General features: G+C 44.9%; 1 long non-coding RNA gene across 24 annotated transcripts; it reads left to right on the forward strand.

Annotated features, from left to right (window-relative positions):
* Positions 1 to 6547: 6547 nt before the first annotated feature.
* Positions 6548 to 44298, forward strand: LOC103351774 (uncharacterized). Of its 24 annotated transcripts, none has more exons than XR_011385403.1 (7): positions 6548 to 6787; positions 9642 to 9784; positions 20029 to 20175; positions 27760 to 27995; positions 29891 to 30048; positions 30583 to 30779; positions 31313 to 31597. It is a non-coding gene; the product is annotated as an uncharacterized lncRNA (long non-coding RNA). The 24 variants fall into 24 exon arrangements; XR_011385417.1 differs by lacking the exons at positions 30583 to 30779; positions 31313 to 31597 and adding exons at positions 7376 to 7472; positions 43924 to 44298 and having other exon boundaries at positions 6700 to 6787; positions 27856 to 27995; XR_007911999.2 differs by lacking the exons at positions 30583 to 30779; positions 31313 to 31597 and adding an exon at positions 43924 to 44298.
* Positions 44299 to 72089: the final 27791 nt, after the last annotated feature.

The following is a 72089-nucleotide window of genomic DNA, read 5'->3' on the forward strand; positions in this document are numbered from 1 at the left end:
GATACCCACATCCCATGTGGGCACCCGTTCTAGTCCCGGCTGCTCTAATTCCAATCCAGCTCCTTGATAACAGCCTGGGAAAAACAATGGAAGATGGCCCAAGTCCTCGGGCCCCTGCTGCACATGTGGGAGACCTGGAGGAAGCTCAGCCTGACTCCTGGCTTCAGCCTGGCCCAGCCCCAGTTGTTGCGGCCATCTGCAGAGTGACCCAGAGGATGGAAGATCTCTCTCTCTCTCTCTCTCTCTCTCTCTTCCTCCCTCCCTGCCCCTCTCTCTCTGTAACTCTGCCTTTCAAGTGAACAAATAAAAAATAAATCTTTATAAAAAGTAAAATAAAAAAGAATCACAATGTTGCTAAACATGTACTGGAAAAGATGCCACCGTGCACAGGAGAGTAGGATTCTCTGGAACTGTTCTTGGGAATCCAGACTGATGCGTCCCAGCACTTCTACAAAGAGCTACAGTTCAGAACTGTCAGAGAAAGCACCTTCCCCCAGGGCCATCAGCAGAGCCGCAGCACGACCTGTGAGTGCGTTGCCGTGGCAGATGCTGCAGAAGACAGTCCTGCTCGCAGTGCATTGTGCTGTCTGCCTTGTTCGGATCTGCGGGATGCGGCAAGGTGGACCCCAAATGGACACTGAACAAACACTTGTCAAGTTTACTGGCGTTAAAATCCCTGTGGGTTTCCCTGGGAGACTGGGTGGGAGACTGGGGAGGGATTTTAGAAATGTTCATGGGGGGGCCGGCGCCGTGGCTCACTAGGCTAATCCTCCGCCTTGCGGCGCCGGCACACCGGGTTCTAGTCCCGGTCGGGGCGCCGGATTCTGTCCCGGTTGCCCCTCTTCCAGGCCAGCTCTCTGTTGTGGCCCGGGAGTGCAGTGGAGGATGGCCCAGGTCCTTGGGCCCTGCACCCCATGGGAGACCAGGGTAAGTACCTGGCTCCTGCCTTCGGATCAGCGCGGTGCGCCAGCAGCAGCGTGCCGGCCACAGCGGCTATTGGAGGGTGAATCAACGGCAAAAGGAAGACCTTTCTCTCTGTCTCTCTCTCTCACTGTCCACTCTGCCTGTCAAAAAAAAAAAAAAAAAGAAGAAGAAGAAGAAAAAAAAGAAAAGAAAAGAAATGTTCATGGGGTAGTAGTTTAGGTTTAGAATGATTTGTTTAGGATCTTCTCAAAGATTCTGTGTAATTCCGTGAGTCTAGCTCTGGGGGCTACATGAATGATCACTTCAGGGGTGGGGTCCAGGCACCGGGATTTATTTGATTAGCAAGTTCTCAGTACATTCAAAGGTGCAGGCAGAGACGATACCCATTTGTCTAATCCAGTGCTTCTCACGCTGGGATGTGCCACCTACCTGGAGATCTTGTAGCAATGCAGATTCTGAATCAGGAGGTCTGGAGCGAGTCTTCACTTCTAACTGACTTGTCAGGGATGCTGCTTTTGCTGGCCCACAGACCACACTTTGAGTGGCAAGCGTTAAATCTCCATCCAAAGAATTTTGAGAGCAAAACCACTAAAGCAAAATCTGAGAGGGGCCAAAATAATCTAACTCAACCCCATCATTTCTCATTCTGGAGAATGTGAGGGGTACAACGTCAGTGTGAATATGAAAGAAATAAAAACAGTTTAACACCTAAACATTTTTGTCACAACTGAATGTGACTTCCCCTAGAAGAGCCTTAAGTGCTTAGAATATTTTTCCAATCACAAAAATGGCCTGGCTCTAGTACCAAAGAGCTCGGCATCTAATGGACTCCAAAGTTTTACAAAGAGCCATCTCCCCATCCTTATTTATTATCCCCTTTACACTTACTGATGGTCTCTACGGTTAGCCTGCCAGTGGGCACTACCCGCATTTTCTGTTTGTTTCAGAGCTCTGGTTTAAGTCAATTAACCGCATGATCCAGGAAGGGTGTGGAGGAAGCTTCCTTGAGTCCAGCCAGAGGGGCTGGGAGTAGCATGGACGGCTGGAAAGGAAAAGGCAATCTTTAAAGGTAAACAAAGGAGTGGGCTGGGGCTCAGTGAGTGGCCTTTTCACTACACCTGCGTAAGCACATAGTGGCTGACATCAGTCACAGCAGCTCAGGATGAGCTAGAGAATTCTGCAAGCTCAGAAAGAAAAGCAAGCCCACGCCACTGCCCACAGAGCGTGTATGAATTACGTTATCAGCCGCACAGCAGGACTGCAGAAAGCACTAACTATGAACAATATATAAATTACAGGGGTCATTCAATGAGCAGATCAAGTGCAATTAAAATGCAAAAGACTTTTCTTTTTACCTGCCCCAGAAAAAAAATTTTTTTGCAACCTCTCTGGATCACACAAGAGTGCCTCAAATTGTCCTGAAGAGCGTACAGTGGGAAGGGGGGACCTGATTACTGGGCTCAAAAAGGCTAACGTGCAATTTGGGTTCTTTTTATGTAGATTAAATGCATTGACTGCAGCTTGTACCGCTTAGATACGCAGCAGGGAGTCAAAAGCTTGGGTATCAGTCAACCACAGCCAGCAGCTAAGCCACAGGGCCAAATCTGTTATTGTGCCTTAGATGAGACACTTAATCTAATCTAATGGGAGCAAACCCCCCTGGACAAATAAAAGGGCACCACCAGCAGCAATGGTAGCTGTAATGTTAAGAAAAAGCAGCAAATATTTTTTGTGATAACATAATTAATGACTCCTCCAGCCTCCTGCTTCTGCCTTCCAACTCCTGCCTTCCCGCTCAGTCTCACACACCCTGATGGAGGACCTCAGGATGTAAATGACAGGGGGCAGCAGGCTGCCTTCTCATCCTCTCAGGAAGCTGCCGGTCCTAGGCAGCCTAGAGAACTATGGCTGCTCTCCCTGGAGCCATGTGTGCATCCTCAAGAAGAGATAAAACATAGCTGGGTTTGCATGAATTTGCCCTATTAAAGCAAACAAGACTGTGGGAGGGATAGGAAGAAAGAGGAAGGCGCCACTCGACTTCAGGCTCCTGGGGGACATACTGTGTGGTGTCTAAGGCAGGATGAAATCGGATGTGATGATCACAGAATAGGTCACCAGAGTACTGGAAACCAGAGTTACTCTTAGAAGACGTGAAATCCAGTCTGCCCCAGTTCAGGAATTGATTCCATGGTGTTCCTATCAGATTTGGAATCCACCTCCAGAAAAGGGAAACCCTCTCCAGAAGCAACCCTTCTAGAATGTCTGCCCTTCAGTTCCCAAGTCGCCACACAAATATGCTTCAGCAAAGTGCTTCTCTGACTTGGAAATCCACATGCAAACCCTGGACTCATATAAGAATGCAGATTCTCACTCAGTAGGTCTGAAGTGGGCCATGAGATATTAAATTTCTAGCCAGCTCTGACATGATACAAGGTTGCTGGTCCTGGACTACATTTTGTATAACAAAACACATTGCACGGGACGGGTGCTGTGGTACACCTGCTTGGGATGCCTGCATCATTGCTTGGGATGCCTGCATTCCACATCAGAGTGCCTGGTTTGACTCCCAGATAGCCTGCTTCCAATTCAGCTTCCTGCCAGTGTGCACCCTGGGAGGCAGCAGGTGATGGCCCAAGTACTTGGGTCCCTGCCACCCACATGGAAAACCCAGATTGAGTTGTTGGTTCCTGGCTTCAGCCTGGCCCAACCCTGGTTGTTGCAGGCATTTGGAGAGTAAACCAGTAGATGGAAGATTTTTCTCAGTCTCTTTGTCTCTGTCTCTCTCTTTCTCTAACTGCCTTTCAAATTAAATGAAAATAAATGAATTTTAAAAAATCTTTGGTTATCTTACCATGTAGTCTAAATTTGTTACTTTGGTTGAATTTGGTGCTAATAAGGCCAACATTTCTATTTTTATCCTCACATAGTCCTTTCTCCTTCATGATCACAGCCTTGACCTGATCAACCACCTCACACATGGTCTGGAGAGCAGATCAAAAGCTACAACAGCTTTCCTGACAGATCCTCTGCAGTCACACAACGGACCTAGCTGCGAGGAATTCAATACAGAAGGAAACTGCAAAGGGTGTGAACACCAAAAGGCAAGGATCACTGTGGCCTATCCTGGGAGCTGGTAATCACACCAAATTAATCCAAGCTCCCTAGACCCTATTCCCTCAGCAAAACATGCTGACTGAGGTGCATGGCCCACTGAATGCTCAGAGCCACGCACTACTAAGCCCCACATCTGTTCTCACTGGCTGAGTTCTACACCTACAAAAGTTGGTCATGTTTGCTTCCAAATCTCTTTATGACAATTGTTCCATGTACTTGTTATTAAAATTAAGCAATTTACATGTGTGAATTGATGAAATATGAATGCAAAAAGCAGTTGTTTCTATGGAAACGAAATTGAAAATTTCAGAAAGATCCAATAGTAGCAGGTAGCTAAAATACTACTGAATTACATGTGTGCCAAACAATTGTAAAAGATAGAAAAAAGTCATTTAACAATTGGAGTGGGGGCAGGGATGGCATTTGGTGCAGCAATTAAGCTACCACTTGAGATATGCACATCCCACATTAGAGTAGCTGGATTCTAGTCCCAACTTCACTTCAGAATCCAGCTTCCTGCTAATACACATCCTGAAAGGAAGAGGTGATGGCTCAAGTACTTGTTGGGTCCCTGACACCCATAAGGGAGACCTGGATTGAGTTAAGGGCTCCTGGTTTTGACTTGACCCAGTCCCAGCTGCTGCAGGCATTTGGAAGAGTAGGATAGAATGTGTGTGTGTGTTTGTTTGTTTGTTTCTTTCTTTCTTTCTCTCTCTCTCTTCCCCCTTCTTCCCTCTATCTCCCTCTCCCTTCCCTTCCTTCTCTTTATCCTCCTGCCTTTCAAATAAAATGAAAATAAAAATAAATAAAATTTAAAATAACTATCAGAGGGATTATACATTGAGCTCACTTCACAAGTATCTTGTTCTGCTTTCAAGACACTAAAGCTGAAATTGTAGTGCATATTAGGTAAAGCTCATGCAGGAAGGAAAGCCTGCAACTCCTCTCAGCAGATCTGTATTAAAAGGAAATGATTTCAATGCACATCTAAAGCTTAGTGAATGAATGTGTATTTACATCTTTCAAGTTAAATAGAATGTTTACAGTTTGTATCATTTTTAAGACGATTCTCTGGTTTACTTTTTTTTTCAGTTAATCAACCAAATTCTGATTCAAATGACTGAGTATGAACGCATCCATTATAAATGGGAAATTGCTCCTGGGACTGGCATTTTTGTTTAGAAGTAGGCAAAAGGAAGGGTAGAGCTAGAGAGAAGGGAAGAAAGTTCTGAAGCTGACAAACAGTTGTTTGCAACGTCATCTACTTGCTACAACAAGATGGGGCCACAGCTGTCCTATTCTACATACACCAGGGGCTGCATAATGTCTCTTGGTTGCTTTTCCTTCTAAGGCAGATGAAAATCCATTGATTTTCATCTGCTCTTGCCTGCATGCAGTGGGAGGAAGCAGTCTGGCTTGCTGGCCACCGAAACCTCAAGCTCTCCTCTCCATGATGTGGCGATGTCGCTTCACAGACAAGGCTACATTCTCCAGCTCTGCTACCATCCTGATGTGGCCTATTACCAGTTCTCACTGATGAAATCTGACTGGCAGTGATGTGTGGCCCTTTTAGGCTCAGGTTTTAAAGAAGTACCTGTTCTCAGAGGTCATTCTCCTAGGGCTACAGGTCCAGGATGATGAGGCTCTGGGTGGAAGAAACCATAGTCCCTGAATCACCGTCCACTTACTGAGCAAGAACACCCACAAGCAACTGTTAGGTAGCAAGGCCCTGCAAGGTGGAGAACTGTTTGTCCCAGCAGCTGGTGTGATGTCACTTAAACTCCTAGGGAGGCTGCTCTGGCTGAGACTTGTCCCTTGGCATTATTCTGCCCCCTTCCTCCTCCTACCCCAGCCCCTTCAGTTTCACTACGATTAACCTTTGGTATGAGCTGTGAGTTCTGAACGCAAGGGGTCTGTGGAACTAAGTGCATGCAGAATGCTGTTGGTGCAGTTTGCGGGAAAGAGGGCCCACTGATTTGGTGGCCTTCTCACAGAAGCCTGGGAGCTCCCAAATTGTTATGAAGAGCTTCTGCAAGAGGTTCCCCTTCAATGTCTCCTTCTTAACGCCAATTTGCAACAGCAACCCAGCCTACACTTTAGAAACCAGAATATCTGCAAATTCAAATGCAGGTGTGCACTCTGCTCTGGGTAGAAGGGTGGGCTCAACAAAACCCACAAAAGCCCCTCGAGGCTTTATTAAGAAGTGTCCCTTCTCCTGTCCCTGTCAGTCAGTCACTCCTGGTGTCCTCAAAAGCGGTACCATGTTCCTTTCCAACAGTCTAATTTATAGCCCAGGATTAAGGAGATCTTGTTTTTTGTATATTCTGAGAAGTAATTCTACTCCAGCTGAACTCATATGTCCTGAGAGGTTTATGTCCAGCAAAACTGCCTTAATGCTAGGGCAGCTTAAAAAATGGCCTGCAGGATTCTGCAAGGGGCTGGAAATATGAGACAGTGTATCATGCCTATCCCAAGCTTTGAAAATTACTGGGTGGAACTAAGGGTGGCCAGAGAGTTGATTACTTGTATGAAGGTGTGTACTCTCTTCAGAGGCCGCGAATGACCTGAATTCTAAGCCAGGAGTTGACATAGAGCTTCCCGCTTTATGTGGTGTCTTTTAATAGAGCAGCTATAAATATATCACTTTCATCTTGAAGTACCGTGGAGAATTATGGTATCACCACAGGAAGTGCCTTGCCCGCTAGAAGCAAGCACACTGGGAAGAGGTAGAAGCGGTCATTCAAGCAAGGTAAGGGGGTGCTGGCCATTCAGATATCTTCTCTTGTTGCCCTGGTTTCTGGACACAGCTTCATGTATTTTGCTCCTTCGATGTTCTGGACCTTGGTCTACTCATTGGACTTTGGTCTAACCCAGTGGTTCTCAGAGTATGAACCCTACAGCAGCAGCATTAGCAAATGCTTGGGCCCCACCTCGGACCTGCTGAAATCAGATCCTCTGGAGACCGGGCCAGGCCATGTGTTTTGCCAAGGTTCCCTGGTCATTCTGAGGCATGCACACGTGTGCAGACAGAGGACCTATCTTTATCAGAAGCCTGTCCTGCACTGCCTAAACTTGACTCGTACAGTCTCTGAGCACATCCATGGGAATTTTTCTCCAATTCTGAAGTCTTATAAGTAGCTCTAGAGGCATTTAATTTTTTTGCAGGGGGCACCTAAGGGAAAAAAAAAACTACCTTTTGAAAAATGGATGCTTTTGTATATGAATGGTCTTCAACTTACAACAGTTTGACTTACTATTTTCTGACTTACGATGGTATAAAAGTGACATGCACTCAGTAAAGACTGTACTTTGAGTTCTGAATTTTGATCTTTTTCAGGGTTAGTGACACACAGTAGTGATGTCTCATGGCACCAGGCAGTAGCACCACTGATACTCTGTAGTGTGCTGTGCTGCTCTACCCACATGTTTGATAGGTGAGGCCTATTAAATGCATTTTCCATTTACCATATTTTGGGCGTCTGATGGGTTGATTAGGATGCCACTCCGTCGTGAGTTGAGGAGCACGTGCACTGTGGAATGCATACCATGTAATCAGGCACTCCCGGGCCTTGCCTGTCCCCCGGTATCCCCCAGAGGCATGAGCTCCAGGTTTTTATTTGGGGATGGGGTGGGTGGGAGTGGGGGTGGGAGTACCTGGAGATCCCCTCCAGCTGAAAGAAAATCCATAATGTTAATCTACTCCCTTAGATCACATAGCTTTTTTTTTTTTTTTTTGACAGGCAGAGTAGACAGTGAGAGAGAGAGAGACAGAGAGAAAGGTCTTCCTTTTGCCGTTGGTTCACCCTCCAATGGCCGCCGCGGCTGGCGCGCTGTGACCGGCGCACCGCGCTGATCCGAAGCAAGGAGCCAGGTGCTTCTCCTGGTCTCCCATGGGGTGCGGGCCCAAGGACTTGAGCCATCCTCCTCTGCACTCCCGGGCCATAGCAGAGAGCTGGCCTGGAAGAGGGGCAACCGGGACAGAATCTGGCGCCCTGACCGGGACTAGAACCCGGTATGCTGGTGCCGCAAGGCAGAGGATTAGCCTATTGAGCCACAGCGCCGGCCCACATAGCTTCTAATACTCATGTTTGCCTCCAGAGTTTATTAGAGAGAACTCTGCTTCTCAATGCTCAGAGATTTAAAGTAATTGTTTGCTATAGAAGTCACTATCTGGTGGCCACCCACTTAGTTTCATGGGTCCTCTTGGCTCTCTCAAATTCCTCTTCTTGGGGCTAGTGCTGTGGCATAATGAGCTAAGCCTCTGCCTGTGGTGCCGGCACCCCATATGGTCACCAGTTCAAGTCCTGGCTGCTGCTTTTTCCATCCAGCTGTCTGTTATGGCCTGGAAAAGCAGCGGACTATGGCCCAAGTGATCAGGCCCCTGCACCCGCATGGAAGAACTGGAAGAAGCTCCTGGCTCCTGGCTTGGGATTGGCCCAACCTCCAGCCATTGCAGCCATTTGGGGAGTGAACCAGCGGATGGAAGACCTCTCTCTCTGTCTCTGTCTCGCTCTCTCTCTGTAACTCTACCTCTCAAATAAATAAATAAAATCTTTTAAAAAAAAGAAAAAAATTCCTCCTCTTTTCCATCTCTTCACCACTTTACTTCCTGCCTGTCGTTTTCCTCCTTTATTTTCTTCCTTTTCCTCTGTCTATGTCAAGCAGCTTCTAAAACTGCACTTGTCAATGTTCACTTTGAACCATCTGAGATTCTGGTGGAAAAATGCACATTGCTCTAGACCTCCTGAGTCAGGGAGTGCAGCTCAGGAATCTGCCTTTGAAAACTGGGCCCCCAGGGGGATTCTAAGACTCACTGGTTTGCCAATCAGGGTTCCAGGGTCTCTGAAGAGGGGCAACTGGGCTTTGTCTTAGAACTCGAGGCCTAGAGTAGGCTGGGTGACTTGTCTGGCTGCATGGCTGGTAGTCATCTGAATTTTCTGTGGTTTCAGTGCTTACTCAATGAGACTGGAGGAAGGCTGAAGGGAATTACGGAGATGCTAAAGTCTGGCTGCCATGCAATAGTATTACCCTCCAGGCCAGAAAGTAGGCTGAAGCCCCGAGTGGTCACCTTAGTTGTACTTGAAATGGGACTCAAAGATACGAACCCAGGATCCTGCCACTTGCATGTCAATGTACTGCTGAAAGCAGCCATGCATTGGACGGACGCCAGTGTTTGTCACGCCCACTCTCCTCCCTGAACCAGGCAACTAAACCATGTTCCTCAAGTGCCCCCGGATGTGTCCTTCCTGGGGTTGTAATCTGATCTATCAGATCCTACTGGAGCCCTTTTGGGTGCTCCTCCCTCTATATACCCCAGGTTGCTTACTGCGAATGCGCACAACTCCTGGAGAACACTCTAGGTTGATGCCAAGGGCCACCTGGAATTACTGGAGAGTTAATGTCCCTGGAAACAGCCCTCTAACAATGACAGAGCACAGATTAGATGGAGAAACCGGCCAGCTCTCGCACCCCTGGGTGGAATAACTCTGACTTGCGGGCCGCACTGGCCCCCAGAGTCCCCAGGGGACCGTTCTCCAATGGCACACAGTGGAAACTTGCTCATTAGCACACCCACTCACGGATTCATGCCCTTCCTTTTTCAGTTCTCCACTCCCTACCCAGTGCTTCTTGGGACCCCCTTCCGAATATATTACTTGCACTTGGGTCTTTGTCTCTGGATCTGCTGCTGGAGGCCCCCAAACCAAGGCCACCATCTCACCTCCCCCAGGACCTTGCATTCACAAAGGTGAGTGAATAACTGAATGGGCCCGGGAACTGGGAGAAACAGGAATGGAAGATAGAAAATGTGTATCTGTAGCATTTTTGGTATGATGGTCAAAATCATCTGACTACTGCTCCCGTGTCTCTGGCCTCCACACAAAACCTGTGGGTGTTGGAGAAACTTGATGGTCTGTTTCCATCGTGCTAACTAAATAACGAGACTTTTGTTACCTAGAATGACTGAGGCAGAGTGACAACACTTTTCTTTTACCTTGTCACAAAAAAAGACTCCATGTTCTACAGCAGGAGGTCATTATCCAAGCACAATTTGGGGTCTTGCACAGTTGCCTGTTCACATTCATGGGGAGTCTTCAGAAAGCAGCGAATTCTACTTGTGTTTACTCCTCTAACAAATGTTTACGGAGCAACTGCAGCTAGTGGGGTCAGGAGGACACAGGAGAGGTATATGTAAGTCAAGTCTGGTCAGCTTCTGGCCCAGGGGTCCTTGTCACGCAGAAGCTCCTATCTCCTTCTGCTCAACTCCATCCACATCACCCTCTACCCTGGGAGCAATGATGTCTTTCGTGAAGACAAAGTTCCGTGTGCCTGCCCTGCTCCAATCCTTCTGTAATTCCACTTTGCCTGTGGAGCCAGGAAGACTCAGGGCTTGGAGGTGACGGAAAGGCTGGCACTGGGATCACCTGGAGCCCTCACTCGCACCTCTGGCAGTTGATACTGCCTGTTGGCTGGGACATCCGCGGGGTCTGTTAATCTGAACACTTACACATTGCCTCTTCAGTAGCTACTTTCTCACACTCTGGTAGCCCTACCTGTGTGAAATCAGACTTCTTTCATGGCAATTAGGATTCCCCAAGTGTGAGCCTTCCAGAAAGCAAAGGGAAGCTGTATTGCCTTTTGTGAGTCAACTTCATAAGTTACATCCACTTCATTCTATCCGTTGAGAGTCCTTGAGGCCAAATAAGATTCAGGGGGAGGGGACATGTTCCCCTACCTTGAGAAGGAAGGAGTGTCAAGAGAGGCACTGCACTTTCATTATTCTGTAGGACAGGGGTTCTATGTCTATGTTATCTTGAAAACCCATCCACCTAATGTGGGCCGTGACAAACAGTCAGTGCTAGATGAGTGACTGGTAGGTAAAACCACAAATCTAAGTAAATCAGTGAAAGACAAGTCACCCTACCAAAGTGTCTCCTGAGGAGTAATGGCATTTAGTCTCTTTCACCTACTTTTGTTAGTACTCACTCTGCTCTTGCATTTTAAGAATACAACAGATCACAGAGCAGACAGAAAATCAACGCCATCATGATAGTTTTGCTTCTCAGAAGCATCGTATGCCATTAACTTCCTCAACCCAGTATGGTCTCCTATGCAGGGAATTCTTCCATGGCTTCTAACAGGGGGGCTAAGAGACCCAGTGCTACTAGAACAGGGTGAGCATTTTAGGGTGGGGCCTCAGCTGCCTTTGCCAATGGGCCCGCCCAGCTCTCTGGCTGTATTCTCGGGGTTTGGTTCTGGCCTTCCCCTGCTCTGTCCTCCCCCATCTCTTCTCCTGCCTCTCCCCCTCCTTGTTCTTCCGCTCACATGCTCCTGCTCCATCCCTGGATCTCTCTCTCTGCCACTCTTCCCCGCACTCCCCTGCCCTTGTTGCACCCTCACCCACCCCCTGCTCCCCCTCCTTTTGTCTCTCCTCCTCCCTGCCCCCCACAATGCCACCACCTCCAGCTTGGGGTTGGGTGTGTCTCTAGGAACATCAGAGGAGTCCAGGAACTAGGAAACCAAGGGCAGTGCCCACCCCGAGAAAAGGAGAAGGCCCTGGTTTGGATCGGGGCATCCATGCCAGGAATTCCCTTCCTCCCCAGTGTGGGATACGGGATTTCATCACCGTTATGGGCACCAAGTGATGATGTCACACAACAAGCTGAACATACTCCCCTGGCAGTTTCACACTGGTAAGCAAAGCCCAATCTTACAAAAACACACCAGAAAATCATTCTTTAAGAACACCCATGCCAATAGGACTCTGCCCTTCCCAAATCAGCATCCCAAACGTATGCCAGCAGAGACCTCAGAGAGCACCCTGCCCAGCTCCTCATTTAATCAAGAAGCACTGAGAGCCAAAGAGGAAGAGCCACAGCAACAACTAGGGTACTGACTATGCCCTGGGCCCTTTATTATAATTACCCCTTTTTCTAGGATGAAGAAACAAGCTCAGAGAGGGTCAACGACTTCTATGAGGCCAAACAGCTGGAAAACGGCAGAGCACATCACAGAACTTATGGCGGTCCAAAAACTGTGTTCCTAAACATTCAGTTGAACTGTGTCTCCATGTAACCCTTTATTCCTCCTTCTCCACCAAGGTCACACCTCTTGCTATCTGACTAAAGTCAGAAAGGTAAACTGAGCAGTACCTAAAACAGAAGTGATGTTGCAGTTCAGGTCACAGTTAAACTTTCTTACACTGAATTCTAGCAGAAGGGACTCAGAGTAGAGCTCCTAAGGCTTGGAGGATGGCCCTCTGTAGGGTAAGTATGAGCTCAGGGGGAGCAAGGACCATGGCAGTACAGTTCCATCATTTTAAGACCTAGACGTGCAGTCAGTCTCCCAAGGATCCAACACTAGCTCTGTCTTTTGATAGCCTTACCTCACAGTGCCTCTGTTTCCCTTACCTGTCAAATGAGTGATGGTAATAGCATCTTCCTGATAGGATAGATTTCAGGGATCAATAAGATTAATAGGCATCAGGTCCTCAGAACTGTATCTGATGTGTAGCAAGCTCTTCCTAAGAATTCGTTCTGTGGTTACTCAACAATATCTCTACTGTCTAATCATCTTCAGGACTCCACCCAGTTCCTAGCTCATGGAAGGTGTTCAATGAATATTTGTTAAACAAATGAAGAGAAGCATATTTGTCCTTCTACTGGTATTCACCTGTTCTTCATCTTCTCAAAACAGAAAACAAGAAAACACAAGGCTCTCCCTCACTTTACCTTCTGGATTTTCCATATGGTGATGCTTGATTCTTCAATGATTCAAACCACTTTTCCTTGGCAAAGCTGGGAGAGGCCTGAGAATCAGCTGTTTTCCACCTGAATCCTTCTTGGGGGGGGGGGCATATTCCCAAGGAAGTGACATTTTATCATGTAGAAGACACATTCTCAGGATTCTTTCAGTTACAACTGTCAAACACCCAACTGAAACTAGAAGAAGCAAAAAAGGTAAATCTATAGAATCAATTAAAAACTATAGGGGTCACTTCAGGCATGGCTAGATCTAGGGGCTTGAGTGATATCATCAGGACTAGCTCTTGTTCCCATCACTTATCTCTGCCTTCTCTGATGATGCTTCTATTTTCAGGCAAGTTCTCCCCTGTGACAGGAAGACAGCTACCAGCTATTTCAGATTTATATATCCACAGCTACAAAACCAGGGGAAATAAAACGTTTTAAAAGATTTGCTTACTTATTTATTTAAGTGGCAGAGAGAGATAGAGAGAGACCTCCCATCTGCTGGTTCACTTCCCAAATAATTGCGACAGCTGGAGCTTGATTAAGCAGAAGCTAGGAACCTGGAAATCAATTCTGGTCTCCCACATGGGTAGCAAGAACCCAAGCATTTGGGCCATCCTCTTCTGCCTTCCAGGCACGTTAGCAGGAGCTGGATTGGAAGTGGAGAAGTCAGGACTCAAACAAGGCACTTGATATGGCACATGGGCATCCCAAGCAGCAGCTTAACCCCTGTACCACAAACTCTGCCCCCAAACAGTTATTTTAATGAGAACTCCAGCCAAAGTCCCAGTTTTAGCTCTCATTGGACCAACAATGGGCCCCGTGTTCACCTCTGAACCAATCACTGTGGTTCCAAGAATGAAACACTGATTGCGCAGCCTTTACATGTGTGTTCTCTCTGCTTTGATTCTGGGGGACAGTGCTAGCCTCAGACAGACCATAGGGACTAAAAGAAAAGGACAAGTTGAAAACTTCCACTACTAATAGCCATATCTTGGGATGGCTAGAAAATCCACAGTGCCCTCCTTAAAGGGGTAGGTACCTATTGCTTCTCGGCCACGTGAACTGAAACAAATATTCCACCAAATAGTATTTACTTTTCACTGCCTGCAATGCACACTAAAAATTTCTGTTCTATTCTAATTTAACGTATCCATTATATTCCTTCCTGTCTGCCCCATTCCATTTCATTGTCATTTTCATTAGTCAGGGCAATGCTTGGCTAGGTGCTAAAACAAACAGCCCTTACATCACAGTGGCTTAACAGAATCAAAGTTTATTGCTTGTTCATTTCCTAGTCTGCTGCAGGTCAGGAAGCTGTGATTGTGTTTTCTACCTCTGCAGGGTTCCAAGCTCTTTCCATATTATGATGGCCCCATCTTCAACAAAGAATCAAGGCAGAAAGGGGGAGGGAGGGAGAATCTGTGAGGTGGAAGAGTAGGAGGAGGAGGAAGCAGAATCACTGAGTGTGGGGGGAGGTTGTTATCAGCTTTGGAAGTACCTTCTATCACTTTTGTCTGCACTGTCCTGGCTGACCCCTAACTGTGAGCGCCCAGAAAGAGGCCATGCCAGGGAGGTGCCTGGAGGCCGCTCCACCACACTGTTGTCCTCTAGTTTGAGAAGGGAGAAGAATGGCGGTTCCAACCTCCTGCAAGCAACCCAGGACTCACTAACGGCTGCACTGCCTTAGTTGGAAAAACCTGGCCCTGGCAGCCTGCCTTAGGTTGGCCACCTTGGGGAGTGCACCTTTCTTTGCTTTTTTTATTCCTCATGTGTGTCATGGCACCTGACTTCTGAGACCTGGCCACCTTCTCTCCATCCCATCTTCCCCAACTCAGCCTGAGAAGTCCCAAGCACTGGTTCCCACCTTGTGCCGGTCTTGTCCAGCCCCCTCATTCTATCTACTTTCTCCCACGGCCCTGTAGCACGCGAGGTAGTGAGAGCAGGCTGTGCGGGACAGCAGGTGACCCTGGCACATCGGGGTTCTGCCCTGGGCTGGCTGCAGTGTGTGTGAGGTCAGGCCTGTGGTAATTGAGCCAGCCAGGCATGTAATAAGATAGCTGCCCCCCCACCCTGCTGCAATGGGGAGTGTCTATGGAATCTGATTCTAGCAGCATCTTTATCTGGGCGATAGACTTCAGGGTTCATTATCTAAAGAGCATTGGCTCTTAGCATGGTAGCGAATCTGTTATCATTGACGGGTGCTTTGCCTTGAAAACCCAGAGGGGTGGACGCCAGGCTTGTGGGTGCCCCAGTTCATAAGCCTGCTGGTTCCGGAAGAATTGCGAGCTGTTATTCAAGTTGATAAACAATGTGAGTCAATATGTCAACGCTGCTCCCCACACGCCAGCCAGCGTCACAATAGGAATGCACTTAACCCTCAACGAAACTCTTCAGATCAGGAAACTGGGGCCTGAGGTCACACGACTAAACCCAGGCCCAAGCCAGAATTCAAACCCTCTGACCACCAGCTTACACTGCTCCCCTGGGGATACTCTTTACCTGGAGACAATTTTGATAAGTTAAAACACCAGCATCCCATATCTGAGTACCTGGGTTCGGGTCCTGCTAATGTGCACCCTGGAGGCAGCAGGTGAGATGGCTCGAATAGTTAGGTCCCTGCCACCCATGTCAGAGACCTGGACTGGGCTCTGAGCTCCAAGCATTGGCCTGGCGCTGGCCAGATGGAAGACCTCTGTCCCTGCGTCTCTGCCTACAGCAGTTGAAAAGTCTTCACATACTCTTCAGACCATCACAAGAGCCCTGTGATCCAGATACGGTAATTATTCTGATAAAGAGGAGTCCATTTTACCACTGAGAAAACTGAGGCTCAGAGGCATCCAGTGAGGGTCCCCCATAGGAGCCAGCACTGTGGTGCAGCAGGCTAAGTTGGTGCCTAGGACGCCAGCATCCCCTGGGGCACTGGTTCCTATGCCGGCTGCGCTGCTTCCCATCCAACTCCCTGCTAATGGCCTCGGAAAAGCAGTGGAAGACGGCCCAAGCGCTTCAGCCCATGCTACCCACGTGGGCAGCCTAGATGAGGCTCCTGGCTTTGGCCTGGCCCAGCCATTTGGGGAGTGAACCAGAAGATGGAAGATCTCTCTCTCTAAAAGATAAAATAAAATAGCTCTCTGGTGCCGGCTCAGTCCAGCTTCCAAGGGCCAATTGCTAAATTGTCAAGAATTTTGCAAACCATGATCATTATTAAAAACTAAATTATATAAATTTGCCATTACAATTATATTCTAAAGTAATAAATACTCAAAGCACATCACTGCCTAAGCCTTTGACTATCTATCGGTCTTGGGCTTGCTCTGCCACTCTTGTGGCTCACCAGGGAAACGAGGGGTAAGAGGGTGCTTCGGTGACATCGCCTCGGCAGCGTGACGTGAGCCACAGCGGTAGCACTATGCAGAGCAAGTAAGCACACTGGGTGCAGGCGACCCCTCGCTGTGAGAGCCGCTTGTTAAACATCTCCTAGCACACCCTTGCTCCCATGATTGGGGCCCTTTTGGCTCCATGGGGCACCCAGGTGTGTGCTTAATGTGACTTATTTTCCTGTCTCACTCAAGACCCTATTTCCAGGGCCTAGCCCCTCCTCCTTCCCCTCAAATTCCTCACAAAGGCTCCAGCCAACTCCCCTGACTCTCCCCTTCGCTCAGCTGGACTCCTGCTTCCCAGCAGGGCCGTCCCTAGCAGCCCACAGCTGCCTCCACTTGGCCTGAGTCAGCTGCCATCCAGCCAGCCCAGGGGCCCTTGCTCCTGCCAAAGCCAAGTTCTGCCCTCCTTTTTAGCTCTGCCAAGCTGCACAGCCGCCTGCCCATTTTCCCTCTCTGAAGCGGGAGTCAGCAAGACCCGGAAACAGTCCTGCTTGCAGACTTCTCTCCCACGGTCTGACCTAGCCGGGTGGGCAAGGGGCTGCTCAGCTTCTGCGTGTGTGTTCTCTGGGAGCTGCCTGCAGATCAAAGAGCCGCCTTTCCCTGGTGTTAATACAGAACACCCCGAGCTGTGCCATCCCCTCCTACCCATGCCAGAGGCTCCCGCTTGGCAGCCTGGGCACTGACTTAGGGACATCCAAGGCGGGCAGGATGTGAGCGAGCTTTCCGATGCCTAACGAGCATAAAATACATGCTCAGTTCCATTCTCTCAAAAACACAGTTAGATCTGCTTTTTGCATATTAAGAATTCCCTTTCATTCACCAGTTCCTTTGCAGTCTCATGGACTTGTGGGAAGCCTAGAATATTAGCATAATCTATGTAGGGCTCATTACATGCCAGCCACTTTCCTAATTGCTTGGACAACCCAAGGGGGTTGGTACTACTATTGCCCCCATTTGAAAAATGAGAAACTGCAGCACAGAGAGGTTAAGGAACTTGCTCAAGGTCACACAGCTTCTGCAGAAGCCAGCTCTTGTCCAAGCATTCTGGCTTTAAAATCTGTGCCCTTAATGACTATGTTGATGCGACGTTCTATCTGCCTAGTTCTCCCCCTGGGCTTCAACAGTTTTCTGGTTATACCAGCTTAAAAATTTACCAGATTTTAATGTCACTATCTGTTTACAAGTTTGTGTGCATGCCCCTTCGCTCCTTACCTTGAACCTTTGAGACTAGGAATGTCTTTTGTTTGTGCCTGGCATCCAGGACAATGTCTGCAATGTGCTAAGTGCTCAGGAAGTGTTAGTTACAACAAAGGGCCTTCCATAGTTTCAAGTTGAGGAAACTGAGGCCCACAGCTTTGACTGAGAACCGTAGAGAACCCAGGTGTCATGGTCCTTGTTAGGACTGGGGACCAGGTTCCGGGGGCCCAGAGCATGCTGGCATGCCCACCCACCACGTTGGAATACTGCCCAGTGGCTTCTCCCAGGAGGAGTGCGCAGGTCCCAAACCCACCTCCAGGAGAGAGTGAGAAAAGACAAACAGCCATGGCAGGGCTGACCGGTCATGACTGGCGCGGGTGGGCACAGCTCAGGCAGCAGGTCAGCCTCAGCCTCAGCTGATGAGGCTGGGGATGTGCAAACAGCCAAGGCACTTAAGAAGGAAACTCATACTCTTCATTCGCCTCGTGTTTGCATCAAGATAAAAGCAGAAAGACCCCACCGCACCAAATCACCACCAGCACCACTTTGTCAGAGTCTCTGAACCCGAGCTGAGATTAAGGAACCGCCTGTTTTTTCAGCCTCAGGCTTCAGCGGCTGTTTCCTCCATCCTTTTAGATGGAGAGAAGCCCTCCCGTTTAATCTGGATGCACAAGGGCCAGACCCAGAAAAGGAGGACCAGGTTCTGTGTTGTTCTACAAAGCTTGAAACAGATGACAAATAAACAAGATGATGCTGGGGTGTGAGGGGCATCTTAAAACTTCATTTCACTTTAAGGAATCTCACAAGGCCTGGGGAACTCTGGGGAACTAGGTAATGAAATGCTTACGGTGTCACAAAGGTCCTGGCCAAGATCGAAGTACCTCTGACAGATCAAAGAAAAAAATACAACATTCTTCCATTTAGGTGCAGTGTTATGGATAACTTGGTATTCCGGCTCTTTGGAAATGATTAACCCCATGTGGTATCGATGGGAGTGAGCCTTCTGCAGGCGTAATGACTCCAACATTCCGCCATTGTTCGGGCGCTTGGCTTCCTTCTCTGTGTATATATCAATGGCAACTTTTTTTCAGTGCCTTTCAGTTTCACACACACAAAATAAAAACACTCCCCATAGGCTGCCAGAGGAGAAAGCATGAGCCCAGACGCTGATTTATTTTTATCACCCCAAGTAACCCTATTTCCTACCTGAGACATGAAACCGCATCAAGGAAGGAACAGTTCTGGGAGCTCAGAAACCTTTGTTGAAAAGTGTCCATTTTTATCTACCACTTTCCCCTGCGGAAAGCCCCCTGATTCTTCAGCAACAATGCTTTCACCCAAGACTCGCCCATCAGGCATCCCACTCATGATTAGCTAATCTGTGAAAATGAGAAACCACCTCCAAGTGGCTGCTGCCCGCTAGCAGCAAGAGAGAAGCACGGCCGCTCATCTCAGAAAAAGCGTGATTGTCTGTGACTGAGGTTTTAAACTGCAGGAATGCTGGCAGAAACGGGCAAAAAGAAAAGTCAGCTGGCCAGACATCTCTATTAAGCGCCCTAGTACTGTCTTTTCCTCGTGCGCGTTTTGTTTGGTTTGTTTGTTTTCAACGAGGTGCTGTCTCTAACAGTGCTAATCTGTCTGCAACATCATGGCGTTTCTCTGTATTACACTGAGCCATCTCCATGGCATTTAAGAGTGAAATATTTGCTTCAGAAATAAGAAGGATAGGCAATAAACTGTAGCTGTAAACAAGCCTTCATGGCTTTATTTTTCATAGATAAATACACGCTCAGTTCCAAGTAGAATTGAATTCCTAAAGCAATACTCCACTAATCTGTATTCTGGGGTCTCAAGCGTATTATCTGTAATTTACAACCAATTTAAATGGCATTAACAGCCTTCCCCTTATGGGAATTTAAATTTGCATCCTACCATTGAATTAAACAGTGATTGCATATTTTCTATAGGGGACAGAATGCTTGTTTTGAATAATAAAGCATCTATTCATGCACAGGGTGTGATGTGCTCCATTGTCCTCAATGTAATTGAAGCAAAATATGAGTTAAAGGGATTTTTCCTCTTTGCCAAGGTTTGTTGATTGGTGTCTATTTTCATCTATTCAAAATTAAGAAAACAGTCATCTCTTGCTATCTGGGAAAAATCATTTAGTCAAAGAGGCCCTGAGTGGAGGGAGGTCAAGTTTTGCCTTATTTGATCTTTTCAAAGACAGAGCAGGATGTCAGAAAATGTTGCAAACTAGCCTTTGCAGGGATGGTATTGTGGAATTCATTTGCAATTTTTCTCTAGGACTAAAACAAGAAAATTGGAAATGGGAGATTGGGAAAGGGGACATTATGGCCTGTTTCCAAAGCAAGAAAAGTTAAATAGCCTTAAGGTCCCATACCAAACTATACTGAGGAGAGAAAGGTACATTTCTTACCAATCACATAATCTGAAGCCTTAGCAATTCAGAGAAATCCATGCAATTTCCATTGTGCCCAGGCCAGACATCAATAATCAATTACAGCCTTCTTTGCCATTGAGTGAAGATATTGCCTCATAATCAAGTGCTGTGGGCAGCCAATAGCAATTGACGTGAGTTGGCACTAGAGGAGAAATATTTTTGCCATTTCAGTTAATCCACCTCTTTCAATAAATGGTTCTAGAAAGATGGAGTGAGCCTCCAGAGGTCTCAGAGCTGGCTATTGGAAGAGCCAGAGCTAAGAAGACACCACTATTGGTGCTCAATAGTGCTCTCCACATAACCACCAACATGCACCCAGTGCCTGTCTTGAGCATCCTTACATCCCCAGGTAAGAGTAACTTGTAAGGGCTCAATAATGACTTTTTAAAAGAGATTGATTGATTGATTTAAAAGGCAGGGTTACAGAGGAAGACAGAAGGAGGGAGGGAGGGGGAGAGAGAGAGAGGGAGAGAGAGAGAGACAGTCTTCCATCTGCTGGTTCACTCCCCAAATGGCCTCAATGGCCAGAGCTGGGCCAACCTGAAGCCAGGAACCAGGAGCTTCTTCTGGGTCTCCTTTGTGGGTACAGAGGACCAAGGACTTGAGCCATTTTCTACTGCCTTCCCAGGCCATAGCAGAGAGCTGGATCAGAAGTGAAGCAGCTGGGTCTCGAACTGGCACTCATATGGAATGCTGGCATTGCAGGCGGCAGCCTTACCCACTACACCACAGTGCCAGTCCCTCAATAATGATTTTTTGAAGTGAATAGGTGAGGGAGGGGCTGGCACTGTGATATAGTGGGTTGAGCTGCCACCTGTGATGCTGGCATCCCATATGAGCAACAGCTCAAGGCCCAGTTGCTCCACTTCCAATCCAGCTCCCTGCTAATGTGCCTGGGAAAGCAGCAAAGATGGCCCAAGTCCTTGGGCCCTTGCACCCACATGGGAGACCTTGATGGTGCTCCAGGATCCTGGCTTCAGCCTGATCTAGCACCAGTTATTGTGATCATTTGGAGAGGGAACCAGTGAATGGAAGATCTCTGTCCCTCTCTCTCTGTCACTCTGCCTTTCAAATAAATAAATAAATCTTTGGGCAAATAAATTTGAGAGATATACATTGCTAAACCATTATCATTACTAGGGAAAAAATTTCCTTCTTTGAGAAGGTATAATTATTCAAGGACCAAATGCAGTTTTAGCTCCTGTTTGCCAAAGCCTTTATTTGAAAATAGGGTCTATCTAGCCGGCGCCGTGGCTCAATAGGCTAATCCTCCACCTTGCGGCGCCGGCACACGGGGTTCTAGTCCCGGTTGGGGCGCCGGATTCTGTCCCGGTTGCCCCTCTTCCAGGCCAGCTCTCTGCTATGGCCAGGGAGTGCAGTGGAGGATGGCCCAGGTGCTTGGGCCCTGCACCCCATGGGAGACCAGGAAAAGCACCTGGATCCTGGCTCCTGCCATCGGATCAGCGTGGTGCGCCGGCTGCAGCGGCGGCCATTGGAGGGTGAACCAACGGCAAAGGAAGACCTTTCTCTCTCTGTCTCTCTCTCTCACTGTCCACTCTGCCTGTCAAAAAAAAAAAAAAAAAGAAAAAAAAAAGAAAATAGGGTCTATCACAAGTATCAATAACAGCAATAAGAGGAAAGTAGTTAGAGGATAAATTGTTTTTACAGACCTTAAAACACTTCCACAACAAGACTTGTTAGTCTACAATCAATATGCAATTGCAAATCACTTTTCAGCAAACAGATCACTGAAAAACTAAGCCTATTGCATTTCAAATAAAATCATATGGAAAAATTGCATACCTTAGACTTGTCAATAATTGAAATGGGGTTTCTGCTTATTACTGTGTTACTATTCTTGTATATTTCCTTTAAGGAAGTAAAACACTAAATGTTCTTGCCACTTGTCTATAGACTATCAAAGTTCTTTGATATTAAATGCTATCCCTCTTTTTCCCAGCTTCGAGACTGATAATGATGGACAATATAAAGTTCAATTGTCCTACATGCTTAATCTAAGTATATCCCAATGGTTCAACCAGGGACAATTTTCACCCGCATGGGACATTCGGCAGTGTCTGTAGATATTTCCCTTGTCATAACTGGGAGTAGGACGCCACTGGCATCGATGAGTAGAGGTCAGTGATGTTGCTCAACATTCTGTAGTGCCTAGGACAGCCCCATGAGCAAGAATTATCAGCCCCCAAAGTCAACAGCACCAAGACTGAGAAACCCTGGTATATCCCCTCCACCCACAATGGTTCATAGCAATTCAGCCTTATTTGAATTTAGAATACATCTCTCTGGGCAAATAGGACATTTAACTGCAGTTTCCAAAATGTGACCTTCTGTTTTTATTAAGATACCCAGCTTCCTTACACAGAGGGAAAGGTACCTACTGTTGCTCCTTTTGTTCGCTTCCTCCCAGAGCCACATTAAGGATCAGCCCAGGTAGCTTAATTCTAGGTTTTTCTAGAGCCCAGAGAAGGGTTTCAGGAGTTCTCTGGGTACTAAAGTACTTCACATTGGCCTAATGAAGGCAGGCAGGGGAGGAGACTGCCTGCTATTGCACACAGGAGCATGACTTCCCTTTGAGGTTGAATGACCCAGTTGGACGGTGGGAAGAGTGGAATTTTGTTTGTTTTGCTTTTCTCCTTCTAGTTTTAGTTTTGCTACTAACTTACTTTGTGGTCATGAATATGATGAGCTCATTGCTGACATTTTCTGTTTCTCGACTCTTCTATCAGGACGTGGCACTCATGCTGCTCTATTAGATGATAAAAAGGGGATTGCAAAAGCCAAGATGTCTACGGTATTACTCAGTAGAGCAGCAGTTTTAACTCTCTGGGGATAGGGACCACATCTTGCTTACCCTCTAGCTTCAGCTGGTTCTGAATACATAAGTGTTAACTGTCCTTTGGAAAGTATGTGGCAATATCTAAGAAGGTGGAACAGTGAGCTAGCCACCCAATTCCAAGGTATATACTCAAGAAAAATCAGTGCATATATCTTGCAAAGGACTACTACAAAAAGATTTAGAGCAGTTTTATTATTAATAGCCCAAATCTACAAAGAACCTACATCCATTGACAAGAGAATGGAACAATAAAAATGATTCAATTATTTCACATCAAACTCTCAGCAGAGTGCCAGGTAGTAGAGGCTGCTCAGTTATAATGATTATAATAACTACTGATCATTCAGCATGCGCCAGGAACTTACAGGAGCTTTACATATATTGAGTCATTTAATCCTCAGGACAATAAAATCCTAAGGGGGAGGTTTCCTTTTCTAGTCCCATTGTACAGGAGAGAACAGAGAGGTAGAGAGAAGTTACTTAAATCTTTGTTGAACTGAACTGAAACAAAGATACATTCTGATGTATTATTGTTTGATGCTGTGCTTTGGATAAGGTTTCAATGTGCCCCCCTAAGGGTCAGGTGCCAGAAGCTTGGTTACAAACATTCAGCCCGTTGCTACCATGTAGAAAGTAATATTGGAGAAATTCAAAAGAAGGATCTGCCTCCTACTTTGTGCGGATGCATCTTTTCCCACCTGTTTTGTATACTTTCTTCTAGACCTTTCCATCTTATTTCTTGTGGCCAATATTACTTTTCAAAACCCAAAGCCCATGCAGATGCTGCTCCTGTGATTGGTGGCTGCCACGTGAAATGCTCCAGACCATGGATGCCTGGGGAGGCATTTTGTCTGTGAAGGACCTTGCCTGCCCAGCTCCAGAGCCACCTCATGATTCCTGCACATGGCCAGTCAATGGAAACCTGAGGGTGAAGGTTTAAGTCAAGGCAAAGAGAGCACGCGGACCTCAGCTTTCTTGCCTGCCTGTCAAATAATGAGCCCCTCCACAGGACCAGAGCTGCGGGAGGAGGTAGAAAGGGCTTTTCCTCCCACCAGGCAGTTTTGGGATCTCCACAGTCAATACGGCATCCATGCTTGACAGTGGGTCCCTGGAAATCTCGTTCAGGCTGTCCTGTGCTTTGTGGTGACCCAAATGTTTAACTGGGTTGGTGTGCTGGGTTCTGGTGTTGAGGAAATGGCTGCTTAGAAGGGAGGGCGTCACTGGAGCAAGAAGCAACTGAGATTGTATCTCCATTGTTCCCATCCAATGCTCTGCACAGTATTTTGGACTCACAAAAATGTCTCCATTGGGAAAGGAAATAAATACAGGTAATGCAAGGACACTCATTTGCCTGGCATATAGAAAAAAACTGCCAGTGGTAATGGCAAAATAGGGTGTGTGAGAAAGGGAGACAGACTCAGATAGATGTTGTCACCTGGGGAGCCAGGAGTTCTGTCCGAGGTGATGGATAGGATGAGCCCCGTTTTCGGGAAGGCTGTTCTGGACACTAGTTTAGAGATGGTAGCATCAGTACTTTTAACTGGATTTAAATGGCTGTGTTTTGGGGGGCTTAACAAAAATAAATGGATCAAACAAAATTTTTTTAAAGAATCTATCTGAGGGCAGAAATTAATGACTTGATCTTGGAATTCTGGGGACGTGGAGTAGAAATAAACTTTAATTTACAGAAAGCCTCTAGGACTTTTTACTGTTAAAGTATTATGAGTATGGATTCATTTTTTATTAATTGACTTTTAACATTATACAAGTAATCAAGGGTTGCTGAAAACCTACAAAATTGAGAAGTAAAAAGAATAAATTAAAATAACAAAGAACCCAGATCTTTCATTAGAACAATTAGTTCTATTAGTGATTTGTAACTTGAAAATCTTCTCATGTTAATAAATACGTTTATATGTTATTATTTAATATAGCTGCCCAGTATGCCCTTGTGTAACGCCCTAGAATTTAATCTCCTTTTGTGGTCATGTTGACAAAATTGGATGGCTCTAGTTTTTGATTGTCATGAATAAAGTTGTGGTGAAATCCTTGTTCATATTCATGCATGTGCCCTTGGAATAAATGGCTAGAATGGGTATTGACCATTCAAGGAGTAATTTCAAGGCTGTTGGTATGTATTACCAAATTGCCTCCAGAAAGGTGTGTGAGAGAGCCTATTCTATGCCCCCCACCCCCCCACACACACAGAGGTTTGTCCAAGCAACATTTTAACAGCCTATGATTAACTTCTTTTCTATCACTTTTCATCTCATCCTGCAACATCTACACCCACTGCCCTGGTACTCTCAGAGAGCCAGGAGAGAGGGTAGAACCCATTAGGAGACCTGGTTTTTGGCAAACTCTCAAGGAATTTCAGTTTCACTATGGAATGAGACGACACAAAGAGCTGCCCATTCATTCTGTGCAAGAGGATATTTACATTACGCTTTATAACAGTCATAAATGAAAATGACATTAATCTGCCAAGTTGTTGTTTTTAAAAGAGAAAAGGGGAGGAGGTGGTTGACCTACCGGGGAAAGCCCTGTGTCTTCCAGAGCTTTGCTGTGCATATGATTTTAAATAGCAGGGCAAAGGTGATGAAGCTGGTTCAACATCTCTGTCTCCATGGCAACAGCATCCTGCTCTGAGCCTCTGACACAGCAGCAGGGACCAAAATATACTCCTCGCGCACAATTGCACTGCAAGTTAGGAGTTTCTTTTTATTCCTTGTAAATGCACAATTTAAAAATATGAGCAATGGTAGAGAAAGAGCAAATCATGCACAGCTAGAGGAGAGTCTCTAAAATGACTAAGCGAAGAAAATGAACATCCAAAGGGTTTGATGAAGTCTGCAGCTTACACTTACCATGTAGAAAGAGATTGAAAATCTTTCTCATATGAGTAGAAAAAAAATCTATGCATACATATAAGTATATGCATTAACATTTTAAAATGTCCTTTTCCTAAATTTTTAATACAGGTCAATCTTGCTTTCAGCAAATCCACTTAGCTCAGGTTATGATTTAATCAATTAAAGCAGCCATCCAATTTACATAGCTGGAAGCGCTTCATATGCTCAACCCAACCAAACTTCAAAGACACTGCATTAGCCCTGAGTTGTGAAGGGTATAAGTAGCCCCCTTCAAAGGCAGTTGAAGCCCACAAGTGGTCACTAATGCATCCTTGAATCCTGTTGAGGTCTAGCCTTCTATTTATTTTTAAGGGATTTTGAAAATAAAGCAATGCAAAAATGTGCCAATCAACTGCAGGATTCTTGCTGAGCTTATATCTCTGCTACTAGTAAGTAATGTTCAAGAGACCTGAAGTGATGGCAGAACGATTAAAAGTCACTTAACTTACTTTGCAGAGAAGGTGCCTTAATAAATATCAAGAGAATAAATGAATCATTGTGGAAATATAAAATAGGCCTGTGATAGGTCCCCTGTGTGTGTAATGCCATTGAGTATGCCAAGACCATCCAAGTTCAGTGGGTCTCAACCAGGGTTGATTTTTGCCTCCAGGGGACATTTGGCAATGTCTGGGGCATTTTTCTTTGTTCAGACTAGGGAGTAGGGATCTTACTGGCATCTGGCAGGTGGAGGCCAGGGATGCTACTAAACACCCTACAACACACAGGACAGCTGCCCACAGCAAAGAACGATCTGGTCTCAAACATCAATAACACTGAGGATGAAAAAACCTGCTCTAGTCTGATTATTCATGTGGCTACTTTTGGTTTCAAAGGTTCCATGGGGAGATTAAATCATTTTAATTTCTATATTCGGTATAGTAGCAAAATTCTCCTTGAATTGAGCACTATCATTTTCTTCATTGTTTTTATTGCCATATGATTTTCCATTTGCTTTAAACACAATATGTCCCATTTTATTTTAGGTAAATATTTCTCAAAGGAAAAATGATCAATAGAAAATGAGAGGTGGAGCATTAAGAATAAAAGGACAGCATGCATCCCTTCCAAGAGAACACCTACATAGTTGCTGGCACTGAGGAAAGTCCCAGAAATGCTAGTTGTTGTTATTTTTTCTTTTACTGTTTAGCATGAACAAACCATATGCACAAAATAATGCATTGTGTGTTGACTGCTGGAACAATAATAATGAAAAATGGGATACTCACTGTCCAACACTTCTGAAACTACTTTATCCTAGTTTTTTTACTAAGTCCCTTGATAACGATACATATATTATTGGGCTTCCCTTGTTTCTGAACTTTATATAAATAAAGTCATACTATTTTATGTTTATGTAAACTTCTTTTTCACTCAGTATTGTTTATATGTGCATGTGTACAGTTGTATTTTATTCACTTTAACTGCTGTATAGTATTCTATTATATGCTTATATCACAATTTCTTTATCCATTGCACTGGTGCTGGACATTTGGCTTTTTGGTGCTTGCCTCTTACAGATAAGGCTGTTCTACACATGGTCTTACGTTACTCTTGGGCCATGTGCACAAGAGTTTTTGCAAAATGTCTGCTTAGAAGTACAATTAACAGGCTGGAGGTTTCTGCATGTTAACTTCACTAGGCAATGCCATATTCTTTTCCAAAGTTTTATTATATCAACTTATTATATGCATACTTCTTAAAAGTGTATGAGGATTAATATTGCTCCAACATATAGAAGCAATCAACAACTGGCATAATCACTTTCTAGTTTTGCCATTTATGTGGGCATAAATGGTGTCTTCTTGTGATAGCAATAATTAATGAAGTTGAGAAGCTTTTCCATTGTTTATAGGTCTTTTGAATTGCTCTTGCTGTGAAATATTTACTACTGTCTTTTGTGGAATTTTCTATGGGATAGGTATAGATTGTTGTAGGTAGACTTCTAATATGGCCTCCACTGATCCCCACTTCACAATATGTATGCTGCTGTGTGATTCCTCTCCTTAAGTATAGGCTGTTTTTAATAACCAATAAGATACAGAAAAAGTGATGGGATACCGCCTAAGATTAGGTCATTCAACAGTGCGGCTTGTGTCTTGCTAGCATGCTCTCTCTTGCTGGCAATCATTCCTGCTCTCTTCCTTTCTTGCTCTGATGACGCCAGCTGCGCCGTGTTGTGAGCTGCTCTAAGGAGGGGCACATGTGGCAAAGAACAGATGGAGGCCTCCAGCCCACAGCTACTAAGATGCTGGGGCCTTAGTTCAACAGCCCGTGAAGAACTGAATCCTGCCAACAACCACATGAGTGTGCGCTTGGAAGCGGAACCTGACCAGTCACCTAGGAGACCCTGAAGTAGAGCACCCAGCTAAGCCACATCCAGATTCCTGAAGCATGGAAACTGTGAGATCACAACTGTGTGTTGTTTTAAGCCATTAAGCTTTGGGCAATTTGCTACACAGCAATAGATAATGCACATACACACAGGCATGTGTGCATGCAAAATTGCTAACACATCATATATATGAGAGGGTCTTCAGAAAGTTCATGGAGATGCCTATTAGGGAAGCACTGTGCATGGATTTCAAAAACATTTTACATCAAAATAAATATATATGTATACATATGTGTGTATATATACAATTATTTGTGATATATAAAATTATTTGTGAGCTGTCTGTGTTGCAAATATCTTTTTCCAAATTCTATTTTTTTCATTCTCATAATGGAGACCTTTTATCTAAAGAAGTTTCTATGTTTAATGTAACAAAATGTGTCGATCTTCTTTATAAAGTTTGAACTTTGTGTCTCATTCAAGAAATCATTCTTAAATGATTCTTAAATGACCCCAAAGTGGTCATATCAATATTTTCTTCTAAAGGTTTTCAAATTTTATCTTTCATATTTAAATTTTTAATCCATCTAGAATGGATTTTTACATATAATAAGTCAGGGGTTCATTTGTATGGTATATGGTGAGACACGGATTCATTTTCGTTCTTTATCCTTGGGAGAAACAATTATTCCAATACCTTGTATTGAAAAGTTCATTTTTTCCTTTGCAATTTGCAATTTTAACTGTCATACATCAGGTTTTCACATGTGCAAGAGTCTGTGTCTGGGGTCTCTTCTGTTTTGTTGTTTAGCCCTTGTCCAAGAGCACACTGTTTCAACTATCATTGCATAATAAGTCATGACTTTTAGAAGAACAAATTCTTCCCGCCTGATTTCTTTTTTATTTTTAAAGTATATTATTTATTTATTTGAGAGGCAGAGTTACAGACAGTGAGAGGGAGAGACAGAGAGAGAGGTCTTTCATCCACTGGTTCATTTCCCAGATGACCACAATGGCTGGAGCTGGGCCAGTCTGAAGCCATGAGTCAGGAGCATCTTCGAGATGTCCCACACAGGTGCAGGGGCCCAAGTGTTTGGGCCATCTTCCACTGGTAACCTAGGTCATAGCAGAGTGCTGGATCGGAGGAGGAGCAGCCGGAAGTAGTAGTTCTACTCATTCGGGATGCTGGCGCCACAGGCAGAGGATTAACCTACTGCACCACAGCACCCACCCCTCCACCTGATTTCTTTAGGAGCATCTTAGCTATCCTTATGCATTATGCAGTTGTGCCCAAGAAAAAAATTGATAAATTTTTGGCTAACTCTCCAGGAATGCATTTGAGGCATTAAATGAAACAAAACTGTAATTATGTTATAATCATTTTCTGATAATAATTTATATATTTCTATCCCCAGAGCTAATGTAGCCATTTTCATATAAAAATGTATAATTAATATTAGACATTATTTCTTCACATCTGTCTAATTATTTGAACTTTCTGTTTGCTGATGTCATATTTACTTTGGTCCAACCAAATCCCCCAACAATGTGAGAAGTTATGATTACTTGATACTCTAGACAGCATTTCCAGAAGAAATTTTTTCTTATTATATTATTTTTTCAAGTTTCCTCAGCTATAACATTTCTGAAGTTTCCTCATGGACAACTATGTTTTATTATGAGGACACTGGCTTTTATTGATGAATATAAGAAACTGTATCAGGAAAATCATTCTTCATATGTCACAGCAATAGAATGACAAGGTTTAAACTACCCAGCTAATTTCCCTCCTTAATATATGCAGAAAAATTTCAGGAATATATATACTGTGTACATATGTACTCTCATACTTTTTCATTACTTAGTGATGACTTTGATTAATTGATATTTTGATGAATATACATATGAAAATAAATTCATCATCAAGGAATCCTCCCTAGAAATGTTCATTTCTTTATTTTAGAATGAATTCAAGATGAGAAGATGTATCTGCTGGAAGCCATATCCTTTCCAGGAAAGGCTGAGGCATTCTCAGCTTGAGAGTGTGTTTTCCAAGAGGCTGGTTGGAGGAGACTCGGTTAGAGTTGGAAATTTTTACCTAGAGGCACTAGAGACATCAAGGTAAGAAAACGTTGGAAACCACAGGGAACTCTGAGGTCCGAGAAGCAGGGAAGAAAGAGTAGAGGGTCACCGAAACCAGAGGGGCCCGATTTGCATCCCAGAGCTGGAGAACAAGGCTGCAGATCCACGGCTGGGGAAATAGGGGCCCTCTGGTGTCGGCAAGATAGAACAGGAGCACGCAGTAAACCCTAAGCCCAGCTTTTTTATATTGCTGTTAGCAAAGTACGGGTCTTTCAGGCTGAATACTCCAGGGAGCTCAGAAGTAGCCATGGAAGCTGGAATGCAGAACACAAGGAGGGGCTCAGCCATGCCTGATGTTGGGATGGGGATCCAGGCTCGCCCACCTTCCAGTGTTTCCCTCCTCTATGGTCCTGCCCTGTGGTTTACAGCCCCGGCTTACTGATCTTGTTAGATAAGTTCTCTGAGTTTGCAGCCCTGATCATTCACCAGCACTGTTCACTCCTCAGTGGAATGGGCTGAAGTGCTCTGGATTCTTCCTCCTGCCCATATAAGACTCTCTTATCTCCTCTTCAGGAACCTCCCACTCCCCGTGACAGGTACAGGAAGCAAAAGTACTACAAGTTGAGCATCTCTAATCTGAAAATCCAAAATCCAAAACTTTCTGAGCACTGACATGATGCCACGGGTGAAAAATTCTTCAACTGAATGCATGTGACAAGTCACAATCAAAACACAATGTGCTAAAAATGTTGTATAAAGTTACATGTCAGGTAATGGTCACAGGTTTTGGGGATCAGGACATGGATATATTTGGGGGCCATGATTCAGCCAACCACAGACCTCAAATTGAAATTTAGCAATCCTTCATATTATAAACAAAAATCCATAATAGTATTGGCACTACCTGGAACTTGATCACCAATAGAAATCAGATATTTTTTAGGTTGCATGACAGCTTTTGCAGATATCTTGAATTTATAGAAGGTACCATACCCACCACCAGATCTTATTAGTTAACACATTACTAAAAACATACAGCTAGTGCTATTTCATAGATGTGGTTTTATTAAAAAAAACTTTTGATCAGTACAAGTTGTCTTCTTTATAGTCATATATTTTATTATGCATTCAAAACTTAAATCTGAGATTCTTTACCTTTGTCAAACTGGCATAAAACACCTGTCCTAAAGATTGTCATCATCTGGGACCAATGTTGTGGCATAATGAGTTGGACCACTGCCTGCAACACTGGCATCTCATGTAGACATGGGTTTGAGTCCCAGATGCTCCATTTCCAATCCAGCTCTCTGCTAATGTGCCTGGAAAGCAGTGGAAGATGGCCTAAGTGCTCGGGCTTCCGCACCCATGTGGGAGACCCAGATGAAGCTCCTGGCTCCTGGCTTCCAATCTGCCCAGCTCCAGCCATTACAGCCATTTGGGGAGTGAACCAGAAGATGGAAGATTCTTTCTCTCCCCACCCCTTCTCCCTCTCTCTTTCTTTCTCTCTCTTTCTCTCTCTCTCTTTCTCTCTCTTTCCTTCCTTCTGTAGCTCTTCTTTTCAAATAAATAAAATAAATCTTAAAAAAAATTGTCATCACCCATACAATTGAACTTTGGTAGAGCCTTGTCTGGATTAGCCTAAAGGAAGCAGAAAGAGGGCCTGGAAGAGGCAAAATCAAGAGCTTTAGGCGCAGGCGCAGAAGGGCCATGTAGCATTTCTATACAGATTCTATTATGTATCACAATCCCCCATAGGGCTTGTTAAAACAGACTGGGGGTCCCACTCCTACAGTTTCTGACTCACTAGGCATGAGGTAGGGCCTGAAAGCTTGCATTTCTTTTTTTTAATACATACATTTATTTGAAAGAGTTACAGAGAGGAAGAGACAGAGAGAGGGATCTTCCAAGTGAGTCTAGGAAGACTCCCAAGTTTCAACACACTTCATGGGACAGTTAGGCCAGGGCACAGGGCACTGTGGTGAAGGCTAAATAGCTGGCCACCAAAATCCATCTTCCCTTTCTTCTGTCACAATAGATTGCCAGACACATTGAGTGCCCCCTCCCAATTCTTACATTTGAGCCCTCCATACAGCTACTATATTTGAACATGACTGCCTGGCTAGATATATTTCCTAGCATTGCTTATGGTTGTTTGTGACTCTGAGACTCTGCTCTAGACCAATGGCTCTCAAAGCATCAGCCTCATCTCAAAGCTTATTAGAAACGCAAACTTTCAGGGCCATTGCCGTGGTGTGGCAGGTAAAGCCGCCACCTGCAGTGCTGGCATCCCATATGGGTGCCAGTTTGGGTTCTGGCTGCTCTACTTCCCATCCAGCTCCCTGCTAATGAGCTAGTGCAAGTCAAGGGAATTGTGTGTTCGGTCCTGTTCTGCCAATTCTGAGTGCTTAGGTGTAGCTGGGTCATCTCCCTTGGGACTCACTGGACACACTCTTATTCTCCAAGCTGTGGTCCCAGGAACGGTGTAGAAATACAGCTCTTGAAGCAACATTCAGGTATCCTCATTGGGTACAGCACAAGAGGGACGTCAGAACGTCCATATGGCGATCGTGAACATAGGAAAGCTCGGTGATGAGCCGGTATAAGGAATAGTAAACATGAATGGCTGCAAGCTACTAATAAGACACTATGACATAAGCGAGTTGATTAAGTCATGGTGGGGAGGAGGCTACCACCCCCAAGAAAGGCTCTGACCAGGAGCTATTCTTCACATTAAGCATCGGGTGACTTTTGAGAGCTGCCACGATGTACTCAGAGTTTCTCTTAAATAGGCCAGGCCCCACTCTGCTTCTTCCAGACTCTCTGACTTGAGTGTTTGAGCGGCTTTTCAGAGTAAGCAGAATTGCAGGAACACCAACCTGGCAAGGATTCCTGGGGGAAGTCAAAGTGAAAAATCTCGTTAGGCTTTGCATTGCCATCTGCAAAATGGAGACTGTACTGTCAGTCCTGCACGAGGGGTGGTGTGGCTTATCAGAAAAGAACATGGGCTCTGAGGTCGAACTTCCTGAATTCAAACTGCAGGAACAACAGAGGAATGGCCATCTCCCTGAGACTCACCTTCTTCATCTTGAAAATGGGGAGAATTTCACTAGCTTTACAGCTTGTGGATGCAGGCTTCAACTACACTGGTGAAAACGTCTAGCACAGTGGCCACCAAGCCATTGTAGACGCTCAGCTAATTGTCATCAGTGCCTTTGCCTTGCTTGGGGAGAGGCTGGGTATGCCATCACTGTAACTGGAAGCAGAGGAATCACGCAAGGTATATTTAGGGTGGCTATGGATTAGCTACAACAATAATAGCCTGAATGTGAGTATTAAGCCCCAAATAATGGGGGAAAGAGAAGACTTGGGCTAAATTTTAAAAAGACATGCTTATGCGGGAGGAAATAGACTTTTTTTTACCTCCTTGCGCAAGTTATTTTCCTCAAGGATTTAGACAAGGAGGGGGAAGCTGGGGTTTTTATAATAAAGGCTGGAGCGCTCCATGTTCCTTTTCTTAAACCAAATCTAATAGCTGAGCTTTGTCTGAGAAACTATGTGAACGATAATTGTGATTTTAAGACTCACTATACCAAGAGTCCTCAAAACCACTAATGGAGAGAAATCTGGGTCTTTTCGTCCATCCTGCTATTTCCTTTCAGGTCATTAAAGTGCCTTATAGGAACGGCAAACACTTGTTTTGATTTGGGTTGCAATGGCCCTGGACCAAAGGCTAGAAAGCACTCCTCTGTATGCAGCCTGGCTAGAAAGAGTCATACGAGAAAGGAATTTTTCCCCCAACAAGCTCTTTAAGCTGCCTATGCTGGGCCTGATTAATTCAGGAGAGCAGAGTCCAGGAAAATGCTTTTCATTCCAGTTAAGCTCTTTCTGGCTCTGGCTCTTTTTCCTTCCTCAATTCAAGGAGTCTGAAGACGCATTTTTCTAAAGCATCCTAGTCTCTTAGAGAGAGGAGTGTTCAGTCCCACAAAAGGAATGCAGAAATGCTTCCTTCTAACTGGCTTTGAACTCAAGGGATTTCTTTCTTTCAGCGTCCTCGGAAGGTGAAGACAATTCTGATTTCTGTAACATTGGTGAGAAATCAGGGCAGCCAGCCGTTAGTGCTGGGAACCTGGAATAATGACAGCACGAACAACAGAAAAACAAGGAACAGGTCTGAGGCAATGCGATTGTGTCTGTGTGTTTCTCCTAGACTAATCTCTCCCTTGGTCACCCAGTTGGAGTAATAACTGTATGTCCTTGGTGCTGAGCAAAGCACGCTGATTTCATCTGTTCTGCTCTCTTGTTCCTCCACTGGGGAGAGCGAGACAGGAAAATGATGGTGGGGATACTACATTTTTGTTATTTATTGGCAGGACTTTCTTGCCCTTTGCTAAAAGCTCTCATTGGGAGAAGCCGGCAGCAAGGAGGAAAGTATTTCTTTAGCATAGTTGTCATTTTTCAGTGAATGGAATGTAGTTAAAAAGGCCATAAATGCTGCTTCTATCTATTCACAGAGTGGTATCATCACAAGTGCCAATATTTCATACTGAGGTTAAAATCAATTAATTCTTTGAAATGTCCTGTTTTCTAAGTGGTTACAATAGGGCTACCTTTCAGGGTTATATTAATTGTAGGATCTGCATTCTGTAGGGGCTCATTTAAAAATTAGCATACTGAGGCTCAAAGGTGGTGACACGAGCTTCCCAAATTATTGAAACCTGGTTTCATATCTGGCTGTAAAAATACAAATCGGCCTTTTTTTTTTTTTCCCCACTGTGCCGGCTCAGGGAGCAGCTGTTTATGATATAAAAAATATCACAGCTGGCTGGTTTACAGCATCTACTATAAATACAGGGGTATTTTATTCATCTGAAGAAAACCATGAATTGGATCAAGACAAGTTAGAAGGAAAGGCAGGAGTTTAGATTTTAGTGAGTGTCACAAAACATGGGCCAGGTGGAGGATTTGAGCCCAGGGCTGCTTTTCTGGTGGAAATCCCTCTCCCTCCCCACCCCTCACCCCCATTTGTGGGACTCCCCTGAGCCATCACCTGCCCTTAAGAATTCATCTTCTCCAATAGACGCTGGAGCCTGGGCGGGGAGGAAAGGAGCTGTGGTTGAGTACACAAGAATTGGCATCATAGAAATTCCAGGTGATCCAATTATTAAAAGCCACCAGAGATATTTTCTAGTATATATGCCTGCCACATCAGGGAGCCCCAAACAATAGCATCCAATTCCAGCATCAGAAAGGCCACTGTCTCATAAGATGAGCCATTTCCTTTCAAGGCACTAGACTGCTTCCATGTTAAAAGAAAGCTTGATTCCCTATAACTTCATTGCACTGGCTTCCTTCTGATTTTTCCAACTCCACATATTTAATGGTTTATGTGCATTAAAACAAATGACATTTGGCCCGAGGAAGCCTCCACAAGAGTGTTTACATAAGAACCTGCAACCCAACTTCGTGTAGGAACAAACTGAAAACCTAGGCAAGGAGCTGGCCTTTGTAACAAATAGCTGAGTCTCAGTCGATCACAGCCAGCCAGCTTCAGCCCAGCACAGGTGTCAACTGCTTACATCATGTTCGAACAGACAAACACCTGGCTGTAAGCAATCCAGCTGTCTTTGGAGCTCACTTCCATTTTCTGAATGTCACATCCTTCTCTCTGGCTGTAAGTATAGCCTGCACATTTGGTGGGATAGAGTATTCTGAGCCATTCTTGGTCTGGACTGCTGCCTGTTTCTTGAACCACAAAAAAAAAGCCAAATAAGACCTGCAAGACTAGATCTGTTGTAATTTTGTCTTTTAATATTTGCTCGGATACCCTGCTCATCCAATAAAAGATTAGGGGCAGCTTGCCAAAAACAAAATTCACAAGGGCATCAAAAGAGACAAATAAAAGTTGAGAAAAATCAGGTAAAGAAGAAAAGATGAGGGTTAGAGAATCATACAACCAAGAGTCAGTCAGAATGTATTTCCTAACCATCAGAGCAAAGAGACACTGAACATAGGCTCCAGGAAGGCAAGGTACATCTCTATTTTGTTTCCCGCTCGGTTCCCCAGGACCTATACTGGTGCCTGGAACCTAGCAGGTGCTCAATCAATGTGTGTGGGAAGAATTTTGAATGAAAGAAGAAAATGCAATCAGCTACAATACGCCTAGTATCAGTAAGATCAAAAAGAATGAATTGTTCAAAAAAGGCAATTCCTGGAAATAAAAATTTGAGGAGAAAGTCCTCCGAGTCCTCAAATAGAGGACAGAACAAAATGTAGTGGATGACATACTTTTCAATTTCCTTACAAATGGTAAAAAATAAATAAATAAATAATCTCTGGTTGCTTTTTATAATGCTACTCAGTGTAGGGAGCTCATATAAGGTTGAAAAGCTGTTCCATAAAAAATGACTCCTTCCTACAAGAGGACAAATAATGAAATAAAAGTCTAAAGTGCTGTAATTCCAAGCTTCTCAGAGGCACGTGTGTGCATACCCAGGAGATTATGTCTTTGTGGGAGGTGAGGCAAAGAGAGGAGGTCATGGGATGCACAGCCACAGATGTGGCTACCGTGCTGGGGTGTTAAATTTACTGGAAGATGGAGCTGGGAGAGAGGCAGAGAAGGCAAGTGACTAGGCTCGTCCAATTTCAACCCTTACTACTCAAAGTACACACATGCCAGCAGCTTTGTCATCAACTGTCCCCCAAACCCACTGAAGTGGCACCTGCATTTTCACAAGACCCCAAGGTGCTTCATACATGCAGGTTTGGGAACCACTCATTTAGTTCATTATTTGTAAATTCAGAGATACATGAAGCCATTAGGAAGTGAACTGTAAAATTTGCATTACTTTCAAAGATAATTTGAGAAGCTCAAAGAGAAATTTCTCTCTATTGATTGGTAGATTGGGGCTATACCTGTGGATAAGTGCATAGATTGTGAGAGCTCAAACTCTTCTAGTTCTTTTTTTAAAAATTTTAAATTTTTAAAAATTTTATTTAAGGCATACACATTTCATGTATTTCCTATATACAGATTCAGGACACAGAATATTTTCCACCCTTTTTAGGGCAAAGATGCGACTACTTGACAAGCATTGTTCCTATTTGCTGAAAAAGAACATCTAACTTCTTCGAGTATTTAAAGACATCTCTGAAGTTCTCATCTTCTCTCTTTTGAGCTTTTCTGTTTTGGTTTGGTTTGGGTTTCCATTGACTGTAACACACGAACACATTTTGTGGTTGTAACCATGCTTCACAGCAGAAGGGTACTGATGGTAGTAGCATCCTGCCAAACTCCCTCTCCAGAAACAGAAAGTCCTAACCTATAGCGCTGGCCAATTATAATGGTGTAAATACTCCCACTATGACCCATGTCAAGCTACGAAAGTTTAAAAAGTAGCTCACGAAATTCCTGAATACTCCAACAAGTACCAACAGGCTCCAGGACAGCACTGCTTCCAGACCTTTTTCCGCTGTGCCTGGCTGACTCAGATCCATTGCAGTTTGTCAGCCTGTCATGGTCTAATAACCCAGACAGAGTCTGGTAGATACCAAGAACACTCTGGAATTAGCTTTTGCATTATAGTGTAATTAAGGTAGTCCAACATCACATTTGATGTGGGTAGCCATGCACACTTTTGGCTCATGGCGAACTTATAATAAATTAAAGGTCCCATGCTCTCCTCTACCACTACCCTAATGTTAATCCATATCTTTCTCATACTATTCTTGCATATCATAATTTTTAAGCAAAGGTACCTATGCATTTTTGTTGCATTTAATCTTGCTCATTCTAACCCTCCATTCTAGCTTAAGAATCTCCTGAATTCTAAACCTGCCATTGGCCATGAGATCTATTTATCTATATTCTACAGCCATGCTGAAGTTTCCTCATAATTGTCTATTACAGGGCCAGTGCAGTGTAGTGGGTAAAGCCACTTCCTGCAGCACCAGCATCCCATATGGGGGCTGGTTCGTGCCCTAGTTGATCCACTTCCAATCTAACTCCATGCTAATGGCCTGGGAAAAGCAGCAGAAGATGGCCTAAGTGTTTGGGCCCCTGCCACCCACTTGGAAGACCTGGAAGAAGCTCCTGGCTTCTGGCTCCCACCTGGACCAGCCCAGGCCAAATCTCTCTCTTTCTCTCTCTCTCTCTCTCTCTCTCTCTCTCCATCTTGCTCTCTGTAACTCTTTCAGACAAATAAATAGATCTGTTTGAAAATTTTCTATTATGGTCTTTAATAAAAGTAGACTAGGACAGAGTTAAAGAGAAGGACCCTACAACACTATTGAGGAACTCCCTCAAAGTTGACATTCAAGATCAGACATAGATTCACGAATCTATTCTATCACCCAGATCATAACATCTTTCTTTCTTATCAACAAAAATGTCATGCTAGCCCTGTTAAATAGCCTTCTGAGATCCAGATACACCATAGCTAAGGCATTCTTCTCTTTGGCCACTTTAGTGACACCAACCAAAATCAGGGAAGGGGGACTAAGTTTTGTTTTAGAGAGACTTATTAATAACCATCGTTTTCCATTTTAAGTGCTTCCAAATCAACTCCTACAATTTTCCAAGAGCCAGTGCCCAATTCAATGACTTGCTACTGTGGTGTGTTCTCTTATACTGGAAGGTTTCACTAATGCAGGAAACCAAACAAAATGGGAAGTGTGGGACCTTGGAATTAGACTAAGTTGCAGGGACATATGCTCAATTGAGGGCAACTTGAATGAGGAAGTGGGAAGAGGTTAGTTCTGACCAGTAGGTGGAACATGGTCGGTAGAGAGTATAATTCTACACAATTCTTTGGCAAGAGTGATTGGTGTCATGGAAGCCTCTCAAAAGATAACAGGGAATAGAATGGGCAGGCAGGTAGAGCCAAGGAGAAAGATCTGTACAGCGACCTAAGGAAAGAGAAGATCAGGAATCAGGGTGTTCTGTCAGCAAGTTGCAAGCTGGAATCTAAGAACAGACCCCAGTACCTAAATCAGGGGTGGACAATGCAAGGAATGCCCAATGCCAAAAGTGGGGCACAAGCACAGGGCTGGACATATCGCCAGCAGAATAGGATGATGGAATAGCAAAGCACTGAAGTAGTATATTGCTGACTGAAGTCACCTCTTGCCGCAGAACCTAGCTGAACTTTCAAGTAGACAAAAGATCATCCCTAGCCACAGAGAGAGGGAAGGCAAAAAAACAGGGAAGCAGGCAGATACTGAAACCTTTAACCCATGGGCAACGCAGTGCCATGCAATTCAAAGAGTCACACTGCTGAGTTCCAATCTTGCCTCCACCGTCTACAAGCTATAGACCGTAGGCCCATTTGGAACTTCTGGGCCTCAATTTGCATATCTGAAGAGTGACAAGTTTGAGCGCATCTCTCACAGGGTTGGTGTGAGAACTCAATGCGTCATGTAAAACTCTCAGAACAAGTGTCTGGCTCCTGTAAGTGCTGTGCCTGTGCTTGTTGCTAGTACCGTTTGCCTTTTCCAGTCAGAAAACCTGGACACATGCCAGTCCTCCAGCTTCTCTTCCTTTCTCCATCGTTCTCCTTGTACTCAATTGCAGTTCTATTATCTCATCTGCATGTTCTTTCCAGGACTCTAGATATAATTTATGCAGACTTACAGACTTTAATTCATTAAAGGCAGCTAGGGGCTTTTAAAATACTGCTTGATATCTCTTCACTTCCTTTTTTTTTTTAACTTTTTTTTTTTTTTGACAGGCAGAGTGGACAGTGAGAGAGAGAGAGACAGAGAGAAAGGTCTTCCTTTTGCCGTTGGTTCACCCTCCAATGGCTGCCACGGTCGGCGCACTGCTCCGATCCGAAGGCAGGAGCCAGGTGCTTCTCCTGGTCTCCCATGGGGTGCAGGGCCCAAGCACTTGGGCCATCCTCCACTGCACTCCCTGGCCACAGCAGAGAGCTGGCCTGGAAGAGGGGCAACCGGGACAGAATCCGGCGCCCCGACCGGGACTAGAACCCAGTGTGCCGGCGCCGCAAGGCGGAGGATTAGCCTAGGGAGCCGCAGCGTCGGCCTCACTTCCTTCTTAAGTAGGCAAAGGCCCTGTGTCAGATCCCTGCTGAAACCTTAGGTAAAAGAATCCATCTTTGCTCTTCTTGTTCCTGTTTCAAGATAGTTTGCCTTAATGAAAACTGTAGAAACAAAATAAAATTGAGATTTGGAGTAGGTAGTCAATAAGAGTTTAGGTAATAAAAAAAAAAAGGAAGAAAAATTCTTTGAGTAGTATAAAGTGGCCTTGAGAGGTAATTAAAAGATCTGCTTTCTAGTCTTGCTTTCAGCCACGGCAGTTTGGATGTGGCAAGTGGCTTAACCTCTCTGGTTGTTGGGTCCTTATGTGCCAAAGAAAGGGATTTGATGAGGCATTCTCTGTTCACCATGCTGGTTGCCAGCCACACGCGACAACTGAACACTTGAAATGTGGCTAGTCTGAACTGAGACATGTGAGTGTGTGCTACATACTGCATTTTGATGACTAAGCACCAAAAAGAATATAAAACACCTCATTTGTATTTTGCATAGATCATATGTTGAAATAAGAATATCTTGGGGAAAAAGTTATTAAAATTAGACATAGCTCTTTCTTCCCACTTTTGAAAATGTGGCTCCTGGAGAACTTTCAAGTAGTCATGTGGCTTGCATCTTACGTCCATCAGACAGCACTGCTTTATGGGCCTTCTCTGCTCCAACCACGTTTTAGTCTGTAGGATTCTGATTGTCTTGAACTGGTGGCATTTTCTGAAGTCCGAGATGACAGTGGAAGGAGATGCAGACAACAAAATTTCCAGTGGCATTCTCGAATGTACTCCCTCCTTTTCCCCAGCCTAGGCTGGTTAGAATGGCCCAGTTCCTGAAGGTGAATTACTAAGAACAATGTAGTAAAATTGCCATTGTGTTTTCCACTGCAGAGAAATGTCAGTGGTTTATTACTGTAACTCATTCTTGCCCTAACTTCCAAAAGAATGTAGCAAAGGCATTTACAGCTTAAATTCCTAGTAAGGAATTATCCAAATTACTTGAAAAATATCTTTCAGTTTATATCTTGACTTTCATTCTGGACCACCTACGTGAGGGTGAAAAATTTGAACTTTGATTTGGAGAGCTTGAAAGTATTACAATGGTCCTAAAAACAATTAGAGACAATTTATTTTTAATGACACCTATGAAACACCTTCATTCCCTTTCCAGCTAATCTTACTGAATCAAGGTCAACTTGTAACCAGCAGGAATAATTCAATTTCTCTACAAAGAAATTCCTGCCAAAACCACTGAAGATATTAGTAGAGATCAATAACATCAAACTAATTAAAGAGTAAGAACAAAAATGATAATGGGGACAATGTGTGTTTGTGTGTGTGTATGTGTGTGTGAGAGAGAGAGAGAGAGAAAAATAGTTTCTAAAGCACTAAAATTAAACACATTTCAACATATATATTAAACATTTCAACATATACTAGAAAAATATTCAAAATAAAACAAGCAGGAACAAACCTGAATTCTCAGGGGACTGATTCAATGTCTGTGATTTATAATGCCAAAGAAATAATGTGTTAAATTGAGAAATTTCTTATTCAGTGTTCACGCCTGATGTCATAAGATCTGAGACTTTGTGACTGACAATTATAGATATGAAATCAAGATGCTCTCCTTCTCTACTCAGACCACAGTGATGTAGGATTGTATTACAAAGAAGTAGCATTTCCAAAAACACACTCCAAAAATCTTTGTTAAGTAAACTAGACATCTAAAATACTGTACAATGAACCTATAAGTTTCTATTAAATCATCATCCTGACAAACCAAATGTATGCATCTAAATGTATACCAGACGTTACATACTGTTGGGGGATATTTTCCCCCTGTAGCTATGAATGATGAGTGCACAGGGAGGAATAATGCTATGGCAGCAGGTGATATATAGGTTGGGGTCATAAAACAAAAACATCAAAACAATTTCTTAGTGTCCCCAAACAGAAGGCATTTTGATTTTGCTTCTGGGTTGAGGGTGAAAGTAAAATGGAAGGGACTAGGAACAAAAAGCAAAGACTAAAGACCAACTGTTTTCAACTAGAAAACGCTGCCTTGAGCTATTCAAGGTCTTGCACATAAAATAAAATGGTGATGCTCTTTTAATTGACACAGACTTAGCTAAACTTGTCCTGCCTTCTAAAATTCCAATTCAATAAAGCCTTCCCGAGGAGCTGTGATCCTCTGAATATGAGCCACACAAAATGTCAACCAGGCCCTCCAACTCGCTGAGCTGCTCTGCACAGGGCCATTTGCTGGAGGTCAGGGCACACATATCAGATCAGCTGGTGCCCCCAGCAAAAGACATTCTAGGCCCTGTTTATCCTTTGAGAACTGTTTGCCTTGCATTATTTGCATGGGTGGCTATCTTTGTCGTAAAACCTGTTTTGTTTGCTTTCTGGAATCACTTCATCAGCAATGACAAATATTACGAAGCATTTTATGTGGGTAGAATATTGCCCTCGTTGCTGAGGCTACAAAAAGAAAGGAGACAGAGGCTCAGCATTTGACATGTATTACACGGTGGTTGGGGGGGGGATAATCCATGGAGGGCCCAAAAAATATACATCGTAACATAAGTGTGAAAGGGTAGAAGGGCAGAGGGCAAGCTAGCATCAAATGTACATGGACATGAGCAGCTGACTATCAAGAAGCCTGTTTACCTGGGTTTACAGGAACAGCTGTTTAAAAAAAAAATCCCTCCCTAACACAAAAAATAATAAATGTTCACCCTGATGTGAAGGTACCATTACACAATGGTACCCCATAAACACGCACAATTTTGTATGTTAAATCAATTTAGAAATTATTTGTAACCCTCTGTAAAAGGCCAGGAATAAGACTCTCTTACAAGTAACAAAGCATAAAGGAATAACGTTCCAAGTAAAACTCAACAGCTATGCTGTTTCTAACCCAGCCCTAAGGAAACATTGCTGGGATTCTAAGAAGGAAGAAAGCTATAAGTAAACATTTACTTTCACTAAAACTGTGTAGCACATTAGAGAAACACCATGTATTGAGAGCCTTGTAACAGAATATAACAGTCGGGGACTACTATTCTCCAAGTATTTCCCACTCTCTATTTTCCGGATATACAAATTGGACTGCACTTCTCGGCGTCCTTGTGTTTGGGTGAGCCTGGTGACTAGTTCTAGCATGTGGACAGACATATGCAGGTAAGTACAAAGTGTAAAAATCCATGATTCACATGTGAACACTCACCAGAAAGCATTCCCCATGAACGAGGCACTAAACAACCAAAGAGACAAAACCAATGGACCAGCTGATGTCAGTGAGCTTCTGTCAGAGCTCCATGGATTTGGCAAGGCAGAAAAAATGGAGTAGTCATGGTAGTGGAGAGGAAGGTAAGACAGAGGTCCAACAAGAACTGATTCCTGCCACCTATCAGTAACAGAGATTAATTACTCAGCCTCCACTATGGTACTTCCTTTGAGGAGACTGCTTGGTCACTGGTAGCAGTTGACTCCCATCCTCAAAAGCACAGTAATTCATTCACTCATAAATAAATACTTATTCCAGGAACCAGCGCCATGGCTCACTTGTTAATCCTCTGCCTGTGGTGCCAGCATCCCATATGGGCACCAGGTTCTAGTCCCGGTTGCCCCTCTTCCAGGCCAGCTCTCTGCTGTGGCCCGGGAGTGCAGTGGAGGATGGCCCAAGTGCCTGGGTCCCTGCACCCCATGGGAGACCAGGAGAAGCACCTGACTCCTGGCTTCGGATCTGTGCACTGCCGGCCTTAGCGGCCATTTGGGGGGCGAACCAACAGAAGGAAGACTTTTCTCTCTGCCTCTCTCTCTCACTATCTAACTCTATCTGTCAAATAAATATCTCATTCATCTCTTCTAGGTTTCCCCTCAGGAAGGAAGCCTCCAGCGCCCTGGACTAACTTCTCCCTGAGCCTGTATGGTGAAGATGCTGAAAAGGATGTGAGCGTCCACCATGGAAGGCAAGTCCATGACTACCCAGAACCATTTCTCCATCACATGCCCCTCCAGCCCCTTCGTCAAGGCTACAGAGACTTTATTCTGACTCGAGCTCTTCATTCTCAATGCATCAAAAACCCTGCCTTCCACGCTGCTCCATTCCCATCCCAGGAGAAATGAAGTCCTGAGGCCCTCATTGGCTTTCCCTCCATCTCCTTAACTTAGGCAGAGTAGTGTTCTTTCACCATCTACTTCAGCTCCTTTACCTTCCCTTTATAAATATTCTCTTCACCACTGACTCACAATTGTGTGTATATTTTATTCTACATTATATTATTATGGAAAATATGTATGGGCTAATGCTACCTACATAGCATTCCAAGTCAAGAAAGCAAGCTCTTTAGTAAGCATTACTATGAGATAGTCTCACATAGAATGGAAAAGCACTGACACACGTTACACACTCTCTTGATCACATATTTTTAAATTCTAAGCATACACATCCTTTCTTGCACCATGCACCAGTTTACAGTATCACAGCTGGAATCCTGCAGTACTGCAGTTTATCTTTAGGTTTCGATGCAACAGCCATTCAGAAGCACTTGCAATAATCACGTGGTCACTACCATGTGTTAGTTCATCTTGCACATGTAGCAGTGGTGTGTGGGCCTAGAGCTCAGCTTCCAAAACCCAGCCTTTCCATGACCATTTGTAACACTGGCCACTTGCACCACACAGGAGGTGTGTGTGTGTGTGTGTGTGTGTGTGTCTGTCAGGGCAGGGGATATTTATTTAGATCACTTTCTATGGCGGTGAAGCAATTTCTCACATCTGAATACTAAGGTAATCCTCCCTGGTACAGGGGCACAGGGCAACTGCCTCTAATTGCCTCCTAAGAGCTAGAGAAAAGGCACTAGCTGTTCAAATACATGCACTTCCCGTGCACATGGAAGAGGAGGGATTCTGCAGCTTCAGGGTCAGAGTTGTGGGAGACCTCAGCAGGCAGGCCCACAGCAAGAGATGATGCTGAAGTCTGGGGAGAGAGAAAAGAAAAAACTACTATAGAAAATATGGAGGGAGGTTCAAGACAGGGGGTAGTCACCAATAACTGGAAGAACACAGATTCTTTTTCGAGGAACATTCACCAAAGTTCAGTATAACTGGGCCATCAATCAAGTTTCAACAAAAGTCAAAGGATAGAAATCATCAATAGCCTGTTAACCAGTCCCAGTGATCTTAAGCTACACATCAATTACAAAAAGATTACCAGAAAATTAGCTACTGATTGAAAATTAAGCAACACAATTCTGAACTATCCATGAGTCAAAAAAGAAATCACAACAGAAATCAGAAAATATTTTCAATTGAATAATAAAGAAAGATATTGCATATCAAAACTCATGGATTCAACTGAAACAATACCTAGAGGGAAAAATCAAAGCTGCAAATTCATATATTAAGAAAGCTAGGCTGAGAATCAATGATGTGTGTTTCCATTTCAAAAACTGACGGGGCTGGCGCTGTGGCATAGCGGGTGAAACTGCTGCCTGCAGTGCCAGAATTCCATATGGGCACTGGTTTGAGTCCCGGCTGCTCCTCTTCTGATCACTCTGCTGTGGCCTGGGAAAGCAGTGGAAGATGGCCCCAGTTGGGCCTCTGCACCCACGTGGGAGACACAGAGTAAGCTCCTGGCTCCTGGCTTTGGATTGGCCCAGCTCTGGCTGTTATAGCCTTTTGGGGAGTGAACCAGCAGGTGGAAGCTCGCTCTCTTTCTCTCTCTCTGTGCCTCTCTGTGGCTCTGCTTTTCAGATAAATGAATAAATCTTTAAAAGAAAGTTATCTTAAAAAAAAACTGAGAAAAAGAACAACAAATCAAATCCAGAGAAAACAGAAGGAAGAAAATAAGACAGATGACCACAGAAATCAGAGGAGAAAATAATAGAGAAAAATCGCTGAAACCAAATGTGGCTTTTTGTAAAGATGAATAAAATTAGTAAAACAGAGGATGTTAGGGAGCTTTCCAAATCCTGGGGTCAGAGAGAAACATTAAAGTCTGTATGTCGGGAAGGTGGCAAAAGGGAGTGGAATGGAGCCTGCCTGAGTAAGGCCCCGACTGCTCTCTGTGTGTTAGCTGCTAACTCACGTGGCCAGCCAGCATGGTACATGGATGGTCAGCCAAGCTGCAGGCACTAAGCTAGGAACAGGATATTGGCACCAGCAGAAGATTGGCTCCTGGGCTGCACGGCTGGCTCACAGTGGAAGCAGAAGCTGTGAGAGTGTTTGTAGGAGACTCCTCGCACACGTATGCCTGGGAGATGTTTTATACTCAGGATCTGATTCATTTGACGGTTATGTCTGTGATCTCCGTGTATGGTATAGCTGCTGCACTTCCATTTCCCTCACCAGGATCTAAGACTGGAGTAAAGCCAACCTGCAGCTTCACACGTGCACCTCCCAGCTGGTGCTTCTGCAGGCATTTGTTTACCGAGAGAGGATCACGGGATGTGTGTTCTGTCCTGTATTCAAAGAGGAGGCCACATGGACCATCTGAACCTGAATCCAAAGGGCTACTTCAAACCCAAAGATGGGCAAGTTGCTAGCCAACTTTGTTAAACTACATGCCAGGAATTGCTCCTGAGCAAGGAGCACTTGCCACTGGGGTCACTCTGGCCCTCTTATGAGTCCATCCCTGGAACAGCCTTGTCTGTGTTAGATCTTGGTATTCAATATAGTGGCTAGTCCCATTTAATTTGATATGGCTTCCTGTGATCTGAATGGTTGTGTCTCTCAAAAACTCATATTTTGAAATCTAATCCCCATTGTGATGGTATTAAGAGGTGGAGTTTGAAGGGTGATTAGGTCATAAGGGCTAAGAGAGACCCCAGAGAACTCCCTCCTCTCTGCAGCCGGAAGCCATCTGTGAACTACAGGCAGGCCGTCACTATCCACTGATTCTGTGGGAACCCTGATCTTGGCCCGCTCAGCCTCCAGAACTATGAGTAATAAACATCTATTGCTAGACTGGGGTATTTCATTTTAGCAGCCCAAACAAATTAAGACACCATTCAATAACAATCTACGCGACTCTCCTTGCTATGCCAACGTTCTCCACTAAAGCCTTTTATCAAAGCCAGGCGTTCCGTCTTTCAGCAATTTACCCTATGATGTCGTGTCTAACAGTGCATCAAGTCTCCACTCTGCAACTTCCAGTATCAACAAAGGCATTCCAGTAAACAACTTGATATCCTGAGAAAATAGAGCTTCCTTTCTTCAATCCTCATTCATTACAAAATAGGTATTGAGCACCTGCTGGATAATAAGCATGATGCTGGGAGCCATAGAGATGAACAAAACAGGGCCCCAAGCTCAAGTAAATAACCCTCTAGTAGAAGGAGACAAAGTATGTAAGCCAGGCAGCTCTACTCAGCATCCCAGCTACTACATGTGGTGCAATGGAGTGTGAAGGCTGGACAGGATCCTTCTAAAAGGCTGAAAGGTAGAGCAGGTGAAAAATTTTCATAAGAAGCCCATTGGAGGCTTCATGTTGAGAAACAGATGAGTTGAATGTTGCTAGGTGGTCAAGGCAGAAAGGGATTTTCTCAGCTATGCTTGCTCCAGCCACCACCCCCTTCCTCCTCTTGGGGGAGGTGTGAATTCTTTATTAAAGGCCCAGTGAGGTAGCCCTGTAAATAGGAGCGACCATCATTCAAGCTTGCTTTCCTGCAACGGTGCATAGAAACATGTGAGCCAAAGACTCCTTCAGGAAAAGGAAGTGAAATGAGGACTAGGCATGTATATAAGAATCAGAAATAGTTTGATAAGAGCAAGGAAAGGAAAGGAAATATTTGCATGTTACGGAAAGGAACAAAATTTTTTTTCAGATCCTCAAATCAGCAGGTGTGAATATAGTTTCATGTCCCCTTCTACTGGGTTATGTTGTTCTCAATCTTGGCTGGGAAGGAAAATCACCTGAAGAGGTTTTAAAATGACCAATTCCTAGGGTGTACCTCAATCAAATAAATCAATGTCTGTAGGAGTGGGCTCACGGACCTGTAATTTTAAAACTCTCCAAGGTACAGCCCAGAGTTGGAAACCAGGGCTCCATAGATCAGAGGTCAGCAAGCTTTGTCTGGAAATCAGCAGGGAGTAAATAGTTTGGGCTTTGCAGGCCATACAGCCTGTTGCAACTATTCAACTCTGCCATTGTGGCATGAAAGCAGACATAAACAATACATAAACAAATGGCATGGCTGTGGTCAAATATAACTTTGCTTACAGACACTGACGTGCGCATTTCATGTATTTTTAGATGTCATGAATATTTGTCTTTCCATTTTTTTCAACCATTTGAAAATGCAAAAACTATTCTCAACTGGCCACACGAAACTAAGAGGCAACTTTTGGTCCATGGCCCATAATTGGCTCATTGCTCCTGAATGGGGAACATGACATACAGACCAAGGGGAGCAAAATGGAAAGCTTCCATTGCTTGCCTCCTTGATGAAATGACAACTTGAAGATAAAGTATATTCCCATGGGTGCAGCATTTTCATCTTCATTTGGAGTTTTCTCTCTCAAAAACAACATAATAAATAAATAAAATGAAAGAAACAAAAGAGCAACCTTAATATTGCACGTGCATTGCTAAAATTGCAGCTCATGACTCTTTGCAAACAAACAGGTAAGTTGGACAAGGTATACAAAAATGGGTTTTCAAAATAACGGTTCTATAACCCTATGCAATATCCGCTTTCAAATTGCCAATACTGCAACCTGCTTCGCAATTTCATCAAACTGGCAGAAACAATCGGATGGGGTTGGAAAGCAATGACTTGCCAAATGTCGCCTGAGCCAGCAGGGGCTGGAAACAGCCTTGCTGACGAAGCTCCAGCTTGGTGAGTGCACACACAGCTATAACCAACCTGTTCTCAACCAAGTAATTACCTTCTCCTGGGGAGAGAGAGGGGTATTAAAAATTGCAAAGAGATATCACACTGTGGGGGGAGAGGAAGAACCAGGCAAGGAAAAAGAAAAGAAGGGAAAGATGAGAAGACGGCCAGAGGAAATAAATTCCTGCAAGTCAAAAAAGAGAAGATGGCTCTGGAGAGAATCGCTCAAATTCCATCTGCAAAAAACGGTCCAGGAGATGGAAACCCAAAGGCTGGCAGGTGAACAAGCCTGGCTTTTAATGGCTTAATAATAGGGATGTTTGGTAACCAATGAGGTTAATGCGCCAGTGACATAAACCAGCAGGGGGTCTTGCAAGGGACGCGCTGCACATACTAATTGAAGGACATTTAATGCAGGATAATGGCAGAAAGATAGGGCTGCGGCTGAATCCACTTCCCTTCATTCACAAAGGATGAGCTGGCAGAATTTAAATAGCTTGGCACTGTCATTTAGAGGAGCAGCAGTATTGATTGAAATAAAGTCTTCTTTTTCATGTGGGAATCCACGGAGGGAAGGAAGCAAGAAGGGAAGGAAGGAAATGAGGGAGGGCGGGAGGAAAGAAGAGAAGGAGGGAAGTTAACAAATGAAGTTAATGAGAGACCCCATGGCTGATGATTTCAGGGTTAGGGAGCTATTATCTGCCATTCATTAGAAAACGCCCTGGTAAATCACTAGGCCCGCTACTCAAACTTTGATGTGCAAACAAATCACCCCAGGAGCTCGTTAGAAGACAGATTTTGAGTCTGTAGGGCTGGGGTTGAGAGTCTGCATTTCTAGCAAACTTCCAATTGATGTGCTGCTACTGGCTCTAGAAATCTGCTGATCCAGGACAGTAGCCACTGAGCGCATGTGGCTATTGAGTATTTGCCATGTGGCCAGGCTGAGATAAGATGTGTTGTACATTTGGAAGATGTAGTGAAAATGAATCCAAAATACCTCTCTCATTCTTATTTTGACCACATATTGAAATGATAATATTTTGGCTCAAGTAGGTTAAATAAAATATATTATTACAACTAATGTCACCTGCTTCCGACTTTTAAAAATGTGGCTACTGGAAAACGTGAACTTGACCATATGGTTTGTGTTGGATTTCTACTGGACAGCCCAGCTCTAGGCTCTTCCTCCTGGCTGTCTCCTCTGGTTTCAGTTATTAAAAGTGTACTGAGCAGTTTGCATAGTTAAGCCACTAGCAACAGGCAATGGTGGCCTATCTCGCATTTCCCCTTCCTTCTCTCCCCTCTATTTCCACGTCCACCCTGCTCTGTCAGTTTCACCAGGAAAGTAAAAGGAAATATTAGGCATGTTAAGAAAAGGTGCCCATGAACTCATTACTCCCACAGTAACTCACTCCCTTCATTGCATTAACTTCAGCACAGCCCTGGGCTCATTCACAGAGCCATTGCTGCCAATAAGTACACACAGATGTTGTGCTCAAGCTCACAGTCTAGAGGGGCAGAAAGAGAGACATATAATTCAGGGAACGGTGTGCTGTAACAGAAGATATTCAAGGCACATGGTAGAGAACATAAGCCAGTCCTGTTGGCCAGAACTTCCTTTTCTTTTGTATATTATTAGGTACATGATCTTACGCAAGTAACATAACCACTCTGTGCTTACATTTCTCCGACTGTCTAATAGGAATAATAATAATGACCCACCTCATAGTACTGGTATGTAAGTTCAACGGGCTCATAGGTATAAAGTCCGATCAATGTTTGACGTATCATAAGCTCCATATGCATGATAGCTAAATAAATAGACTTGATTGGCCATTGCCAATCTGTTGATGAATGTTTTTAGGGATAAATGTCTAAATACAACTACAACGCCATCCTAACTCAATGACCTTCTAAAATGCAGGGTTTTTTTTGTTTTTTGTTTGTTTGTTTGTTTGTTTTGACAGGCAGAGTGGACAGTGAGAGAGAGAGACAGAGAGAAAGGTCTTCCTTTGCCGTTGGTTCACCCTCCAATGGCCGCCGCGGCCGGCGCGCTGCGCTGATCCGATGGCAGGAGCCAGGAGCCAGGTGCTTTTCCTGGTCTCCCATGGGGTGCAGGGCCCAAGCACCTGGGCCATCCTCCACTGCACTCCCTGGCCACAGCAGAGAGCTGGCCTGGAAGAGGGGCAACCGGGACAGAATCCGGTGCCCCAACCGGGACTAGAACCCAGTGTGCCGGTGCCGCTAGGCGGAGGATTAGACTAGTGAGCCGCGGCGCCGGCCAAAATGCAGTTCTAAGAAGATGCTGTGAATACTCAAATTGATAGATCAACTGTAGTTGATCTGTACATCTGAGTATTATACAGTTGTGAAAAGACAAATTACTGTCTGCTCCTCACAATACCATGGATACACCCCTCACAGGCCTAACTCTGAGCAAAAGAAGCCAGACAAAACAGCACATGCTCTGTGATCCCATTTCTATAAAGCTCCAAATGGGCAAAACTGATCTACAGCAAAACATTATCTTTACTTTTGGAGTGGTGGTGATGACTGGGTAGATATGAAGCAGGCTTCTTGGGGTTATAATGCACATCTTAGCCTGGGTGATAGTTTACATGGGTGTGTTCACTTTGTTAGAATTCATCAAGCTGTACATGTGAAATTTTTATATTTTAAATATGTAGAGTATCCCACAATTTCAAACAAAAATGACAGAGAAGCTATAGAAGAATTATTTCTAATGAATTTCAGTTGAAAAAATCCAGCCATGCACCCTGGCTACAAAGATGTCAAAACCTACTTAACAGTGAGAGGTCACACTGAACATTTCTTGAGCTTATGAAACTCACTTTGCTTTGGCTCCACTACTTTTGACTTCTGATTTAGAACTAAATCCTTCCCAGAGTAGGAGAAATGGGTGAGTGAGAGTGAGGTGAGATTACAGCAAATGAGGAAACTCAGAACACAGCAGCAACACTGAAGATCCCCCAGGAGCCCAGGAGTGTGGGAATACTGGTCCATGTATCCCGGAGAGCACACACAGCAGCGACAGAGAAGCTAATCTTCTTCCCTAAGACTTTCCCAAACACCTTCATATCTAGAGCTCTACCTGCAGGACTTCTTCAGTTCCCTGTGGGACAAGATTTTGAAAATTCTTTCCTCATTGCATTTTTATGTTTTATTTCTTATTTGTGAGGCACAGATACAGACAGATCTCACATCCATTGCTTCACTCCCCAAATGCCTACATCAGCTGGCACTGGCCTAGGCCAAAGCTGGGAGTCTGGAACTCCATCCAGGTCCCCTACCTGGGTGAGAGGAAGCCAGCTACTTGAGCCATCACCTGCTGCTTTCCAGGATGTGCGTTAGCAGGAAGCAGGAATGAGGAGCAGAGCAGGGGCATGTATCCAATATCCTAAGCCTTAGGCCAAACACCTGCCTCTCATTGCATTTTTCAAAAACCTCCAGGAGTGTTACAAGAGGATGAGGCTGGCTATACCACATGGTGTCTTGAACTTAACAATCAAACGGGCAGACTTGAAGCAGAAGACTTCAGAGAATATCCAAAGAAGATAGCAAAAGGACCCAGCACTGGGGACACCGTGTTGCTCACAGATATGGGAGAATCATCTCATGCCCAGGAGGTGCGTGTCTAGGGAAATGAGTGCTCATCATCATTTGTACTTTGTCCCACAACCAGTTTACTGATTTCAACAATCCTGTTTTCTTAATACTTCCACTCTAAAAACACAATGAAAAATTTTCTGTAAATGTCATGACAATCCAATAAAGAAATGATCATTTAATATTTTAATTATCCCCTCGATTTATGAATAATATGGTAGGGTTAAAAAATCTAAAATAAAAGGTGGGAGAATTAGGTTGTTGCTGCAGCCCTGCTAATGTCCAGGTGTGAAACTTTGCCTATCTGGACCACAGTTACTTTGAGTATAGAATGGGGAGGTGGTAAGGGGCTGGTGCTGTGGTCTAGTAGGAAAAGCCACTGCCTGCAGTGCCAGCATCCCATCTAGGAGCAGGCTCAAGTGCCAGCTGCTCCATTTCCAAATCAGCTCCCTGGTAGTGTGTCTGGGAAAACAGTGGAATATGGCCCAAGTCCTTGGGCCCCTGCACCCACATGAGAGACCTGGAAGAAACTCCTGGCTTCAGATCGGCGCAGCTCTGGCCATTGTGGCCATTTGAGGAGTGAATGAGTGGATGGAAGACCTCTCTGTCTCTCCCTCTCTGTGTAACTTTGCCTCTCAAATAAATAAATAAATACATCTTTTAAAAAATGGGGAGGAGGGCCGGCGCCGTGGCTCACTAGGCTAATCCTCCACCTGTGGCGCTGGCACACTGGGGTTCTAGTCCCAGTTGGAGCGCCGGATTCTGTCCCAGTTGCTTCTCTTCCAGTCCAGCTCTCTGCTGTGGCCCGGGAGTGCAGAGGAGGATGGCCCAAGTACTTGGGCCCTGCACCTGCATGGGAGACCAGGAGGAAGCATCTGGCTCCTGGCTTTGGATTGGAGCAGCACGCCGGCCGCAACACGCCGGCTGTAGCGGCCATTGGAGGGTGAACCAATGGAAAAAGGAAGACCTTTCTCTCTCTCTCTCTCTCTCTCTCACTGTCTAACTCTGCTTGTTAAAAAAAAAATGGGGAGGAGGTAAATCACAGGGCTCTGGACTTTACAATATTTAAGATCCCTGTCTTAGTCCGTTTTATGTTGCTATAACAAAATACCAAGGAGTAGATAATTTATTAAAAAACAAACAGAGGCTGGGAAGCCCAAGGTCAAGGAGCCTGCATGTGGTGAGGGCCTTCTTGCTGCATCATCCCACAGTAGTAAATGGGGCCAAACTATGAACTTTGGGGACACATTCAAACCATAGCACCGCCCCCCAAGTCTAACCCTTTATTCCAAGAAATCAAAATCTGCTTATCCTCATCATTTCCCAATGCCAGCACATGCATTTCTTTGTCTGAGGGCTGTCTTTGGTCATTGAAGCCAGATTTATCTGCCCATATGGCAGGCCAGAAACACCAGGGAATTAGAATCATTTGCAAGGAGCCCTTCTCCAATAAGACCAAGGAGTTGGAGTATAAATACCCCCAGCTCTCTTGTTTGTAGAAGAACCCTAGAGCACATGTTTTATCCTGTCTTCCAGAATTTTCCAGTGAGATCAGGTTCCTTTCAACTAGTGCAAAGTGGATTCAGTCCCTTTATTTGCCGCCGCCCCCCCCCCAACTGTCTTACTGCCACATTCCCCTGCCAGCGTTTCTTTCATCACCCAAAGGAACTAGTTATATTCACATCCTTACCTCGGCATCTTCTGGGTGAACTTAAGCTAAGACATAACCCCACAAAGCAGATATACTGTAGAGACAGGTAACCTCAAAGCAGCAGGAAAATGGTCCCCTTCCCAAACATGAATTTCAAGGAGTTGAGTAGCTAATGTGAACAGGGGAAGAATCATTGCCATCCAGACACAAAGCTGATGGCAAGACCACTTAACCAACTGCTCTTCTCCTCCACCAGAATGATACCCCCTTTAGGCATTTTAACTGCTAAAAATGCATGAGAATTATTAGAAGGTTAGAAAACTTGCACCATCTGGCTAAATCTAGACTGGTGTCTGGGAGACACACTAAATTTGATGTACACTCCATTAAGGAAGATAATGAAATGCCCATTTTTCAAAGATTCAAATGAAGTCATTGGTTAAAAGATCATCCTTCCAATTTGATAGAAGAGTCTTTCCAATCTGCTGTTCCAAACGCTTCTCACTGTGAGCTGCATTTGATACCTTCTTCTGAAGGGATCAGCCTGAAGCTCTTTTTTTAAGACTAGAGAAAAATAGCAATTGGTAGTTTCTTTTTCTCAAAGAAGGTTTCCCCTTCCCTTTGGCTCTGTCCTTCCTTTCCCAATGTGGAAGCCTTTTCAACAAGGGACAGTGTAGCAGACGCCCTTTGCCCTTTGCCATCACAGCCCACAGAGGCTGGGAAAGTCAAAGACTCACTTTTCGTTTCTTTCAAATAAAGGTGGCATTTCATCTCTGAGTAATGGTGGGGAAGTCTGGCGGGAAGCTTTTCAAAAGGAGCTAAGTATGTGAGGAGATTCCCTTGACGTCCCACTCCTTCCTTTGCAGACCCGGTGAGTTGAGGCTTTGTAGCCATCTTGTGCCCATGACCAAGAGGGACAACGGAAAGATCTTGGATCACTGAGTGCCAGCAAGCTGCTCAAGCAGTCCTGAGACCACCCACCTCCTTGTTAAACAAGTAACGGATCGCCCTCTGGTTTAGGACGCTGTTAATGAGATTGGTCTTCCTTTGGAAAGCATTCATTCCCAACTGACAGATTTCAAAGGTTAATTTTTTCTTGAAATATACATACAGAAATAGGCACAAATCATTAAGGATACAACTTGCAGAGTTTTCACAGCATGGTTTTTTGCTTTTAAATCCCCATTATACAAACACCTGCAAATGAGCATAACAGCTAAGTACACAGATTCTAAAGCCAGATTGCTAGGTTCAAAATCTGGCTCTGCCACTCACTAACCTGAACACCTTGAGCAAATTATTGAACCCCTCTGTGCCTTGGTTTTCTCACTTATAAAATGAAAATGACAACATCCCCTACTTCATGAGGCTTAGTAAGGATTAAATATACTAATTTTAACTTTATGTGCCTAGCACATAGTAAGTGCTAATAAGTATTTCTTATCTATTAATTTTTTTAAAGAATTATTTATTTTATTTGAAAGAGTTACACAGAAGAGAAGGAAAGGCGGGGGGGGGGGGTCTTCCATCCGCTGGTTCACTCCCCAGTTGGCCGCAATGGCCAGAGCTGTGCAGATCCAAAGCCAGGAGCCAGGAACTTCCTCTGGGTCTCCCATGTGGGTGCAGGGGCCCAAGCACTTGGGCCATCTTCTACTGCTTTCCCAGGCCACAGCAGAGAGCGGGATCAGAAGTGGAGCAACTGGGACTTGAACCGGTGCCTATATGGGATGCTGGCACTGCAGGTGGAGGCTTTTCCTGCTACAACACAGCACCAGCCCTGTCTATTAATAATTTCAACCAGTGCAAAACTCAAGAGGAAGGTAGAGCAGGAATGATCTCAAAAGACTGAAGAGAGGTTTGAGGGCCTACAATGACCTTAGGAGTGAAAAGTGCCTATTGAATTGGGAAATACCAAAGCTATCTTACAGAGCTCTAGACCTTGGACAAGGTTTTGGAATCTCCAGTTGGCACTTCCTAACTGGGATCCAATGGCATGCCTCAGGAAGCCCACCTCACCTGCAAGAACATGCAAAGGTACAAATTGAGCCTATAAAGTCACATGTGTGCTTCACTGTGGAGCCAGCCAGAGTTTCATCAGTCTGTCAGAGTGCTCATGATCCACAAAAGGTCAAAATCACTGACTAGTTCATCTCAACGTCATAGCTATGACCCAGAGAGAGGTCATCTAATACTTCAACCAGAATGTCACGTTTAACTTTAGGTACGTCTCCCCAGAAGAAAAATTAGGTCAAAGAAGATGTTATTCTACTCCAAAATCCTAAAATTTTCCAATTGGAAAGACTTAGTCGCTCTTTAAATAGAATTCTGATGCATTTACACATGAGGAGTCCAAGTTCTAGTGAGGTTAGGATGACCTATTCGGCATCCCAGAGGGGAACAGAGCCATGGCTGACCAGGTGTCCTGGCTCAAGGTCTCATGTTCCTCTCACTAACAGTTTGGTGGCCCTGGTGGTAACTGTTCAGTGCTATATACTGGAGCCCTCTAAGTGTTCTTGTCCTAGGGAGCCAGGACCCAGGGGCTTCAGACATGCTATTCCTTCCACCACTATAAGCTTCAGAGAGGTTGTAATTCGCCACATGTCTCCTGAGTATCATAGGGCTAAAAAGGGAAAATAAAGGCTTTTCTGCCAACCCAATGTATCATTGCAAAGCTATTTAGTCATCTTTTTGCTGCCTCTTCTCCTTTTACAAGTCTTTAAGAGGTCCTTCCTGAGTGCTGTATGCATTCATAATCATGAGAAGAGCAGGCACCGAAATGGCAGCTATAATTTTGAAATTGACGTACAAAGTTTTCATAATATGCATTTCTAGAAACTTTTTGAAGCCTCTGTGGATGCATGAATTTCCAAATGCCTTATACCAAAATTTACTTATCTCTTAATTCCTTTTTCCACAAACTTTCTGAAGTGCCCTACTATATAATCTGTATGAATGAAACCATTTCTAAATACAGATTGCTCTTTTTTTTTTTGACAGGTAGAGTGGACAGTGAGAGAGAGAGACAGAGAGAAAGGTCTTCCTTTACCGTTGGTTCACCCTCTAATGGCTGCTGCGGCCGGCACGCTGCAGTTGGCACACCACGCTGATCCAAAGCCAGGAGCCAGGTGCTTCCTCCTGGTCTCCCATGCAGGTGCAGGGCCATCCTCCACTGCACTCCCGGGCCATAGCAGAGAGCTGGACTGGAAGAGGAGCAACCGGGACAGAATTCAGCGCCCCGACCGGGACTAGAACCTGGTGTGCCGGCACCGCAAGTGGAGGATTAGCCTAGTGAGCCGTGGCGCCGGCCCAGATTACTCTTTCAAGGATGGGAATTTGAGGGGTTGGGGTGAGTGACACTGATGTTAAACACGTGAGGGTTACTGTGGCTCTGGTATCAAGTTCTGCTTAAACAGTATTGTGCATGTGTGTGTGTGTGTGTGTGTGTGGTGTACGTGTTCCTGTAAGTTTACAGGCAGACTTGAATGCCTGAACTCACAGCTCTAAGACTTGCCTGCTGCAGGAATGGCTTTCCTATCCCTATTGGGGTTTGGATTAACCCTCTATCTGGATTCTCAGTAGTTATGGACACTTGATTTCTGTGGGAAGGAAGAGGGACGAGAGGAAAAGGAGAATAGTCTGGTAGCCCTGGGACCACATGAGCTTGGCTGCAATCTAAGACTCAAAGCTTACTCAGATTTCTTGTTAAATGTAGTGCAGAAAAAAAATGTTCCTAGTGCTGATTGACAATCACATTTGTATCAGTGAACTAGGAAGGTTTTAACCATAATTCCTGATTGTGCAACATAAATAAAAATAACAAATCCAATTGTGGTCTTGATTCCATATTTATTTTCTGATTGCATCATTTATTCTCCCTAAAGCCTCACCCTGCCCCCACCTCTTTGCTTCCTAAAAGGACAGCACACACAGCTTTCTTCCCTCCCCAGCCCCCAGCTAACAGCAATGCCTTCATTTTGTCAAATGCCCGGGCCGTGAGGAGCCAGAGCAGCTGCCCCGATGACGAACAGCCAAGAGCCCTCACCCTCTCGAGCAGGTCCTGACTCATTTCTCTTCATGGCACAGAGAGCAGAGTGGGTGACCTTTCTGTCTGAGCCAGGGAGAAATGCACCACGACAGAATCCAAAGTGGACTGCTGGCGGGCAGGCGGGCAGGCAGGCAGGCGGGCAGGCGGGCAGGCGAGAGGGAAGAGATGGCACCCAGGGATCCGGCGCGTCTCCTGGGACCTTCTCACCACGTGCGGAAGGCAGCTCCTTCTCCCCACCGCCTCCTTCCTGCCCTTCTTTCTGTTAGGAGTGGGGCGAGTCTATTTCCGACAGATTTAGATCAATTAGAAGGGGTTGGGGAAGAGGGGAAGGGCAAGAACAGATGAAGAAAAAGGTACTGAAATTGTTCTCTATGAAAAAAATCATGCATTTTTGAAGTTCCCTAAAAGGTAATCCTCCTCCAGTTTGGCTGGGGAGGCAACTTTAGGCTGGCTCCACGTAAATACTGGCCTTCATTCATATGAGTTCTATAAAGCTGGATTATATGGATGGGAGTTGAAATTCCAAATAAATTAATTAAATTAATTAATCACTGAAATCTATTCTAACTGCAGTCAGGCGGCGCCCTCGGCGTGAGGGTGGAGAGGACTTGGCACTAACAGGTCTTGAAATCAGCACTGGCAACTAAGAGCAGGAAGACCAAAGAGCAGAAAGCAGAGTCACAGCTCTCACGGAGACCTGCTTGTTTCTCGGGGTCTGAACACCCCTAAACCCGCAGGCAGGAGATCAACTCCACAGCCCACGGAAGCCTCCTAGTGCCCCCCTTAAATACTGTTCCCATCTGGCCCCTCCGATACCGCGAGTCCTCCATCCAAAGAGTGTTTATCGGGCGTCTCTTCACAGGGCTGTTTTTCTCTCCTAGTCTCTGTTTGCAGACCCTCGAGGTGAAGTCTCAGGGACCCTGAGCCTGTTTGCTTTCTGCCTGTCGCCAGCAGGCCTGATAGAGCCCAGAAGGCTTCCAGAGCCCATTAGTGCCGCATCAGGTGGACAAGCAGAAAATGCAAATTCAAGTTCAGGAGGTCGGGGCTGGGAAATCAATGTCCCCAATGACTGCGACAGTGTGGGGAGAGGCGAGCGCATTCAGCCCTGGCAGGGGACAGCTCCTTCAGGAAGCTTCCCCACAGGCACGGAACAAAGGATTTCTATGCCCTACCTCTCAGCCGGCCACGCGAGGTTTAAGTTGTGACCAAGATGCAACCTCTGATCCTGGCCACTGGTCCCCACTTCCCCTTTTCAAGAATCAAAAGGCAACATGGGCATAAAAGACCTTTTTCTGTCTATTTTTCCCAGTGTATATTAGCGATCAGTTAGCACGCCCCTTCCAGCACCTCCGAAGCACCAGCCGGGGCCAATGGCTTTTACTGTGTCTTGCAAAGGGCCGCCCATGGATCATGCTGTCACAGAAGGCGAGCCAGCAAAATAGGCCCGGAAGCGTGCATTCTCACGGCTCCACCCTGCACAGCTTCTGGAAGCCAGCCTGTGCTGGGGCCACCAGAAAGCTGCAGCTGTGGTGTCTGGAGACGCTATCCCTCCCCCAGTTCCTGTCTTCTTCTTGCTCTTTCAGTATAGAAGGGAAGCAAAGTAGTAACTGAGACTACTGGCGAAACCTGAATTATCTCTTCAATGGCTACATCTTTTGGCAGACATGGCACTCTGTGCATTCATCCCCTGGGGCCCATCTCCACCGTGGACGTCACGGGCACTGGCAATCAAAATGAGAACGTTCTCCCTCCCCCTCTCTCTCTCCAAAGATCTAAACCATCTCTTATAAGAGCGCTGTTTATATACCAGCATCTATGCTGGCTGTTGGTAGAGCTGAAAGTGTTCTCCCAAAATATTTTCATTTGAAAGCCACTAGCATAGAGGGAACTCGCTAAAATGTCAATGTCCTGTGTCGTGAGCATTTCCTGAGCAGGCAGAATAATTCCACATTAACAGCCAAAAACACGCACAGGGTCTGAGATCTCTCCCCATCGCTTCGGTGTTGCTTCAGTAAATCGCCTGGACAGATCTTGAGGTCCTAGCAATAGTGCTGATCCTTTCGCAGACTTAACCTGCCTATTCAGGAAATCTCAGGATGCTCAATTTTGAAATCTCACCAATTTCTTCCAACTCAAGTCAGACGCATGCATAAAGAAGCCAGACCCCTACATTCCTATTACTAAGCTGTGTGACTTTGAGCAAGTGAACTAACCTCTCTGTTCCCTGGGATCCTCATTTGTAAAATGGAGATAATAGTAGCAACTGCCTGATAGCACCGTAACAAGGGTGAACTGAATCAATATTCACAATGGGTATGAAACAGCGCTGCCACATAAGTGCCATATAAGAGTCTGTGACAAATAAAGTTCAGCGTTTGCATGGTGTCTCATGCCCTACTTTTCACCAACTGGCTGAATTTCTAAATCTCAAGGAGCTCACCAAGGACATGGTGCACCCTTAGACCACAGCTTCCGGAAATTGAACTGCACAAGAACAGGCCTTGAGTGTACTTGTGATGGTGTGGCACCCGTGCCCAGGACCTGTGCAAACTCTCAAAAGCCAGCTCTATGCCCACGATGGAATTTCGACCTGTAGGACCTGGAGCTTGTATACCTTTCTCAGCTAGACTGGGGCACTCACAGCCGCCTGGACCTAAGGAGATAAGGGACAGCCATGCAGACGGATTTTTGTTTCCAGGTTAACTGTTCTGAGGAAAAAGCCAAGCAAGACGACGAACCAAAATGTGTAGGATTTCAGACAGACAAGAAAACATGGAGGGTAAATATACAGATGCTGTCCCAGACGTACTGGAATGGATCAAGGGTTCGTTTAGCCTGGGGGTAATTTTTGTCTTTTTAAAAAAAAAAAAAAAAAGAAGGTGCCCCCACCTTCCTGGAATGGAACACCATCCCATTTGTGTCTCCGAATCACAGGTCATAATTCCTACTCCCTCCCTTCTCTGCCCCAGGGTCAAAAAGATGGGTTCCAGATCAAAGACAGCAACAGAGAAACACTGCCAAAGCTGCTGAAAGAGAGAGAGGAGTGTGATCAGGAATGTGCCCTAGCCATCTTGGCGACATTAACGAGCTGCCCACCGTGGCACAGCCACACGCCTCTTTCCCCATGGTGGCGAGAGCTCTGCAGACGGGAGAGCAGCTCAAAATATGCGTGGGGCTGCTCCAGGCAGTCAGAAGAGAGGCGAGAGGGATGGCTTCTAGAGAAATGGCAGCAAGGCAAGTAGAATTCTTCCGTCTTTTGGGCCAGTGCAGATATAAATTAGCGAGGCCCCACATAAACTGCATTAAATCACAAATGGCACGGTTAAAATAACATTACAGGTCTGGTTAAAGCTCTAGGAGCCAGCCAAGTTAGAGATAAGCTTCTAAAACTAGGAAGTTGTTCCAAGCCCCCTTGCGTTTGGGGCCGCAGCAGGATTTTTACAAAGGTTCAGCTTGTGAATTGCAAGCTGGGTCTGTGCTGGTTAGCTGTGGCCTCTGGGCAGTCCATGGCACATCTTACAGGGAAGACTTGCGACCATCCGCCCTCAGAATAGGAAAGAAGTCCCTGGCCTAGCCACCATAGGCACCAACCAGAGCGAGGGTTCAGAGCGGAGCCTCTTCATTGGGAAAATAGTAATAATAATAATAACAATGTCACTTTCTTCAGTGGCGCAATGAGTTAAATTGTGTCTCTCCAAAACCAGGGTGGGCCTTCATCCAGTAAGGAATGCTTGGGGCCACCAGGAGCTCAAAGAGGGAAGGGCAGAGCCATGCTAGGGGCTTTGCAGGGAGCCTTTGCTGTCTGACTTCCAGCTGCCAGAACCCCGAGAGAAGAAATTTCTATTGTCCTAGCCAAGGAATCCAAAGGGCTTTTACCCTTTCCTAGGCTTCCTTGCGCCCTGCATCCATTCCCAAAAACCCCACACGGTCAGCGGTGCCGAGTCAATGGAGAAGAACCCCAGAGAGCAAGCCTGGCCCATAACCCTTGAGCAGCACGAGACCCGAGAGTATAAGGAAAATGACTACCACACAGGAGTCCAATGTCCTCCTTCCGGATGCCAAATGGAGCCGACCCACAGCAGGTCTGCGTTCCCAGAAGAAATCCACAGCAGCAGAAACTGCCTCTCTTCAGGCCACCACGGCAGCCCAGCATCTTCAGTAAGGACTTGATCTCCCAAGGCTTAGCAGCCAGAGTCGGGGGAGGGAACCCAAAGGCTGGGCGATGGGACCCAGGCTCTTGTTTTCTCCCCTGCCGGCTGCAGGGCCAGTATGCTATAGAAGCGAGATTCAAACAAAGATTGCAGCCCTTGGGGCTTTAAATACGACAAATATTTTAAACAACCCAACCTGCCCTCATGATCCTACAGCAAAGGCAAAGCTGGGAGTCTTGGCTCGAACGAAAGGCTCTCTCTGCATTACACTTTATTTTCATTTGTGATTTCTCATACTGTCCATATGGCAGGTCTTCATGAGAAAGCAACTGGCTCGCAGTTGAGGGGGACATCTGAAGTATGCTGTTTTGGCATGCAGCGGGCTTCTTTTATTTTTTCATTCAAATCAGTGGCTTGGTCGAGAAGGAGAGTTTGAAAACATTTCCCTAATGTTTCCAGCATTTTTACAACTGGAAATTTATCATCTACACATGGAAATCACAAACTGAAACCTATTGCTCAACTAAATTGCTGCTCTTTGAGGCCGACGCCAGTTTGTAATAATGGAGTTCTGTGGGCACTCATTTGAAAATGGAAAATCCTATTTGGATACACTAAAAAAAAAAAATGAGCTCACGTAAAGACCTGAAGTAGAAACAGTCTTGCTAAAACCCCAGGCTCATGTCATGGAGTGACTCCTCGAATCACCTACAACCCAGCTCTGGGCAGCACCCTGGTGCCACCTCTCCCATCTCTGTGAAAGTCTTTGCTCACAAAGAGCCTCCAGGCCACATGCAGGGCCCCAGGATTGTGATGTAGGGACAGGAGCTTGTTTGTTCTCTCTTTTCAATTTTCTCCTCTAAGGCTTCTCTTGACAGCTGCTCCTCTGAGGGAAAGACAGGAGACCCCTGCAGGATCTCAATTTGGTGCACATTTATGTCTCTTCGGGGAGAAGGAGAAATAGGGGAGGTATCATTAAGCCAGTGCACACGCTGATAAAGCAAAGTCACCTCGTTGCACAGAAATCTCACTACCCTAATGCTACTTCTGTGGAGTCTTCTCTGACTGTCTCATCAGACCTAGCAGCCCTGAATAGATGAATGAATGCAACAGATCTTTAGAGGCTCCCTTCCATGCACCTGCTCTAGAATTGACTCCCGTGTGAGGTTCAATGTTCCCTTCCATTTTGCCACCACCCGCTTCCCCATGTCTTCTTGCTTTTTGCCACTATCTTTGCCCTCACACCTACAGAAATCTAATGACTTTCTTTCCTGAGTGATCCCTGCTTCTTCGCTCATACAGCTCGCCTGGGCATTCTTCTGAACTTTTCCCTCTCACGTCTTCCCCAGAAAGCATTTTCTGCAGGTGTAGCCAAGATTACATGCTTGTAAAACACTGGGAACAAGCATGTTGACAGGGCACCATCTCTTCTGACTGTCACGAATCACCCAGTTGAGCAGCGAACAGTAAGCTTGGCTTGAAAAAATGATGAATTAGTGAAACAGTTATACAATTAGCTGCTGAACTGAGTAGCAGAACCCATAAAATCTCGGCACAATGAGGGCTGGTAGATTCCAGAAAAACAGGAAATAGCAGCAGCAGGGCTTGAACTGGCCCTGACTGAAGTGTTGGGTTTGACCAGAATGGGATTCCTTGCCCTCAACACCCTTGACATTTGAGACAGATCCTTCTTTGTTCTGAGAGCTGCCTGTGCATTTTATGTAGGGTGTTTGGCATTGTCCCTAGTCTCTACCCACAAGATGTCAGTAACATGTCTTCCCAGTCATTGCCAAATGTCCCCTAGGAGGTAAAATGGACCACAGTTGAAATCTACAGAAGTCAATGGAAAAAGAAAGAGGACATCACACCCTAGTGGTTGAGGAAGGGCCTGCTCACTCAACTCAGAAGCCTGGCTGCACCGACTCACAAACCTGACTTATGTGGGGCACATTAATCAGCTTTATCACATGCTTTGCACCTGTTCTACTAAACCTGTGTCTGCATTAAATCTGGATTCAAGTGCTGATGTGGCTTCCAAATGCTGTAGACTTGGAACCATTTGTTCCAACAAAACCTTATCCAAAAGGGCAAATAAGAAGAACATATATAGAATAGTTCTTTTTAAAGTTTGGCTAGAGAACCACCTGCTCCCCCACACACCCCACCCTTCCCAATGGCCAGCAATTGCATCCCAGTTCCTGGTGTGTTCCACTGTGTTGTAAACATGATAAAGACAAAAGAGGACATCTACCCCTACCATACTCATTGTTATGTTTTATGAAGCAAGGGGGTCAAAGGGGCAAAACCTGGGCATATCATTTAATTTTCCTCATTATATTCTCTAAGTCCACTTTCATCTTCAAAATATTCTGAAAATGTAAGCATAACTGCATCACATAATTTGAGGATTCACAATAAGAATGCTGATGATTATAATGAAACAAAATATTTACAATGCCCTCACGTGCCCTTTTTGTGGCAAGAGGGAATGGGGAAGTGAATCTGACCTGTACAATCATCTCTAACACTTTAGTCTTTTCTTGGTTTATTCATGCTTGCAGCTCACTACTACTCACTCTGATTGAGCTTTACTCAAAAGTTCAGGCTAAATGGGACCACAAGTGGATACTTTAAAAGTTAAGAATCAGGGGTTGGCCTTTAGCCTAGCAGTTAAGGCCTGGCTAGGATGCGCACATCCCATTATCAAAGTACCTGGGTACAATACCCAGCTCTAGCTCCTGACTCCAGCTTCCTGCTAATGTAGATCCTTGAAGAGAACAGGTGATGGCCCAAATAATTGAGTTCCTACCACTCACATGGGGAGACTTGGATTGAGGTCCTAGCTCCTAGATAAGGTCAGGCCCAGTCCTGGCATTTGGGGAGTGAACCAGTGAATGGGGGATCTCCCTGTCGCCCCCTCACTGAAATAAAAACAATTTTCAAAAAAATAGGAATGGAAGTGAAAAATCTAAGATACTTTTTGCCAAATCTATGAAACTAGAATAAGACTTCTTAAAATGAAATTCAATAGATTCTATAATGGTCAAGCAAAGGCCAGAATGAAAGTCTAAACATAGCAATAACAAGATACATACAAGCTGTGGAGCCTGCGGTAATTTGTCTCCCTCCTCAAGGGCACCAGCGGCCAGATCTCAGGACAAAAGGGTCTCACAGAATGAGTAGAGGCAGAGCAGACAGAACATGCCCATCCCCCTCTTTGGACTGACTTTCTGTCTTCCCTCACTGCTGCACAAGAGATGGGTGGGAATGTGTGCCTTTACTTTCTGTCTCTGCCCCTTCTTTGTAAAAGAGGAATTTTAAACCTCCCTGCAACCATCTAATACCATAGGGAAATAGCACAAAACCACAGCTACCAAACAACGACGCTAAGATCCACAGCTATGTTTCTATCAAAATATGATACTGTGTTTACAAATTCCCTATTCGGTAGAGTAGTTCTGCTCTTCTATTTTAAACATAAATGAGATGTTATGCTAGTCACAGATAAATGATGATTTTTAATTGGAATGGAAAATGGTTTTCAAATAGCCAGTAACCTGATTCTTAGTGAGAACATGATAGATAGAAAAACCACATTTGGTGGTTTAAAAACCATGCCAGCAATGTATGTGTATCGAGGTGGGGGGACAGTGGGACCTCTCTGCTCAGGGAGGACAACTTAAAGTTCCCTAAGGTTCCTCAGTCTTGATAACTGGCCGGGCGCTGAGTGGTTAGTTTCATGGAGTTGTTTTTCCAGGAGGGATTTCTCCTTCTTGCTGTACCAGAACCATGAAAATACGATTATTGCTAATCCTTTACATTTTCATTTACTCATTTTGAATAGATAAAAGATTGACATGGTGAAAATAATTAAAACAATGTAAAGTGGCAAACAAGAAAATTCAGTCAACCCTCCTTCTCAAGCTCCCAGTCCCTCTCCATTACCAGTTCCTTATATATCTGACACAGCATATGCACTTTTTAAAATATATATATTTATATATGTCTTATGTGTATATATGTCTTATTATATCTGCACATATGTGCATGTGTGTGTATATATGTGTGTGTGTGTGTAGGAACTCCCTTGTATATATAAATGGTAACATAGCCACACTTCTGCACATTTGTTCCCTTGTGATGAATTAAAAATGACTGCAAATTCTTTGCCATTCCTCACATTCAAAGTTGGACCCTATATCCCCTGTCTTTGAATCTGGGTCTGTAAGTGACTTGCTTTGATCAATAAGATGTGACAGAAGTAACTCACTATAACTTCCAAATATCTATATTTGCTGCTTTTCACCTTCACAGGTGTGGACACTCCTTGGAACCCAGGTGCCATGCTGTGACAATAATCCCAAGCAGTATCAACATCTAATCACGGGAGGGAGGCATTTGGGCCCTCAGATGACTGCAACCCCAGCGGACACTACATGTTGTAGAAAAAGAGCACAGTGGAGCCCAGTCAACCCTCAGAATCATGAGAAATAATAACAGGTGGTTGCTCATTTAAGTTCGGGGTGTGATTTCAATGTATTTCAATTCAATGTATAGATCTGCTTCATTCTTTCAAGTATTATTAAAAGTAATAGCTAACATATGTTTATGCTTACTTACTGTCGCTCCCCCATTCGCGGAGGAACGACACTGGACCCTGCGCTGTTCTTTTCTCTGCTCGGTCCTTCCCGGGTTGGCTGCCGACCCCTCCACCTCCGTGGAGGGGCGGCTCCCCCTGCCACTTTCCCCACTTCCACGGGGGAGTGGCACACCACCAGCCGGCTCTCTTGGGGGCTGCTCAGATGTTATCCGGATGTTCCTGGTGCATGTTGTCTCTCTCCTCCTTTATAGTCCTCTTCCACCAATCCCAACTCTGCTACCCACATGCTGAGCACGCTGCTCTCCTCCAATCAGGAGCAGGATCAGCTCCTGCAGCTTATTGGTTGAACTGGCGGCAGCTGTGTAGAAGTTGTTTACTCCTCTCCCAGCGCCATATTGTGGGAGAGCAGATGCATAGAATAAGTCTTAATTCCAGTAACTTAGTCTAGTCCGAGTTGCTCCCCACACTTACTATGTGTCAGATATCAGTCTAAGTGTCATATATATGTCAAATTATTTAATTCCACTAACTCTGGGTATTTTTATACAGTTATATATCCCTATTTTACAAATGAGGAGCTGAACAGTAGAGAAGTGTCATGAGTTCCCCAGAATCCCACGTGAGTAAACAATGTGAATGAGAATGAAGTTCAAGTCTTCTAACTCCAAGTACTTTATACTGAGCACTACTGTAGACTGCCTCAGTGGCTGCTTTTTTTAACTAAACCTCTATTGGTAAACATTCTGGTCATGTCTAATCTTTTGCTTGTGCAAACAAAGATACAATGTTTTTTCTTTGACATGCTTTTCTGCCCTTGTGCAAGAAATGATTCTTTTGAAACACATGAGGGCTAGTGATTAGATTCCGTTTATTTTGCTGCATAGGAGTCAGGTACTTAGAATGTCAGGGACATCCACTCCACTCAGGATAGAGCTCCAGCCCATTTGGGTGTTTTCATTTGGTGCCTGAAACCACCAGGTGCCAGGGCACACGCGGATCTGAGCAAAAATACCTTATTATTTTTGTTTGGGGCTCCAAGTCGGGCCCAACTTCCATCCAACTCCTCTCAGAGTACACTGTGCCTTACTGTTTATTTTTCTAGAAATTCTTCAATACCTGAAAAGGATATTTGGAAAGTAACGTAGGAACCTTGACCTGTGGTACATACAATAAATCTGCCACCACAGTCACTGCCAGTTCTGAAGAGTCACTGGACATATTTATAAGGCACATACGTGCAACCCATGGCTGTATATCTGCTCAGATTTCACTCCAATAGAAGCCCCTTTGGAGAGGGGTGGATGGGCACCACCTCTTTTCGTGACTACTTGTGTCTCTAACACCTCAGAAGTTGGACTGTCAGCTCCCCAAGGCTGGAGGCGGGATGGCAGGCACCTGCTGCCTCCAGGTCGACTTTCTGGCTATGAGGAAGGAGCTTGGTAAGCAAGCTGTAGATGTTTGAAAGCTAATGAAGTCATCTGCTTCTATTCACTGAAATATGAAAATAAATCGATACTATACAAGCCACAAATGATCATGAGATAATTGTTTCATTATCACATTTAACAGATACTCACTTAAGAATCCCACTTCTGTTCCTGCATGTGCGTTCCTCCCCTTGCGGGGCAGGGTGGGGGTTTGGGGGGAGTGCGGGGAACATGAAAAGATAGCATGCCCTCATCCTCAGGATAGCTCAAAGGTACTTTAGGTACCTTGTTCAACACCTTCAATGTATAGAGAAGTCAACCAAGTTCCAGAGAGAAGTGACTTGCTATGGGGATGCCTGGTTGGAGCATCAGTCGGTTATCATCAAAATACTACGCATAACAAACTACCCCAAACCTCAGTACCTTTAAAACATTTGCTCTTCAGGCAGGCATTTGATTTAGCAGTTAAGATGCCCACATCCCACACTAGAGCCCCTACATTTCAGTCCCAGCTCTGTTCCCAGTTCCAGCTTCCCACTAATGTGTACCTTATAAGCTAGCAGGTGATGGCTCAAGTACTTGAGTCTCTGCCACCTACATAAGTAGCCTGGTCTGAATTCTCAGCTCCCAGCTGTGGCCCAGCCCAGTCCTGGCTGTTGTGGCCACTTGGGGAATGAACCAGCAGTTGGGAACTCTGTGTCTTTGTTTCTCTCTCTTCCTCCACCTCCTGCTCCTCCTCCCATCCTGCTTCATAAATGTATTATTTTTTAGGGGCCAGTGCTGTGGCACAGTGGGTTAAAGCCCTGGCCTGAAGCTCCGGCATCCCATATGGGGCACCAGTTCTAGTCCTGGCTGCTCCTCTTCCTATCCAGCTCTCTGCTATGGCCTGGGAAAGCAGTGGAAGATGGCCCAAGTCCTTGGGCCCCTGCACCCACGTGGGTGACCCGGAAGAGGCTCCTGGCTCATAGTCCCAGATCAGTGCAGCTCTGGCTGTTGTGGCCATCTGGAGAGTGAACCAGCGGATGGAAGTCCTCTCTCTCTGTCTCTACCTCTGTAACTCTGTCTTTCAAATAAACAAAATAAATCTTTTTTTAAAAAGTATTACTTTTTAAAGGAAAAAACATGGACTTTTCTCTTGCTAGGGAATGAATGATTTAGGCCAGACTCTGCTGGGCTTGGCTCCAAGTTCAGGTCTTCTCTCCATGTCTCACATCTCCTGGGTAAGCAGGCTAGTCAGAGTTTTTCTTCTTCTCATGGAGAACATCAGATGTGCAAGAGAACAAACCTAATCATGTAAGCATATTTCAAGCCTGTTCACAAAATTCTGCTAATAGGTCATTGGCCAAAGCAATTCACATGGCCAAGTCCAATGTCAATAGGCAAAAGATGCATTCTTTGCTTCTAGTGGCAGAAACTACCAAAACACATGGCAAAGAGCATGAATACGTGGAGGAGTGAAGAATTAAAAGTATGAAGAAATCTACATAAGTTGCTAACTGACAAAGCAAGAGTCACAACCCACAGCACTTGATTGGTGGCTCAATCCCATAGTTGTGTCTTGGTTTCTCTTGGGAGGTATTTCCTTCGACTGATGAAGGGTTTATCAAGTCTCAGAAAAGACCTGGAGGCAGACAGTAAGCAAAGTAAAAGACAGTGGTGATGGTGGCAGGGATGGTGATGATGCCTACAAGGCCCAGTGATGGCATGTGACACAGAGATGGGCATAGTGATGGGCAGCACATTTTCCAGGCCACTCTCCAGGACGAAGCCAACAGAGCTGCTGAGCAGGCCCTCCTCCATCTTCTTGGATGTAGAGTCCAAGGCAATCAGTCAACTTTCCATGCATTTCTGCTGGGAGTTTAACTCTGTATGCAAGGAGCTGGAGTCCCTAATACTGAGTTGTGCTCTGTGCAGCCAGTGTGGATGCCAGAAGCAGACCGAGCTGAGTGTGCATCTCAGAGCCACCACTACCTAGTTATGACCTTGGACAAGTCACTTCATCTCTTTGACAATCAGCTTCCTTCCATGTATCACCTTCCATGTTCCTCTTCCAGCCTGATAGAAACAAGTCCAGTGACTTTTGAAAATCATTCCAAGGAGACATAAAGAAGCTGGTACTCCTGAATCCTGCTCACAGTACTCAGTTTTTACTTTACAAATGCAAGTGTTCTATTGGATGTGAGCCGGTTTGGTTTTTCTTGTTACAGTGTGGCATTAACTTAACAATGCTGCCTCATTATTTTCCTCCTTTGTGCTGATGGGGAACCTGTGGCTCAGAGAAGTAGCTTGCCCAGTGTCACACAGCTATGAAGTGGTGGCTCTCAGTTGTGCGTACAGTCTGTCTCTAGAGCACCTGTTCTTAAACACCCCACTCCTCTGATGCTCATTAATAGAGTGTCAATCTTTTACAGTGCTTGTGTGGATTAATGAGCTAGTGTTTATCAAGCCCTCAGCACAACACCTGCCACGAAGAAGTATGCAGTAAACACAAGCTGTGGGTGAACAGGATGCTCCTAGGTAATATGGAAGATTGAAATTTCCCTGAGGTCTGGAATGGGAAGAAGGACAAGCAGCCTGAGGAAAACACCCAAGGAATATTTTCAGTGTACTTTAGGAGGTACCAACAGCCCTAACAGCTCAGCAGGTTGCCAACGGCTTCTTTCTCATATGTGACTTCGTTTTGTCTTCAAAGCCAACCTCTGAGATGTGTCAGGAGAATCCCATTGACCCTCAATTATGGGTGAAGATTCTAAGGCTCAGGGGAGACTCATGTGGTTCTTGGCCGAGCCTGGATTAGGTTCACCACATCCCAGATCTCATTCTTGTGTTCTTACTCTTAAAAGGATTTGAATCAGGGAACCAGAGCAGTGTTATCCATCCTCGTCATGGCCTACACTCATTTCATTTGTTCAGTGAAAATATTGGGCAAGTCACCAATGTGAACCACATCCCTAATTGTAAATTTTCTGCAAGCCCATTTTGAAAAGGTGGGTATCAGGTGAAGTTAACTTTTAACATTATAAAGCATCTTTAAAAAGTTCATGGAAACTGCCTATTATGAAAAGCCATTCATGGACTTCAAGGTTACTTTGCTACACAGAATTTTTATCTTGGAATTCAATTTTCCACAAACTTTTTGAAGTTCCTTTATATTCTTTAATCCAGAATATTTAAATTTTAATCTGTAATTAATATAAAAATACTAGTGAGATCTTTTTGTAAACCAAGTCTTCAAGGTCTAGTCTCTATTTCACTCTTAGCAGCACATCCTAATTTAGACTGGCCACATTTTAAGCATTCAGTAAGCTACAGCGGCTAGAAGTGCAGGTCTAAAACAAATTCCTTCCCTGAAATTGTCTTAAAGTGAAGCCTTAGAAAGCTGCCCAGGGAAAATTGAAAAACATATTCTTTACCTTTTATTCTTTGAAAGTCTAGTTCTGGGGCCAGCGCTGTGGTGTGGTAGGCTAACCCCTGCCTGCAGTGCTGGCATCCCATATGAGCACTGGTTTAAGTCCTGGCTGCTCCACTTCCAATACAGCTCTCTGCTATGGCCTGGTAAAGCAGAGGAAGATGGCCCAAGTGCTTGGAGCCCTGCACCCGCATGGGAGACTTCTGGCTTCCGATCGGTGCAGCTCCGGCTATTGCAGCCATTTGGGGAGTGAACTAAAGGATGGAAGACCTCTTTCTCTCTCTCTCTCT

Source organism: Oryctolagus cuniculus, chromosome X, assembly GCF_964237555.1.
Source record: "Oryctolagus cuniculus chromosome X, mOryCun1.1, whole genome shotgun sequence".
Taxonomy (NCBI): domain Eukaryota; kingdom Metazoa; phylum Chordata; class Mammalia; order Lagomorpha; family Leporidae; genus Oryctolagus; species Oryctolagus cuniculus.